Genomic DNA, 72,089 nt, shown 5'->3' with positions numbered 1-72,089 from the left:
TGGGTATCTCCAAGCTGAAGGGAAGTTCATTCTGGATACGGATGCCTCAAACAACAGTGTTGGTGCAGTTTTGTCACAAGTACAATGGGGAGAGGAACGAGTTCTGAGCTATGCTAGTAGCCGCCTTTCACCGGCCCAGCAGAGGTATTGTGTCACTCGTCGTGAATTACTTGCTGTTGTTCGTTTCACACGGCAATTTCGGCATTACCTACTAGGTAGAAAGTTTCTACTTAGGACCGACCATGGCAGTCTGACCTGGCTTTTTAGGTTCAAATGTCCTGAAGGACAACTAGCCCGTTGGCTTGAAGAATTAAGCCAGTATGACTTTCAGATTGAACATCGAGCTGGCAAACAACATGGTAATGCAGATGCCATGTCAAGGATGCCAGGAGAAAAGGTGGATAATTGTGACTGTTACCAGGCAGGGATTAACCTGTCAGACCTGCCATGTAAAGGGTGCAGGTACTGCCAAAAAATTCACATCCAGTGGGCCAAGTTTGAAGATGACGTGGATGATGTTGTGCCTTTAGCCGTAAGGTGCATCCAGCCCAGAAGCAGCACCATTAATGAATCGCACACATTAGGGGATCAGACATCTGTGTCCCTACCAGAGAGGCCGGAAGTCAATTGGCTTGAATCCCTTAGTCCTGAGCAACTGTCAACACTCCAGAAAGCAGATCCTGTTCTCACTGTTCTTCACAAATGGAAAGAAACAGGGACACTCCCTACCAAAGATGAAGTGGCGCTGGAGAGCCCTGCAGTGAGGAAGTTCTGGCTCTGTTGGCCTCAAGTCACACTGAGGCAAGGAGTGCTCTATTACTCCTGGGAGAGAATTGGAGATCAGCGTCCAAACTTGCTGTTATTAGTTCCCTCGTCCATGCAGAAGGAAGTCTTGGAATCATGCCATAACCCTCCATACTCTGGCCATCTAGGAGAAGCCAAAACCCTGGAGCGTGTGCGTCAGAGCTACCATTGGTTTGGCATGGGTGGAGATGTTCACCTGTTTGTCAAGAGATGCCCACATTGTAGTGCATGCAAGGTCACAGGTCCGGCAAAGAGAGCAAAACTGCAAAGCTACCAAGTTGGAGCACCACTGGACCGCCTACATCTTGATATCCTTGGGCCATTCCCCATGTCCAGCACTGGGAACAAAATACATTCTTGCTATTATTGACCAGTTCACAAGATGGGTTGAAGCTTTTCCTGTTCCTGATCAAAGTGCTGAAACAACTGCAAGGAAGCTAGTCTACGACTTCATTGCCAGGTTTGGAGCTCCACTCGAGCTACACACAGATCAAGGTCATAATTTTGATAGCTGTCTGTTTCAGAATGTCTGCAAGCTCCTGCAAATCACTAAGACCAGAACTACCCCTTACCACCCCTCCTCCAATGGACAAGTAGAACGTTTCAACAGGACCTTATTACAGATGCTTCGATGTTATGTGAATCAGGACCAAAAGAACTGGGACGAACAACTGCCACTACTCACAGCAGCTTATCGCAGCTCACGACACACAGTGACAGGGTTCACACCCAATAGGCTTATGCTTGGCAGGGAAGTCCACCAACCACAAGACATCCAGTCTGGCACTGCAAAACTCAAGGTTGATGCACTACAAGCTGGAGATTTCCTCTACAACCTGGAAGAAAGCTTAAAAGAAGCACAAGACCTGGCAAGAGTCCATCTTCGTACTGCACAAGAGCGGCAGAAAAGGGTGCATGACCTCCGGGCCAAAGAACACTTCTACAGTGTAGGAGACCTGGTGTTTGTCAAAGATGATGCAAAGAAGAAAGGGTTAAGCCCTAAACTTCAGAAACAATGGAAAGGCCCATTAATTATTGCAGCTTGCAGTGGTCCTATGCTGTATGAAATACAGGGCCCCAAGCGCAGCACAGTGATGCACCATGATCGGCTCAAGCCATATGACAGTGATGTGATACCAGTCTGGGTTTTACGCCAAAGAAACAGGCTGCTGCAAAATTGCCAAGACCAAGAATTCCAACCAAAAGAAGAGGATGTCGCCCTGGTTCCTCTGCTACCGCTGTCAGATGATCAGGATGAAGACCTCCATCCCAAGGACCCAGGATGCCATCCAGATGGACGACTGGGGGATTCACACGCGTCTGAAAAGACTGTTAAAACAGCTAGTGGTCGTTTAGTCAAAACCACAGAGATTTAGGCACTAGTTAATTTAGAGAGTTAATTGAATGTTACAATTAGATAATTTAAATAACTTAGTTCTGTTTTCTTGCCCTTATGGCACACATGTTTCAGTAGTTAAGTTCTTATAACTACTACTTTTTTCTAAATTTTGGCTGTATAAGCTGTACTGAAGGGACTCAGTATTCCTAAAGGGGGGATAGTGTAAGGAAGGTCGCATCGCGAGATTTGTTGTTTTAAGTCTGTTTATTCTGTTCTTGACAGCTGGGGTTGCCTTAGCAACCAGTTCTAACAGCTGATCCGTTATGTTTTTACTGTTGTTGGATATGGCACTCACCGCTCGCTGCCCGGACATCGCTGAACGCTGTCCGTGCCAGAGCTAGAGGCCAGAAGCCACACAGTTCATTGTGGCAACAGCTCAGTTTTTGTTGTAATTCCTCCGTGTGCTGGAAGGAGTAAAGTTTCTGCAAGAGACCCTTCGTTTTTTGTCGTGTATCTTCAAGTGCCGACACGCCTCCTTAACAACGGAAATCAAAAAGCACGACAATATTATATGACTCCCACTAAAAAAAAATCCAAATATTTTGCTTTCATGGCTAATCTCCGTATCCAGCTTTTGGTATCAGCCTGTAATGAAGGTCTTCATTACGTGTAGGAAGACAGTTTAAATGTTTTAATTGTTTACTTAGATTGGCTTATCTCAGTTCTTTCCTTATAAGGATTCTGGGAGAGACCAAATATAGAGGGGGAGCAAAGCACTGTGACTTTTAGAATTTATTAATTGGATTGATATTTATAAGAGTATTTATAGAAATGAAATGATTGCTATGAAATGAAGTGTTTAATATTATGTTGAAGATGTATTGTCTTGTTTGTGTATATGTATTTTGTTTTATTCTGCTGTGAATTGAGTCTGATTTGGCTGAAGCAGTGGCCATTCAACCAGCAGGGGGAGTCTACCGCTTGCGGTAGTCATACTGAAGAGCACCGGAATTTCCTCCTTAGATAAAAAATCATCGCTGGAGCAGACGCACCGTGTCCGGGTCCTTTTATCAAGACATCCCCCTTTTACAGGTAAGAGTACATACATAAATACACACCTTCAGATTGTAAATAAGTTTATTTACTTTCGGAAAGCTGTAAGTTATTTTCGATGTTTCTAATGTTAAAAAATTCCGTTGTTAGTTCCGTTGTTAGCACCGTGCTAAGATACTGCTATCTCAACGCTGACGCCATTGTGTATGTTTTAAGCTAAACTGAGATAACATGTTGACGCCATTGTGTATGTTTTAAGCTAAACTGAGATAACATGTTGACGCCATTTTGTATGTTGGAAGCTAAACTGAGATAACATGTTGACGCCATTGTGTATGTTGGAAGCTAAACTGAGATAATAATCGCTGGAGTAAAAGCACCGTGTTCGGCTCTTTTATTAAAATCTCCCTTTTAAAGGGCATTTACATGAGCTGATAGGTTTTAAACAGCAGGATTTAGACTGAAAAATGTTTTTATAAGATCATTCAGTTTTGTTGTGTATGGAACACTAGTTCAAAATAAATGATGTCCAAGCAGACGACTGGAACAAGCACATAGCAACATTTTATTTCCAAACGGGAACTCACTTCTTCTTCTGTAGTTACAGGTTCTCTAACCAGACTCTCAAAAACCACGAGAGCGCCACCTACAGAGTTTCATTAATTTCTGTGTCTGGAACACCACAGCTCCTCCCTGTAAAATCAGTACTTCTCAATCAAGTATACATTTTTCAGGATTTTTTTTTTTCCGTATGAACATAACTGAAAACAAGAAACTTCTTCTAACTCTCATTTAGAGTTGTAATTTCAAGTTCAGTCTGTCAGGAGGACGCCGGTTCCTCTCTGGACGAGTGTTCCTTTCGACTGTAGGCGAAGACATGTCTATTGGTGGACTTCCAACAGTTTTTTCTTCCACCTGTTTGATCCACACCTTTAGTTGTAACAAGATCAACATCCTCATTCCAAAAGTTTCCTGTAGACAAGTCTGTCTGTGTAACACAAACTGGATTTCCATTTACACCCAGAATCTGATTTACATGTCTTTTAACACATTTTCCATTCACTTCCACACTGTAAGTTACAGGACCCAAAATCTCTTGTACAGCTTCGTTCAACCACTTCTCCCCTCCCCTGTAATTCTTTACTAAAACAGGTTGACCTACTGTGAACACTCTAAGACGTGGGAGCATTGGTTCCGTTCTTTGTTGCATCCTATGAGAAAACTGGGGTCTGATCAGTGACAGTCTTGTTCTAACTTGTCTTTTTAGGAATAACTCAGCAGGAGTTTTCCCTGTGGTTGTATGGGGTGTGTTTCGATACCCTAAAAGAAAATTTGCAACACAGTGCTCAAGTGTTAAACCACCTACAGCTCGATTCTTGGCTAGTGACTTTTTGAGATTTTGGACTAAGCGCTCTGCTAGTCCATTACTGGCAGGGTGGTAAGCAGGTGACTTAATGTGCTGCACTCCATTCTTTTTTAGAAAAAACTCAAAATCTTGTGAAACAAACTGAGGACCGTTATCTGTAACAACTTCTTTTGGTAACCCATAAGCAGCAAACAAATTCCTCAGTGTTTCAATGGTTTTGACTGAAGTCGTAGTATGCATGGGAATAATCTCTGGCCATCTAGCATAGGCATCCATAACTACTAGAAACATCTGCTTGTGGTCCTCTGCAAAGTCCAGATGGATTCTCTCCCACGGCTGGCAGCCCACTTCCAGGTATGCACTGGTGCTGTACAAGGCATACTACGCTGCTTTTGACAAATAGTACACTCACTGACTTCCTGTTCAATGCACTCATCTACTGCTGGCCACCAGAATAAACTTCTGGCAAGAGATTTCATCTTTACTATTCCCCAGTAGAGAGACATTAGGGACAGGTTCTCGTCAAGTCCCATTTTGACAGGTCCCCTTTGACCTAATTTCCCCCCCCTCCCCCCCTCCCTCCCCCCCTTCTCCTTCCCCTCCTCCTCCTCCTCCTCCTCCTCCTCCTCCTCCTCCTCCTCCTCCTCCTCCTATTGATTTTTATCTTTTTAAAGAGTAATACCAATACAACAACAGTTATTTAATCAAGAAAAATTTATATAATTATATACTATGTCTACTGAAGGTTTAATTAGATTTGGAATGGAGATGTTGCTTCTGATTCTGCGACTGGCGTACAACTGTGGTCTGAGCTGTGGGGGGTTGATCAAATATAGGGTACGGCCTGTGAAATCCATATGGTCTCTGTGTTAGGTTTTTTCTGTTTTCTCTCTGCTGAATTCAGAAAATGTCGTATATCTGACTTTCTTTTTAAGAGTAATACAGCACCCAACAACAACAACAATTATTTAACCAAGTAAAAAAAAAAAAAAAGTATATAATTATGTAGTGAAGTTGAAATAGATTTGGAATGGAGATGTTGCTTCTGATTCTGTGTCTTTATTCAGCCAGGCATAGAATTGGAGGTCCGAGCTGCGATACGCAGAGGCTTGCTTGCTTGCAAGTAGGTGCGAACTTTGCTGGATGCAGACAATGACAAATTAGCCACCTCGGGGGAATTCAGAGCAAGACCCTCATGAACCCCGCTGGTTCATGAGGGGGGCAAACCAGAGCGACATCTGGTTTTTGTTTTTTTTTTCTCAGTTTTTATCGCTCTTTGTCTAAAGAGTGATTACCTTCAGTTATCTGTGAGCGACACACGCTTTAAACACATTTGAAACTCATAGATTTTTCTGTAACACTCACTAGTGTGATACATTTCAGTAAATGTTTCTCATTTGTACATGTACTTCTTAAGAATATGTGACTGTTTTAAGCAGGCCAACGGGAGGTTATTCAAATTAGACTTTTAACTTTCCTTGGTTAAAGAATTGTCCAGAATTTTCCAAAATTTATCCTCGCATCATTGTAAATGCTACTTTCGTTCAATTTTTTTTCCTGCTGCTGAATCAACACTGATCTTCCCAGAGCTTCATGCTTTCTCCAAAATAGTAAACGCCGGTATACACATTTGAAACTCATACATTTTTCTCTGTAACACTCGCTAGTGTGAAACATGTCAGTAAAAGTTTCTCATTTGTAAATTTATTTCTTAAGAATATGTGACACTTAAACGACCTTACTGAGACTACTCATATTTAAGTTTTAGCTTTCCCTAGAGTTGAAAGTTATTTTTTTTCTCTTTCTTTCTTTATTTTTTAACACTGCACAACTACGCTCCGACATGGTTAAATTATTTTGTTACCTTTATCATTATCCACTACTTTTGTCTCTAACTTATATGCTGTATGTTTCTCAGCCCAAATGATGCTTTTTTCCTCCATCCATCATTTTACACACTTGAGTGTGTTCATAACAAAAATAGTTTTGAATTTTCCATTACTGAAGCTTAAATGATCAATGTAAACTTTCAGTCTGTATTCAGATAGTGAATACAATTCCTATTATTTAGATTGGATGTTTTAATGCATGCACTTGGATTTCTATCGATTTATTGAATAATAGTCTGCGTAAATATTTATCAAACTGAATGGCCATTCAGGTTCATATAATTTTTTTAGTTTGGTTTTTGTTGCACAACTCAAATATATGCTGGCTATCACCAACCATTCAATCAGTGATTTTTTTTCTTTTTTTTTTAAATAACCCCTCTCACATCTTCTGACAACTAGCCCCAAGTTATAATACATTAACTAAGTTTTGCTAATGGTGCACTTTACCTAAAAACAAATATTAAAAAAATTAAAACATACTCACTACACAGCCCCTTCTCCCAGAGCTGGTCACAACATGGTGATTGTTTTTTTTTTTTTTACCGTTAAAATTATCTACAGCTTTTGTTCCTTGCTTCTCATGATGCTATCTGTTCACTAATGTTCACTAACTAATGTTCACCTCTTGTAAATGATAAGCTTATTAACGAATATAACCATCAGCATGCGTTAAAGAAGATCATATCAGTCAGATGAAGTAAAATATCATGATACTCAAAGCAATCAAAAATATATTGATCTGAAAGGTAATTTCTCCTTTTCAGGGAGCTTAGACTGAATGAAAGGAATTATTGAAATATACGACAAAATATTTAATTTGCAGAATTCCGATAATAGAACTTCAACTATGAATTGAAAGATTACATTGTATTTATTAACTGAAGATCACTTAATAAATCAACTGTTAATTAGTCATCATACTATGTAAATGACTAACAAATTTGAACAAACAAGAAACTTGGACTACCTCAAGGGATTTCTCACATTGGAGAAATCAACTGTCTGATTTTCTTTAGCCCACTAAATTTAACCTTACCAAAGCTCTACAGTAAAGCAAAACGGGTACTTAGTTTGAAGCCTGAATCAGATGCCTTCAGCCTTCTGCTGAACCTGGACTTTGGCCGCTCTCAGTGTAAAATAAAACATCAGACTTTTTAAAAAAAAGTCCAAGTGAACATCACTTAATTATCATCAACTAGTTGTTTATACTCATCTTAAACCATTGGCAGGAATCTTTGGATAAAACACCAAACAATAAAAAAAAGCTTATCAGTTAATCTATTTAAATTGAGTCCACGCAACAACAAAAATAAAATAAAAAGTGAACTATCTGAAAGTAGTGAGGATGTTGTGTGCTAAATGTTTAACGTTTTAACATGCCCAGCAGACACCACACCATTTCTGCTCAAGCAACCACAAGGTTTGAACAGGACAACTATGTCCCAAAAAAAAATAAAAAAATGAGACCGTGTATCTTTATTGTATGTAGCAAATATATTGCTGCTGGTGCTGCTGCTGCTGTAGGTAGAAAATAAAAGAAGTTTTTTTGCAGAGAATAATATTCTGGATGAGTTTAAGAATATTCTTTGCCAAAATTACACAGTGTAACTACACTTGTATTTTATGTTTGCAGTAACTGAATCTTTTGAGGCAATTGGTTTGCATAAATTTAAGTAAATCCAACCTATTTTCCTGCTCTACATACTTAGCTAGCAATTTGCCAGTTAGCTTCCCAGTCTGAATTTCTGTGCAATGTCTTTATTCAGTGAACTCTTCTATCCTGTACTCCAATTCTATTCCTGAACTCCGATATTCTACATCCATTTTGTGAATGTTTTGCTTGCTTGCTTGTTGATCTTCAGCATGCTCTGAAGGCAGTATCGAGTTTCTCTTACTTTAAACCGCCCAACTTGCACCTGATTGGCACTTTAGCCTTTGATTCCCTCCCAGTGAGGCGGTGCTCACAAAGCAAATTGATTGTCAATCTGTTGCTCTCTGCCTGGTGGTTGTTTCAGAAGATGAGGAAACATGGTGACTGAGGTTTACAGCCAACTAGCCAGATTATGCAGCTTTTTTTTTTTACTAGATAGCGGTCCTAAAAAACTACATACCTTTAAAATATGAACAAATACGTACAATTCCTTAATTATTTGATTCATGGGTGATACAAGTTTGGTCATTTGGAATGCAACTCAAGGACTGTGGCTTCTTAATGTAAGTATTTCTGCTACTGGACAAGAAACAAGGTTAAAAGATGACAGTTGTATTTACTGAGAGCAGACTATGTCTAGTTTATCAGGACAGACTGAGACCTGTAAAAAAAACTGTTGGATCCATATGACACAATTATGATCTTAATATGACAGAGGAGGGAACCGGTTATCTGCTCCAACAATGTATTAGCCTTCAAGGAAATCATTTGGATGCATAGAGCAGAAATATCTCAACATCAGATTATTATTATTGTTTTTACTCTTATATCAGTGATTTAAAACATTTTTTAAATTTTTGATATCATGCAGTACCATGCAGTACCATGTGGTCGACCGCAAGTTGTGCGTGAATGTAAAAGTCAATTATTTTAGTCACCCAAAGAAAATTGTAATGTTTATTATGAGTAGGATTAACCGAGCTGAAGGGAAAACAAAGAAAAAAGGAGAAATAAATATTCAGCGATACAGAATTGACTCAGCAAATATGAACCTAGGAAATTATTGAAACCTTCAAGAATTTTATGTGGCATAAGATATTTAAGAAAAATAATTCTGATTCTTTATTTGGTTGTTATCTCTAAAATACGTTTTTATGTTGAACCCCAGACATCTAACCTCTTTCCCACAGTTTTTCATTTTGCTCCACTATACTTATAGTCAATGTTTTAAAAAAATAAAAAACCCAGTACAGAGTTTTGAAGCGATGGAGGAAATTTACGTCAATATGGAACCTGTTGAACAAAGTGCATCTCATCCCACAGGTAAGAACAAAGTTACAGAGAAATATAGTATGTATTTAATTTAATTACATTTTGCTAAGGCTCAGGTTTCTGTTCAGGTTTCTGTTCAGGTAGCAGCAGCTCCAAAGAGAGGCTCTGCCTCGGTGGTGGCCGTATCTTTGGGAATCCTGAACGTTTTCCTTTTGACCGAACTCATCGCCCTCAGTGTACACAGTGAGTCTTGTTATAGTCATCTTAAAGATGTAAAAATGAGTACATTTTATGTTTCTGTTATAAAAAAAAAATGTCATTGATTCCTTTCTGAAATCGAACTGATGAATTAGCAAGGGTATAAAAAAGAATAAAGCTTGATGACTCAAAGTGATGCAGAGAGCTGAAACATTACGCGATGTTACATGAGTTTGAATTATTTTCAGCAATGCTTGCTTTGCAGCATTTAGGGTAGAATGTCTCCTCTTTCTTTTTTTTCAAACGATTTTCTGTTCAGCGTTACCTCAGTTTAAATTCTACAGCAGATTTTACACCTGATTGGCACTTTTGCCAAAATCATGAAATTATTTTGTAAGTCTTAAGTGAAAATACGATGCAACTTGTTTTTGCAAACACGTTTGTTGATTTTATTTATTTATTTTGTTTCCAGCTCATGACATGACAGCAGATTTTTCTGACATCAGCAACATTCTGACTGAGCAGAACAGCAACAAGTTTCCCTCCGTGAACGCTAACTTCACTGCTAACTTCACTGATAACTTCACTGAAACGGATCCTCCACGAGCTGAAAAGACTTTAAGGTTTGTCAAAACTTTAAAAAACTTTTCCCTTTTGAATTGTAGAGTATAACTACGTAATAACTTTCCTTTCTGGTCTAAACAAATATAATATAATATATCTAAATGAAGACTTTTATTAAAATTTATTAAGTACTCTATCATTTGTGTGCGCTAAAAACAACAATATAAAAGAAATAAAACTTTGATTTTTTTTTTCTCCTTACGGGGAGATTTTGGTCCTAAGGAACAGCAGAGATCAGTTGCTGCTATTATTCCAGGGGCTGCAGAAGAAGAGAAGAGCAGATCCAGTACTGATCGACGTTTAGATGTTGTGTTCAGAATGATACTATTAACTAACAACAAATAATGTAGCTTATTAGCACGTTGTTGCATAAAAGCCTAAAGATAAAATGTACACTTTCAGCCGTTGTGATTTATAAAGCAACAATTTTACCGGTTGGACTCTGTGTTTTTTTTCTTTCTTTCTTGTTAAAACTCTGACATGATAAACAAAACGTCGGACAGAGGATGGTTTTTGTGCGAAGGATCTGTTTAGCATGATAAGTTCTGATTGTGTCTTAATGTGACTTTTACTGCCTGACTTTATGGAACTCCAGTGTGTCCAGTAACAGGGTCAAGCTCTATCTTGGTAAAATTATATTTCTACATGTCCAATTATTTACTATCATTTGTAATAAAGTGATGCCGACACCATGGAATCAACAGTGAGGAGCTTGTTCTAGTCATCTTAAAGATGGAAAGAGTCAATGTTGTGCTGATTCTGAGTATCTGAATGATTAACCGAATGACTTTTTATTCATTCAAAAGTTCAGTCGGTGAGGTTATTAATTTTGTGGTGTTCCTACTCTATGAAAGAAACAGAAGAAAGGTAGCAATCGTACATGTTGGTTCCACAGGCTTTCCCTGAAAATATGGATAAAATCGGTCATGATAGGATAACAGTAATTTGAAGAGGAAGAAGCATATAAACAAGTCAAGTCAATGACAAGTCAATGACATGATGCAATCTGCAATTTTTTTAAAACTCCGATTACTTAACTTTTATGTTTGTTTGTTTTTTTCTGACTTAAATAATACATTTAAATTGCTGCGCTGTTTGATAAGTAGAATGGAAAATTATTATTTTTTTATTTTTTTGTAAACTGTCTTTAGATTACCTATTGTAAAATTTGCATTTTAAAATCAACTGAATTAAATTAAGAAAGGTTACAATTTGTACAACTGAAGAGAAATGATGAGCAATGTTTTAGGGGTTGATGAAAGCAGAGATTGATGTTTTTCTCTGTAACATCAAAATTTACACTTTACAAAATTTACTGTGCATTTTCCCATATACCATTGCCTGGTGTCTGAGCTGGCAAAGGTCATCCCTTGCAATATTAAGAAGCTGTTGTCAAAAATTACGATCTTAATTTTTATTTACGAAGCAAAAGATATGAGTCACACTATCTTGTACAACATAATTTACAGTATACAAAGTCTAAAAAGTCTAAAACAGAAGGATTTTAAGCTAAAAAAAATAACACCCTAACAAATCTGGAAAAAAAAGATTCATTTGAAGTGGTTGGTGCTTTGAGGTACGTTATGACACAACCTTGCGCTTACTCCAAGGTTGTAGTAAGCAGTTTTACCATCGTGGTACTTTATTGTTATAGTTTTTTATGTATGTCCTTATAGATCATATGGCAGGGTAGTGTGCTGTCCTGCCATATGATCAGCGTTTCATCTACTATCCGGTAAACATACCACAGTCTGCATAGGACTAAAAGTGTCTCATTATTCCATCTAGTAACTGTATCTTTCCTGCTATATGTCTCAGATCATAAAGAAAAAAGCCTGCCAGCTTTTGTGTCAGCTTGAGTATGGAAAACATGAAATGTCACAGCTTGCAAAATGGTGTCAATAGGATATCATTACTCCGATCTGTAGGAACTACTGTGGATAAATTACCATAATCTTCTTATTTGTAGGGAATAATTAAGTTATCTGTTTGTCTCGCACCTTTTCCCTCAGAATTGGCTGTAGCCTGGACCACCTAAAGTGGTCAAAGGTGTCAAAAATGCTGGAACGGTTCTTTAAAGAGATCAATACCTCCATCAAAGTGTACAGCCTGCCCTGTGTTGGGTTAAAGCTTCAAATGCATGCCATGTAATACATTTTTCATAGTTTTTTTCCGTGTTATTTTTTTTAGCTTAAAATCCTTTTGTTTTAGACTTTTTAGACTTTGTATACTGTAAATTATGTTGTACAAGATAGTGTGACTCATATCTTTTGCTTCGTAAATAAAAATTAAGATCGTAATTTTTGACAACAGCTTCTTAATATTGCAAGGGATGACCTTTGCCAGCTCAGACACCAGGCAATGGTATATGGGAAAATGCACAGTAAATTTTGTAAAGTGTAAATTTTGATGTTACAGAGAAAAACATCAATCTCTGCTTTCATCAACCCCTAAAACATTGCTCATCATTTCTCTTCAGTTGTACAAATTGTAACCTTTCTTAATTTAATTCAGTTGATTTTAAAATGCAAATTTTACAATAGGTAATCTAAAGACAGTTTACAAAAAAATAAAAAAATAATAATTTTCCATTCTACTTATCAAACAGCGCAGCAATTTAAATGTATTATTTAAGTCAGAAAAAACAAACAAACATAAAAGTTAAGTAATCGGAGTTTTAAAAAAAATTGCAGATTGCATCATGTCATTGACTTGTCATTGACTTGACTTGTTTATATGCTTCTTCCTCTTCAAATTACTGTTATCCTATCATGACCGATTTTATCCATATTTTCAGGGAAAGCCTGTGGAACCAACATGTACGATTGCTACCTTTCTTCTTTGTTTCTTTCATAGAGTAGGAACACCACAAAATTAATAACCTCACCGACTGAACTTTTGAAATGAATAAAAAGTCATTCGGTTAATCATTCAGATACTCAGAATCAGCACAACATTGACTCTTTCCATCTTTAAGATGACTAGAACAAGCTCCTCACTGTTGATTCCATGGTGTCGGCATCACTTTATTACAAATGATAGTAAATAATTGGACATGTAGAAATATAATTTTACCAAGATAGAGCTTGACCCGCTGTTACTGGACACAACTGGAGTTCCATAAAGTCAGGCAGTAAAAGTCACATTAAGACACAATCAGAACTTATCATGCTAAACAGATCCTTCGCACAAAAACCATCCTCTGTCCGACGTTTGTTTATCATGTCAGAGTTTTAACAAGAAAGAAAGAAAAAAAACACAGAGTCCAACCGGTAAAATTGTTGCTTTATAAATCACAACGGCTGAAAGTGTACATTTTATCTTTAGGCTTTTATGCAACAACGTGCTAATAAGCTACATTATTTGTTGTTAGTTAATAGTATCATTCTGAACACAACATCTAAACGTCGATCAGTACTGGATCTGCTCTTCTCTTCTTCTGCAGCCCCTGGAATAATAGCAACAACTGATCTCTGCTGTTCCTTAGGACCAAAATCTCCCCGTAAGGAGAAAAAAAAATCAAAGTTTTATTTCTTTTACATTGTTGTTTTTAGCGCACACAAATGATAGAGTACTTAATAAATTTTAATAAAAGTCTTCATTTAGATATATTATATTATATTTGTTTAGACCAGAAAGGAAAGTTATTACGTAGTTATACTCTACAATTCAAAAGGGAAAAGTTTTTTAAAGTTTTGACAAACCTTAAAGTCTTTTCAGCTCGTGGAGGATCCGTTTCAGTGAAGTTATCAGTGAAGTTATCAGTGAAGTTAGCAGTGAAGTTAGCGTTCACGGAGGGAAACTTGTTGCTGTTCTGCTCAGTCAGAATGTTGCTGATGTCAGAAAAATCTGCTGTCATGTCATGAGCTGGAAACAAAATAAATAAATAAAATCAACAAACGTGTTTGCAAAAACAAGTTGCATCGTATTTTCACTTAAGACTTACAAAATAATTTCATGATTTTGGCAAAAGTGCCAATCAGGTGTAAAATCTGCTGTAGAATTTAAACTGAGGTAACGCTGAACAGAAAATCGTTTGAAAAAAAAGAAAGAGGAGACATTCTACCCTAAATGCTGCAAATGCAAGCATTGCTGAAAATAATTCAAACTCATGTAACATCGCGTAATGTTTCAGCTCTCTGCATCACTTTGAGTCATCAAGCTTTTTCTTTTTTATACCCTTGCTAATTCATCAGTTCGATTTCAGAAAGGAATCAATGACATTTTTTTTTTTTATAACAGAAACATAAAATGTACTCATTTTTACATCTTTAAGATGACTATAACAAGACTCACTGTGTACACTGAGGGCGATGAGTTCGGTCAAAAGGAAAACGTTCAGGATTCCCAAAGATACGGCCACACCGAGGCAGAGCCTCTCTTTGGAGCTGCTGCTACCTGAACAGAAACCTGAACAGAAACCTGAGCCTTAGCAAAATGTAATTAAATTAAATACATACTATATTTCTCTGTAACTTTGTTCTTACCTGTGGGATGAGATGCACTTTGTTCAACAGGTTCCATATTGACGTAAATTTCCTCCATCGCTTCAAAACTCTGTACTGGGTTTTTTTATTTTTTTAAAACATTGACTATAAGTATAGTGGAGCAAAATGAAAAACTGTGGGAAAGAGGTTAGATGTCTGGGGTTCAACATAAAAACGTATTTTAGAGATAACAACCAAATAAAGAAATTCATGAGTATGGAATCAGAATTATTTTTCTTAAATATCTTATGCCACATAAAATTCTTGAAGGTTTCAATAATTTCCTAGGTTCATATTTGCTGAGTCAATTCTGTATCGCTGAATATTTATTTCTCCTTTTTTCTTTGTTTTCCCTTCAGCTCGGTTAATCCTACTCATAATAAACACATTACAATTTTCTTTGGGTGACTAAAATAATTGACTTTTACATTCACGCACAACTTTGCGGTCGACCACATGGTACTGCATGGTACTGCATGATATCAAAAATTTAAAAAATGTTTTAAATCACTGATATAAGAGTAAAAACAATAATAATAATCTGATGTTGAGATATTTCTGCTCTATGCATCCAAAATGATTTCCTTGAAGGCTAATACATTGTTGGAGCAGATAACCGGTTCCCTCCTCTGTCATATTAAGATCATAATTGTGTCATATGGATCCAACAGTTTTTTTTACAGGTCTCAGTCTGTCCTGATAACTAGACATAGTCTTGCTCTCAGTAAATACAACTGTCATCTTTTAACCTTGTTTCTTGTCCAGTAGCAGAAATACTTACATTAAGAAGCCACAGTCCTTGAGTTGCATTCCAAATGACCAAACTTGTATCACCCATGAATCAAATAATTAAGGAATTGTACGTATTTGTTCATATTTTAAAGGTATGTAGTTTTTTAGGACCGCTATCTAGTAAAAAAAAAAGCTGCATAATCTGGCTAGTTGGCTGTAAACCTCAGTCACCATGTTTCCTCATCTTCTGAAACAACCACCAGGCAGAGAGCAACAGATTGACAATCAATTTGCTTTGTGAAGCACCGCCTCACTGGGAGGGAATCAAAAGGCTAAAGTGCCAATCAGGTGCAAGTTGGGCGGTTTAAAGTAAGAGAAACTCGATACTGCCTTCAGAGCATGCTGAAGATCAACAAGCAAGCAAGCAAAACATTCACAAAATGGATGTAGAATATCGGAGTTCAGGAATAGAATTGGAGTACAGGATAGAAGAGTTCACTGAATAAAGACATTGCACAGAAATTCAGACTGGGAAGCTAACTGGCAAATTGCTAGCTAAGTATGTAGAGCAGGAAAATAGGTTGGATTTACTTAAATTTATGCAAACCAATTGCCTCAAAAGATTCAGTTACTGCAACATATAAAATACAAGTGTAGTTACACTGTGTAATTTTGGCAAAGAATATTCTTAAACTCATCCAGAATATTATTCTCTGCAAAAAAACTTCTTTTATTTTCTACCTACAGCAGCAGCAGCACCAGCAGCAATATATTTGCTACATACAATAAAGATACACGGTCTCATTTTTTTTTTTTTTTGGGACATAGTTGTCCTGTTCAAAACCTTGTGGTTTGCTTGAGCAGAAATGGTGTGGTGTCTGCTGGGCATGTTAAAACGTTAAACATTTAGCACACAACATCCTCACTACTTTCAGATAGTTCACTTTTTATTTTATTTTTGTTGTTGCGTGGACTCAATTTAAATAGATTAACTGATAAAGCTTTTTTTTTTTATTGTTTGTGTGTTTTATCCAAAGATTCCTGCCAATGGTTTAAGATGAGTATAAACAACTAGTTGATGATAATTAAGTGATGTTCACTTGGACTTTTTTTTTTTTTTTTTAAAAAGTCTGATGTTTTATTTTACACTGAGAGCGGCCAAAGTCCAGGTTCAGCAGAAGGCTGAAGGCATCTGATTCAGGCTTCAAACTAAGTACCCGTTTGCTTTACTGTAGAGCTTTGGTAAGGTTAAATTTAGTGGGCTAAAGAAAATCAGACAGTTGATTCTCCAATGTGAGAAATCCCTTGAGGTAGTCAAGTTTCTTGTTTGTTCAAATTTTGTTAGTCATTTACATAGTATGATGACTAATTAACAGTTGATTTATTAAGTGATCTTCAGTTAATAAATACAATGTAATCTTTCAATTCATAGTTGAAGTTCTATTATCGGAATTCTGCAAATTAAATATTTTGTCGTATATTTCAATAATTCCTTTCATTCAGTCTAAGCTCCCTGAAAAGGAGAAATTACCTTTCAGATCAATATATTTTTGATTGCTTTGAGTATCATGATATTTTTACTTCATCTGACTGATATGATCTTCTTTAACGCATGCTGATGGTTCATATTGTTCGTTAATAAGCTTATCATTTACAAGAGGTGAACATTAGTGAACATTAGTGAACAGATAGCATCATGAGAAGCAAGGAACAAAAGCTGTAGATAATTTTAACGGTAAAAAAAAAAACAATCACCATGTTGTGACCAGCTCTGGGAGAAGGGGCTGTGTAGTGAGTATGTTTTATTTTTTTAATATTTGTTTTTAGGTAAAGTGCACCATTAGCAAAACTTAGTTAATGTTATTATAACTTGGGGCTAGTTGTCAGAAGATGTGAGAGGGGTTATTTTAAAAAAAAGAAAAAAAATCACTGATTGAATGGTTGGTTGATAGCCAGCATATATTTGAAGTTGTGCAACAAAAACCAAACTAAAAAAATTATATGAAACCTGAATGGCCATTCAGTTTGATAAATATTTACGCAGACTATTATTCAATAAATCGATAGAAATCCAAGTGCATGCATTAAAACATCCAATCTAAATAATAGGAATTGTATTCACTATCTGAATACAGACTGAAAGTTTACATTGATCATTTATAAGCTTCAGTAATGGAAAATTCAACAACTATATTTTGTTACTGAACACACTCAAGTGTGTAAAATGATGGATGGAGGAAAAAAGCATCATTTGGGCTGAGAAACATACAGCATATAAGTTAGAGACAAAAGTAGTGGATAATGATAAAGGTAACAAAATAATTTACCATGTCGGAGCGTAGTTGTGCAGTGTTAAAAAAATAAAGAAAGAAAGAGAGAAAAAAAACTTTCAACTCTAGGGAAAGCTAAAACTTAAATATGAGTAGTCTCAGTAAGGTCTGTTTAAGTGTCACATATTCTTAAGAAATAAATTTACAAATGAGAAACTTTTACTGACATGTTTCACACTAGCGAGTGTTACAGAGAAAAATGTATGAGTTTCAAATGTGTTTATACCGGCGTTTACATTTTGGAGAAAGCATGAAGCTCTGGGAAGATCAGTGTTGATTCAGCAGCAGGAAAAAAAATTGAACGAAAGTAGCATTTACAATGATGCGAGGATAAATTTTGGAAAATTCTGGACAAATTCTTTAACCAAGGAAAGTTAAAAGTCTAATTTGAATAACCTCCCGTTGGCCTGCTTACAAACAGTCACATATTCTTAAGAAGTACATGTACAAATGAGAAACATTTACTGAAATGTATCACACTAGTGAGTGTTACAGAAAAATCTATGAGTTTCAAATGTGTTTAAAGCGTGTGTCGCTCACAGATAACTGAAGGTAATCACTCTTTAGACAAAGAGCGATAAACTGAGAAAAAAAAAAAAAAACCAGATGTCGCTCTGGTTTGCCCCCTCATGAACCAGCGGGGTTCATGAGGGTCTTGCTCTGAATTCCCCCGAGGTGGCTAATTTGTCATTCTGTCTGCATCCAGCAAAGTTCGCACCTACTTGCAAGCAAGCAAGCCTCTGCGTATCGCAGCTCGGACCTCCAATTCTATGCCTGGCTGAATAAAGACACAGAATCAGAAGCAACATCTCCATTCCAAATCTATTTCAACTTCACTACATAATTATATACTTTTTTTTTTTTTTACTTGGTTAAATAATTGTTGTTGTTGTTGGGTGCTGTATTACTCTTAAAAAGAAAGTCAGATATACGACATTTTCTGAATTCAGCAGAGAGAAAACAGAAAAAACCTAACACAGAGACCATATGGATTTCACAGGCCGTACCCTATATTTGATCAACCCCCCACAGCTCAGACCACAGTTGTACGCCAGTCGCAGAATCAGAAGCAACATCTCCATTCCAAATCTAATTAAAACTTCAGTAGACATAGTATATAATTATATACATTTTTCTTGATTAAATAACTGTTGTTGTATTGGTATTACTCTTTAAAAAGATAAAAATCAATAGGAGAGGAGGAGGAGGAGGAGGAGGAGGAGAAGGGGGAGGGAGAGGGGGAGGGGGGGGGGAATTGGGTCAAAGGTACCTGTCAAAATGGGATTTGAAGACAACCTGTCCCTAATGTCTCTCTCCCAGTGATGCTCGTGTAGTTGAGAAATCAACTGATCCCTTAATTTCTTAGGCACCACCACTCGTAATCCCCACAGTAGACAATCATCTTCAACAGTGAGCTCAAAACGTCTCTGAAAATATGGCTTCAGCAACTCATCCTGTACATGTTTAGGCCAGCCAGTTAACACCAGCTGTTTCACCACCTTTAACACAGGATCTTTGTCTGTTTCTTTTGCAACCTCCTTTGCAGTGATAGGTAGCTCGTCAAGATAAGATACTTTGTAAATAGGGTTTGACACCACATCCACATTTGGTTTCATCGGTAACCTTGATAAAGCATCCGCATTACTGTGTTGCTCAGATCTTTTGTACTGAATCTCATATTTGTAGGCAGCTAGAATTAGAGCCCACCTTTGCAATCTAGCAGCAGCTAGTGTTGGTACACCTGTTTTTGGTCCCAAGATTTTTAGCAATGGTTTGTGGTCTGTTACCAAAATGAATTTCCTTCCATAAAGATAGTCATGGAACTTCATAACACCAAACACTAAACCAAGTGCTTCTTTTTCAATTTGTGAGTAGTTTTGTTCAGTCTTAGTTAGCATTCGTGATGCAAATGCAATCGGTCTTTTGCTTCCATCTTTCATTTGGTGACTATTACAGCACCAACTCCATAAGGAGATGCATCGCATGCTAAAATAAGTGGTAACTCTGCATCAAAATGTACCAAGATTTTGTCAGATTGAAGAGCCTTCTTGGCATTCTCAAAAGCATTCTGACAACTTTCTGACCAACTCCAGTCTGCATCTTTGTGTAGCAGTGCTGACATTGGCTGGATCAGAGTCGATAAGTTTGGTATAAACTTCCCATAGTAGTTTAACAGAGCCAAGAATGACCTAAGTTCAGTTACATTTCTTGGAACTGGAGCCTTCTGAATAGCGGTTGTCTTTTCCTTCATAGGATGAATTCCAGTAGCATCAATGACATGTCCTAAATATGAAACACTGTCTTGCATGAATTCACATTTTTCTCTCCTTACCCTAAGGTTGTAGCTTTGGAGCCTCTTAAGGACCTCCTTTAAGTTACTCAGGTGGCTTTCTGCATCTTTACCAGTTATCAAAATATCATCAAGATAGCAGATAACACCATCCATGCCCTGAAGTACTTGATCCATTATTTTCTGGAAAATTGCAGGAGCACTTGCAACACCGTAGGGCAACCTGTTGTATTGATACAGCCCTTTGTGAGTGTTGATGGTCAGGTAGCACCTAGAGCTGTCCTCCAACTGGACTTGCTGGTAAGCCTGCGATAAGTCTAGTTTGGTAAATTTCTGACCTCCTGCTAATTTTGCAAATAGATCTTGCGTTTTTGGAAGTGGATATTGATCCACGTTTAACCATGGATTGATGGTGACTTTATAGTCTCCACATAGTCTCACACTGTCATCCTTTTTAGGTATGCACACTATTGGAGCAGCCCACTCACTGTAATTAGTGGGTGAAATAACTCCTTCTGCCTCCAATTTTGTCAGTTCCTTTTCAACAGCTCCTCTTAATGCATATGGAACATTTCTTGGTTTGTGGAACTTTGGTTGCTTCTGGAACAACATGTAACTTGGCTTTAATACCTTTCAACTTGCCTAGCTCAGGGTTGAACACTGATCCATACTGAGCGCAAATGTCTTCCACTGTTACTGGAGCCACTCTGTTCACCTGTGACCAGTCTAGCTTCAACTGGCTAATCCAGTCTCTACCCATCAAAGCAGGGCCTCTTCCTTTTACTAACAGTTCTAGTTTCTTAGTGGTCTCTTGACATTTCACTTTTGCCACAAATTTACCCATCAACTGTAATGACTCTTGACTGTACGTTTTAAGTACACAATTTGCTGAACTAAGTTTGACTGATTTAAATCTGCGCCTATACAGATTTTCAGATATCACTGACACTGCGGCACCAGTGTCTAGTTCCATCTTCACTCTTGAACCATTTACACTGACATACACATAGTAAGGCTTTACAATGTCATCATTACCTGTGTTCATTTCAAACAGACCAAAATCTGGACTGTCCAATGTCAGATCTGGAACAGTGTCAGAGTTCGGTGCAGCTTCCGTCTTGCACTGAACCACATTACTGGCTGCTCTGTCTTCTCTGACTTGATGTGACAGGAATTGGTTGTCCTCGGGATCTCTTTTTAACCCATGCTGGTTGCCTGGATCTGCATCCTGGGGCGCATCTTCAGGGGGGCTATGCAGACTGTGGACATCCTGCTGTTGAACGCAGACATCATGGCGCTGCTTGAGAGCGCTGGGTTGCCTCTTAAAATCCAGATGCATGGTTCCTTTGGTCGTACTCGAACAACCTTCTTTACGCGTGCAACAGGCTTTTGCGATGTGTCCCTTTTTCTTACACTCGTGGCACTCACTTTCTTTAAACCTGCAGTCATTCGGGTTATGATTTTTTCCACCGCAGATAACAGGGCTTACCGGCCACTGTATTTTTCTCAGCTTCACGGTATTTTGGTTTCACTCTTTTGTCCACTACATGAGCCTTGAAAGCTTTCTGTGCAAATTGCTGTGCACTGTCCTTGGTTACCTCAAAGGATAGCGCCATCTCTACAGCCAGCGGCAGCGTCAAGTCTTTGGTGTGCGCGGTGCTGAGTAGACGGTCTCTCAGCTCGCTGCTCTTTACCCCACAGACAAATCTGTCACGCAGAGCTTCCTCTAAGAAAGTCCCGAATTTACATGTAGCTGCTACTTTTCGTAAACTAGCCACGTACTCACTGATTGTTTCATTGTCTTTTTGGTTTCTTCCGTGAAACTTGCACCTTTCTGCAATAAAGTTAGTCTTCGGTACGTAGTGCTTCTGCAGCAAACCCACCAGCTCCTCGGCTTTTCTCTGACGGTTTATCCGGAGCACACAGGTCCATCAGCAAGCTGTGGGATCTTTTTCCCACCACCGTGAGAAATACCGACTTAGTTTTCTCATCTTTAGTGTCCAAGTCGTTTGCCGCAAAATACTGCTCGAGACGCTCGCGGTAGTTGTCAAAACTTTCCTCACTTTCCTCGAAGTGAAAATCTTCTGGCTTTCCAAACGCCATCTTTGTAGCTCTGGTTCGGCGGTCCTTTCACTCACCCAAACGGTCGGCTTTTTAACGGTCCCGTTTTGCCTCTATGGAGCCGCAGCTTCTGCGCACTCTGTGCCTTCCAGCTTGAACAATCCCATCCTCGTCGCCAAAATTCTGTTGTGTATGGAACACTAGTTCAAAATAAATGATGTCCAAGCAGACGACTGGACCAAGCACATAGCAACATTTTATTTCCAAACGGGAACTCACTTCTTCTTCTGTAGTTACAGGTTCTCTAACCAGACTCTCAAAAACCACGAGAGCGCCACCTACAGAGTTTCATTAATTTCTGTGTCTGGAACACCACAAGTTTGAAACAGAAACCACATTCCCTCTAAACAAAAAAAGAACAATTGTTTAAATAAGACATTAGAGAAGGCAGAAAATGTGAGATAATTAACACCTTATTGTATCTGATTCTCATTAGAAAATAAATAATAAACCTGCTGATTAACAGAAAATCTTCCATAGGATCCTAGAAATACAGAAAACAGGAAATAGTTCAGAGAGAAAAAAACTCAAAGAAAACATTCAGGATCATATGTGTCACCTACCTTCCACCAAACTACCGGTGTTGGAGAAATTGTGATATTGTTAATCAAATATTTGTTATTCTCATTGCTTTATTATGTGTCTTTCTTTTATGCTTTCATTTTAGTTAATCTCATTATATAATTAAGATTATTTCTGTATTGTTGATTAACTCTGATTCCTTTCTCCGAAGGCCTCACTGATAGAGAGCAGAGACGAAATGGCTTCCAGACCAGACGATGATCTCTGCTGTCCGGTCTGTCTGGACATATTCAAGGATCCTGTTCTTCTGTCATGCAGCCACAGCTTCTGTACGGAGTGTGTGCAGAAATCCTGGAGAGAGAAACCAGGAAGAGAGTGTCCAGTTTGTAAAAGGAGATCATTCATCAAAAATCCACCACGTAATCTGGCTCTGAAGAATCTGTGTGAGACTTTCTTACAGCGGAGACAGAAGAGAGCTTCAGAGGATCTCTGCAGTCTGCACTCTGAGAAACGCAAACTCTTCTGTCTGGACCATCAGCAGCCAGTGTGTGTCGTCTACAGAGACTCAGAAAACTACACCAGTCACAGATTCAGACCCATTGATGAAGCTGCTCAGCAACACAAGAAGAAGCTTCAGGAAACTCTGGAGCCTTTAAAGAGAAGCTGGAGCTCAGGAAGAAAGTTCAGGAGGAGTTTGGTCAGACAGCAGAACACCTGAAGGTCCAGGCCCGACACACAGAGAGGCAGATTAGGGAGCAGTTTAAGCATCTTCATCAGTTTCTAGCAGAGGAAGAGGAGACCAGGCTGGCTGCACTGAGGGAGGAAGAGGAGCAGAAGAGAGGGATGATAGGAGAAGATGGAGGCTCTGAGCAGAGAGATAGCAGCTCTTTCAGACACAGTCAGAGCCACAGAGGAGGAGCTGAGAGCTGAAGACGTCTCATTCCTGCACAACTACAAGGCTGCAGTGGAAAGAGTCCAGCGCTGCCCCCTGCTGGAGGATCCACAGCTGCCCTCAGGAGCTCTGATAGACCAGGCCAAACATCTGGGCAACCTGGCCTTCAACATCTGGAGCAACATGGAGACAGTGGTGACCTACACTCCTCTGGTTCTGGATCCAAACACGGCTGGTTCAGAACTCCGTCTGTCTAAAGATCTGACCAGTTTGACTTTTAGAGAGGAACAGCAGCTTCCTGATAATCCAGAGAGATTTGATAAAGCCTGCTGTTCTGTTCTGAGTTCTGAGGGTTTTAACTCAGGGAACCACAGCTGGGATGTTGATGTTGGAGACACTAAAGCCTGGAGCCTTGGTGTGATAGAAGAGTCTGTTGAGAGGAAGGGAAGAATAGAGTCTGGATGGATGTTTTTATGGTTATATAAAGGTACATACTATGCATATTCTCCATCAGCTCCTTTCCATCGTCTCTCCATTCAGAGAATCTCCAGAGGATCAGAGTGAATCTGGACTGGGACAGAGGAAAGCTGTCCTTCTCTGATCTGGATACTAACACACACATACTCACCTTCAAATACACCTTCACTGATAAGATGTTTCCACTCTTCACCACTACTAACACCTTAAAGATTGAACCGATGAAGATCTCAGTGAACAAGCAGCAGCTCTGATGATCCAAATCAAAACTTATTGATCAGATGATTGATTGGTTTTATGATTGATTATATGGTTTTCTGGTTTGGTGAATTTCTTATTGTCATTTTTAAACTCTGTTTTTAATCAGGAAATGAAAGATGATCTGATCATCTGGAGGATTTTTTACATATTTCTGTTTCCACTGAAATATTTTGAAGGTTTATTATTTATCACTTGATGTAAATAAATTACTAGGTTTTTTGTTGAAAACTTGCTCTTTCAATTTTACTTGTGATGGATTATAAATGAAAACTATCACTTGTATCAACGTATCAATATATTTCCTTCTAGTTAAAGAATTACTGTTTACACAAATGTTGTAGATTATTAGTTGTTTCCAAACCTGAAGATTTTTCTTTTTTTCTTGTTAATTTTGGAAAGAATTTCATGTAAACAAATATATCAGCTGGTTTATGGGATCAAATGTTCATGAATGTCTCTTGTTAACTTGAAACAGCAAAAATAAAACCTTTAAAATCAGATAACGTATCAAAGTTTCTTTTCATTGATGGCTTCAGATTAAACATGCATCAATAAATGATGCATTAATGTTTTCTCTCATCCTTTTGATAACAGAAGACTTGATTTTATTGGTCAGACTGGAGGAACGCCGCCCTCAAGCTTTTAAAGATGAAGTGATGTGAAGAAATCAAAACAAGGCGTCTAAATGGATCCTGTGGGGAACAAAGACCAGCTGCTCCACAAAAAACTAAACACAAAGGAAGGATCTCAGGATTAGGACCAGAAATGCACCAGAAACCACGTTCAGAAACAAAGCTAAATGTTAACAAAATGAAACATTAAGAAAGGCAGAACATTTGAGCGACTTACCATCTTATTGTATCCAATTTTCCATTAGAAAAGTAATTATAAAACAAAGAAACCAATTAGAGGCACCAGAATAATGAGGTTTTGGCAACAGCTTCAGTTACAAACAAGTTTTTACTCTGAAGTCAAACTTTTATTTGAATTAAACTTAGATGAAGGGACCTGGTGTGTTTTTGAGACAGAAATATAATGTTCTGATTTTCTTCTATTATATCAAAGAACTTTGTATTTTCTGTCATCAGGAAAGATAATTTTCTTTCATCAAGGATTTAGATGGTTAAATTTCTCTGAGTTTTGTAGATTGAACATCACGTTTAAGTGAGTTTTTGAAGGGCCCTCTAGGTCAATGTCCATTGGCTGAGTTGTGTAGATGAAATATTAAAAATGTTTTATTTGCATTGTTATGGGACTTAATGTAGTTTTTGATTATTGATTGTGCACTTTGAAATGCCTTGCTGCTGAAAGATGCTATAAAATAAAATTTGATTTGATTTGATCAGAATTGTTTGGTGCTTGGAGGTGGACTAGACCAGCAGCTGCTCCAAAAGCATGAGGTGGACCACAGAGCAAGGCTTTCTGGGTACATACAACCAAAGCAAACAGGCTAGCTAGCATTAGCAGAAAGTTATTATTTACCGAATACAAAAAGGAAATCCTGAAACTGCTTCTATTTCTGGAAGCCATTATTAAATTGATCAATGGAATCACTAAAATGAAACAATTTTCAATGAGATTTTAATGTTCTTTGTAGTTTTTTGAATGATTTTTATGGAATAAAAGGATTTCATGCTTTAAAGCCATGAAATGATTTAACAATTTTAAAGCTCGTCTTAAAACCTATTTATTTTACTTGGCTTTCAACTCCAGCGACATCTAGTTTTATATTGTATGTTGTTGTTTTAAACTGTATTTGTTTTTATCTATTTTATGTACAGCACTTTGTTTCAGCTGTGGTTGTTTTAAAGTGCTTTATAAATAAAGTTGGTATGGTATGGTATAGTAATTTCTAGAACTAAAGAAAGAAAACTGGAAACCGATAATTAGAAGCACTTTAAAATATACGATAAACTGGGAGTGAAATATTTGCAGTCAGGGATGCAGAACAGATCTATGTATTTTATCCTCCACTAGATGGAGCTAAAGGACAAAAATAAGGCAGATTCATTAAGAGACAATCATCCTGTCACATGATGTATTTCAATCATGTCATAATTTGCCAAAACTTTATCTTTAGTTATGGATAAAACATGAACACCTCTATCAAAAACATTTGATAACATTGAATATTAAAGTCTAGAAATAGAAAAGGATTTGGATCCTGAAAAGAACTTTATCTATAATAATGTTGACCATTGTTGCTACTATTCTACTCAGCAATACAATTTGACTGTTAAAGCAGATAATACATTTTCCATCATACATTTCAACAGCAAAAGCTGATATGTGAATTTGACCAGCATCAAAGACTGTTTAATCCAGTTCATTCAGGCTTTAAGTATCATAACTATGTCTGAAACCTGGATTAATATTAAGGCTGACTTGAACTAGATGGTTATGAAATTAGTTACATTAACAGAGATGTGAAGACAGACAGTAGACCCTGAAACATTCCAAGAACACATCAATCCATGGAGGTGCAATGAAACATGTTGCTAAGTATTTGAAACAACATGAAAGTATTGATACTCCTCCATTAACAATGGAGGAGTATCAATACTTAGTTTCTATTATACTTTCATGGCTTTTATTTAAATTTGTTGAATTTCTTAACATTATTTTGGTTTACATTTACAATATTTTTTGTAATTTTTCTATCTCCGTTTTTAACCACATTATACAAAGGTCAGAAAAATAATCAAATTTGCATCAAAGCATTTTTTATTCTGAACCTGATTATTTGCAGAAGGGCAAAGTTTTCCTCAAAATCCAACACTGCCTTTATTTCCAGGACTGCAGTTTTTTCTGAAACAGATTAACAGAAAATCCATAAGAGGGCGCCACATCTTTGCCTCAAGACTGGAATTCAAACAGGACACCTTGATATACAGGAAAAACAGAAAATAGTTCAGAGAGAAAAACTCGAAGAAAGCAATCACGAATGTCTTTCTCACAAGCCTTCCACCAAACGACTGACTCAGGAAAGATTAAAGGCGACCACAGAGAAAATTGAAGAACAAGACACTGAAACACAGACTGCTGCTGGATAAAAAAAAAAAAGGAAATCAAAGTGAAAGTAAGAGAATACAGTTTCTGCACAAGGGAAACTGACTTCCTGGTTTAACATTCAGTCTGCTGTGTTTTCAGCTTCACTCAGAGACAAAATGGCTTCCAATTTGCGGGAGAATCTCTGCTGTCCTGTCTGTCAGGACGTCTTTAAGGATCCGGTTCTTCTGTCATGCAGCCACAGCTTCTGTAAAGAGAGTCTGAAGAACTGGTGGAAAGAGAAACCTGTAAGAGAATGTCCAATTTGTCGGAGGAGATCTTCAAGACATAATCCACCTTTTAATCTGGCTCTGAAGAATCTGTGTGAGACTTTCTTACAGCAGAGAGAGCAGAGAGCTTCAGAGGATCTCTGCAGTCTGAGAAACTCAAACTCTGTGTCTCGTCTGCAGATATTCAGAAAAACACACCAATGATCAATGAAGCTGCTCAACAACACAAGAAGAAGCTTCATGAAATTCTGGGTTCATGGATGATGTGGATAAAGAATATAATAATGTTCTAAATATTTTCAAATCATCATAGGACAATAACTGTCCTAATAAAAACAGTAAATAATCAAGTCAGGGAACGGCCACACACTCACACACATTCTGTCCAACAACGATACTTCAGGACACAATGGTCAAGTTACACCATCCGGGGACGGCCACACACACACACACACACACACACACACACACACACACACACACACACACACACACACACACACACACACACACACACACACACACACACGCACGCATACACACACACACATTCTGTCCAATATGGACACGTTGGAACATAATGATAACGGTATACCCACTGCAGGGGACAGCATCACACTCACCCCAAGATTTATGGTCCTGGTGTGGCTTTGAAAGAACCAGTTTAAGGTCCTGGTGTGGCTTATTAAGAACCAGTTTAAGGTCCTGGTGTGGCTCTATAAGAACCAGTTTCAGGTCCTGGTGTGGCTTTGTAAGAACCAGTTTCAGGTCCTGGTGTGGCCTACTCAGTAGCACACCTCAATCCCAGAGAAAACATTTGCAGGGAGTTGAAAGTCTCAAACCATCTCTGGTCTAGAGGAGATCTGCATGGAGGAATGGGCTAAAATACCAGCTACAGTTTGTGCCGAGACTTATGGAATATGTACTGAATACATTTGACCTCTGACCTCTGTCATTGCCAACAAAGGATATGTAACAAGTATTGAGGTGAACTTATGCTACTAACTAAATACTTATTTTACACCATTTGCAAGTAAATACTTTAAATAAATCATCTGGAGGATTTTTTACATATTTCTGTTTCCACTGAAATATTTTGAAGGTTTATTATTTATCACTCGATGTAAATAAATTACTAGGTTTTTTGTTGAAAACTTGCTCTTTCAATTTTACTTGTGATGGATTATAAATGAAAACTATCACTTGTATCAACGTATCAATATATTTCCTTCTAGTTAAAGAATTACTGTTTACACAAATGTTGTAGATTATTAGTTTTCCGAACCTGAAGATTTTTCTTTTTTTTTCTTGTTAATTTTGGAAAGAATTTCATGTAAACAAATATATCAGCTGGTTTATGGGATCAAATGTTCATGAATGTCTCTTGTTAACTTGAAACAGCAAAAATAAAACCTACAAAAATAGATAAAGTTACAAAGTTTCTTTTTATTGATGGCTTCAGATTAAACATGCATCAATAAATGATGCATTAATGTTTTCTCTCATCCTCCTGATAACAGAAGACTTGATTTTATTGGTCAGACTGGAGGAACGCCGTCCTCAAGCTTTTAAAGATGAAGTGATGTGAAGAAATCAAAACAAGGCGTCTAAATGGATCCTGTGGGGAACAAAGACCAGCTGCTCCACAAAAAACTAAACACAAAGGAAGGATCTCAGGATTAGGATCAAGTTTGATATCTGGTTGTTATTTAGCTTATTTCCTGACTAACTTTCATTTCATCTCCTGTGCAACTATAAAAACATGATGAAGATTAAAGGAAGGCCACAGTTCAGGTAAAAACTGTGATGGACTTTGTCAATATGATTGTTGAAATATTATAGAGGAACAAATACAGAAGCTGTGGTAATAAAACATAAACTCAGGTTGGCCTGAAATCCCTTCATTTAGCTGCTAAAGGGCCATCAATTAGGCTAAGAATGTATTTCAGTGAAATTAGAGCCGATATGCAACATGTTAATGATAAAAAGGTTTTTAAGTCTTGCACGTTGTTTTTATCGTTGAATTTTGTTTTCTGCTCTGTGTGACTCAGAACTACAGAACAAAATGCAGATGAACAGGAACATGAATGTTAAAACAGGTTTTTCTTGTTTACGGCAATCCCCTTAGCTTTTCTCCCAGAGCACACTGTAAAAACATGGCAGTGAAGTTTACATAAAATCAACAGAAAAATACTTTAAAAATACTGAGAAACTAAATGATTTTTCCTATTTTACAGAAACAATACATGGGTGTAATCAACTTTATTTATTAAAACTTCAAAAACACTGAAAAATATTGTTATAGTCAATAGAAAAATGGATCCTGTGGGGTTCCATTTGACATTCAATATGACATTCAAAAACTTAATAAACTTTTGTTTTTGCATTTTGTCTGTTGTTTTTCAAAACATAAAGGTCACTTTAAAATTTTGTTGTTTTTATTATGTGGAGATTAACTTTAAAGTGTGCAGCAGCGGCGCCGCCGATCTCACTGTGGAGGACCAACAATGATCGTTTGAACCGATTTAAGGTGTGAAGAATAAAAATGGCAGACCTGAGAGTGTAAAAACCTTAATTCCTGTGGGAAACATAATATTTTCTGTAGCATTTTATTTAGCCTTATTGCCATCTTTGTATTGTTTGAAGCATTTCTCTCATACACTCAACCTCCATCGCCTTATATAGGTGTCGATATTCAGATGAACTCCTCTCCAAAATGGCCACACAAACAAGATGGCTTCCGTTAACTCTTTACTGAAGACAGTTGGAGCTAAACTGAGAAATGAAAATACAATCTTCCAGGAATAATACACAATAGCAAACAATAAAGCATTTAAATGTACAATAAATTTGCTACAGATAAAATATTTAGCTCAAGGCTGTAAAAGTTCTTATAAAAGAAGTATTGCTTTTTTCACAAATGGCTAAATTATTCTTAGTCAACAACAAATCCATTGCAAAATTGAATACATACCAACAGTGCTTTCAAAGACCCACTGAATCAAAGTTGTAATGTACTGAGAGAAAACCAGGCTTTGCATTCTCCTGCTTTGTCTTCTTTTTGTGACATCATGAAAAACGGCAGACTCTTAAATGTAGTACCGAAATTCCACCACCAGATGGAAACAACTGAATACTTCCATCCATCCATCCATTTTCTGAGCTCCCTTCTCCCTAACGGGGTCTGGAGGTGCTGGTGTGTCTCCAGCTCCTTTCCGGGCGAGAGGCGGGTTCACCCTGGACAGGTCGCCAGTCTGTCGCAGGGCAACACAGAGACAAACAGGACAAACAATCATGCACAAAGACACTAGGGAGAATTTAGGAAGGCCAATTAACCTGACAGTCATGTTTTTGGACTGCGGGAGGAAGCCGGAGAACCCGGAGAGAACCCACGCATGCACAGGGAGAACATGCAAACTCCATGCAGAAAGTCCCCGGGCCGGGAATCGAACACAGGACCTCCTTGCTGCAAGGCCAACTGAATACTTCCATAGTATAAATCTGTGAAATGTCAACAAACTGACATACAACCAGTGATGGCATAGTTACCTTGATAAAGTATCTTTAATCAGATTACTGATTACTCCTTGAAAAAGTAACTTAGTTAATCACTGACTACTTGATTTTGAAAGTAATTAAGTTACATTAAAAGTAACGTTTTAGTTACTTTCAGTAGCTGCTATCAACAGCGCTCCACCACCTGTGAAAATTACATAGAACTTTGCTAATACTTAATTGTAAGTTATTTTATAATGTAACATCAACAATTGTCTCCACTTATAAGGTTGAACTGAAGGACAAATTGTTTAAAAGTTACAACAGAAGAAAAATCCATGTTTCAAATGATTAAAGACTACAGAATCTATAAATGGATTAAAAGATTAATTATCTGAACAAACTGTCAATAGCTGGTGACGTCAATAGCAGAGCATCGTAAGCAAGCAAAGTCAAGCCCCACCGTTCACCACCATAGAGCCATTTAAATGCAGTACCTGGCGGACCACTAGGGGGCTCCCGCGGACCATCAGCAGTTTGAGAAAGACTGCACTATATAAACCTGGAAACAAACTCCATTTTGCTAATTGCAGGCTTGTTTCATTTCTTCCATAAACCTCCAAAGTTTGGAAAATGTATTTGTTGCCAGATTGGAGAGATTTATTGATAAATATCAATGACTTGCTGAGAGTCAGTCTGGCTTTAGTTCCCAAAGATCCACAGCAATGGCAGTTCTTAAATTAATAGAAGAGGGTACCACTTCATTAGATAAAAAGAAACCTGCTCTTGGGGGTCTTTATTGACTTTAAAAAGCATTTGATACAATTGATCATTAAATATTAGTTAAGAAACTGGAGCGCTATGGTCTGAGAGGATTAGTTTGGCTCTGGATGAAAATTTATTTATTTTGCCTCAGTTGGAAAACTAAGGTTTACCATCAGAAAAACACCATAGTGAAGATAGCATATCCAGGTTAAAAGAAGTGTGAAACTGAGAATATTTTGAATGATTTACAAAATTTGCATATAATTTGGACCATTTAATAATTTTTTTAACATGCAAATAACTGCTTTGCCTGTCAAGTATAAAAGTTGTTTGCAGGAAGGATCTGCTATAGCGCTCCTTTTTGCACCCAGGATGCAGTAGGAAGGTGCTTGTTTCCTCCCTCACATTATATAGGTACCCATAGCAGCAAGGTGTTGAATTGGTTAACCTTGATGTGTTCAGTTGAGGAGGATGAAACATTATTGATCAGATGATTAGTTGGTTTTATGATTGCCTGCGTAGCAAATTTATTTCTATCATTTTAAAAATCAATGATTTTAATCAGGAAATGGGAGATGTCCTCCCGTTTCCTGATCAAAAACTTCTGATTTGTAAAAACAAGGATTTATTTTACAAATCAAAAATCTGAACAGTCATCCAAAATAATGTTTCAGATTGGCTTAAACATTATTGTTTATACAAATGAGCCTCTTCTAAACCAAACCTGAAGTTTTGTTTTGTATTTTTCTTGCTCATTTTGGAAGAATTTTATGCAAATATATGATTTGAAGGAGGACATGATGGAATCCTGTCTGCTTTGCTGACCACAGAGAAGACAGTCATTTAAAATATGATTTTAATGAGACCATTAATGTTTCTGTCCCTAAAACTACTGATACCTTAAGAACTTTCACCACTAATGAGTTAATTTTCTGTCTTTATCTAAGACTTTGGCTTTGGAGTAAAACCTGTTTGTGACTGAAGCTGCTGCCAAAACCTCATTATTCTGGATCCTTTAAATGGTTAATTTTTTTATAATTACCTTTCTAATGAGATATCAGATAAAATAAGGTGTTAATGATCTCAAATTTTCTGCCTTCTTTAATGTCTGACTTACCCAATATTTCTTATTTGTCTTTAGAGGGAATGTGGTTTCTGCTTCAAACTGGATGATTTTTGTGTTCCTTTATTTTGTTTACCAGTCAAGCAGAGCAGTGTAGATGGTTGGATGCATATTGTGATTATGTTAAAGTTGTTTTACAAGATTTTTGTGGTGTTGAAAAACAAAGTACACTCTTATCAGGTACAAATAAATTTATTAGGCTTCCCATTATGCTTTCAATCATCTTCTAGTAATTTATTTTACCTCAAGTTGTTGTACATAACATTACAACATTAAAAAATTAAAGTGGAAAACACAGAAAGATATGAAAAAATCCCCAAATGATCAGATCATCTCCAGTTTCCTGATTAAAAACAAAGACATATTTGTATACATAAAATATATATAACATATATAATTGTATATATATTTGTTTGTGATTCTCTCATTGGTTGCAAATAAAGCTCAAGCTTTGTAATGTTTTTACTGATGATATGTACAAAGAATGTTTCTTTTGCATGTTTTAGTGTTGAGTGTTAGTAGATTAGTAGAGCGATTTGTTTATATCATAATAATCATGAAGTCGAGTTTTACGCCATTTTTGTTCAGCTCTATGTCAGAATATTCCTGCAGATCTAAATGTTTGTGCATTTCTCCATGGAGACTTGATCCTACCAGACACAACCTTCAATTTAATGGGGGCAAAGTAATCAATGATATCTGAGAGTTTAGACAGAAAGCTTCATACCAACTCATTTACATCATTACAACTTAGTGGTGAGGAGGAAGAATAGATTTGATTAAAAGTTTCTGCTGTGTTATCTGTGAAAGAACATTTTGTGACCGTAACTGATTGGATAAGTGAGTCAAAGATCTGGACAAGAAGAAATCAAACATTCTGAAAAATGACTTTCAGTGTCTTGTTAGCATAAATGAAAAACTGAAAATAATGGTGTTTATTAGTGGACTGATAACAAAAGCTGGTAACATAATCCCTGGAAAAGATGAATGGTTTTAGATTAGATTATATTTTATTGATCATCAAGTGGATAATCAGATCATCTCCAGTTTCTGATTAAAAGCAGAGTTTAAAAATGATATTAATAATTTCACCAAACCAAAAAATTATCAATCATAAAACAAATCAATCATTTGATCAATAATGTTTTATTTGGACTTTTTGTTCTTCATGCTGAGATCATCAGAGCTGCTGTTTAATCACTGACATCTTATGTGGTAGGATCTTTAATATATTAAAAGTGTCAAAAAATGGAAACATCTTATCAGTGAAGGTGTGTGTGAAGGTGTGTATGTGTGTGTTAGTATCCAGATCAGAGAAGGACAGCTTTCCTCTGTCCCAGTCCAGATTCACTCTGATCCTCTGGAGAACCTTCTGGACTGAGAGACGAGTGGAAGGAGCTGGTGGATATTTATTTTGAATATTTATCTTTATAGAACCGTACATACAACCATCCAGACTTTATGATTCCCTTCCTCTGAACAGACTCTTCTAACACACAACTATCCAATGTGAACTGTCTCCAACATCAACATCCCAGCTGTGGTTCCCTGAGTTAAAACCATCAGAACCAGGAATCATCATAAGTCCTCTCTAGATTATCAGGAAGCTGCTGTTTCTCTCCTCTTGTCAAACTGGTCAGATCTGAAATCTGTGGCAACAAACTTCAGGGGTGTTTTTTTAACTATTTAAGTTTTTCCAAAAACATAACAGAAAACGCAAAATATTTGATAGCACTTTATACCAACTTCACTTAATTTAGCCTCATTTAACCATTATTACTTAATCATTGTTTATTCATACCTAATAACTCTTACATTAACTATTCTGTGTGTTTATATTTGTAAAAGTTGAAACAAATGTACTTTCACAACAAATAATAGTTATGTACTCACATTTTTGACGAGGTAAACAAAATATATTTCAATAAATTGCAGTAATTTAATATAAAACATGTAATTGTACATGTTGCACATTCAACAAAATATCTGCATAAAATGTTTACCAAACCTGAGTTGTAAAAAATTCAGCTTATAGAAACTGAGAACATTTTTGATTACAAATCAAATGAAATTTTGGTCTTGTGCAGAGACATCAGTACATTGTGACTGTAATCTTCTGATTAAACAGAAGGTTTCAGATTAATCTGAAGCCATCAATAAAATTAAACTTTGCAACTTTATCTGTTTTCATTGGTTTTATTTTTGCTGTTTCAGGTTAACAAGAGACATTCATGAACAATTAATCCCATAAACCAGCTAATACATTTATTTTCATGAAATTCTTCCAAAATTAACACGAAAAACAAAAGAAATCTTCAGGTTTGGAAAAAAATAATAATCTACAACATTTATGTAAGCAATAATAATTCAACCAGAAGGAAATATATTGACATGTGGATACATGTTGGGATAGTTTTCATTTGTAATCCATCACAAGTACAATTGAAAGAGCAAGTTTTCAAAAACCAACTAATTTATTTACATCAAATTGTAAATAATAAACATTCAAAACATTACAGTGGAAAACACAGAAAGATATGAAAAAGTCTCCAGTTTCCAGATTAAAAACAGTTTAATAATGACAATCAGAAATTCACCAAACCAGCAAACTATATAATCAATGATAAAACCAATCAATCACCTGATCAATAATGTTATATTTGGACTTTTTGTTATTTATGTTGAGATCATCAGAGCTGCTGCTTGATCACTGAGATCTTCATCGGTTCCATCTTTAAGGTTTTATTAGTGGAGAAGAATGGAAACATCTTATCAGTGAAGGTGTGTGTGAAGGTGTGTATGTGTGTGTTAGTATCCAGATCAGAGAAGGACAGCTTTCCTCTGTCCCAGTCCAGATTCACTCTGATCCTCTGGAGAACCTTTTGGACTGAGAGACGAGTGGAAGGAGCTGGTGGAGACCATGCTGAGTATTCACCTTCATAGAACCGTATAAACAACAATCCAGACTTTATGAGTCCCTTCCTCTGAACAGACTCTTCTATCACACCGAGTCTCCAGTATAAACTGTCTCCAACATCAACATCCCAGCTGTGGTTCCCTGAGTTAAAACCATCAGAACTCAGAACAGACCAGTAATAATCAAATCTCTCTGGATTATCAGGAAGCTGCTGTTTCTCTCCTCTAGTCAAACTGGTCAGATCTTCAGACAGATGGAGTTCTTTACCAGCCGTGTTTGGGTCCAGAACCAGAGGAGTGTAGGTCACCATGGTCTGCATGTTGCTCCAGATGTTGAAGGCCAGGTTGCCCAGATGTTTGGCCTGGTCTATCAGAGCTCCTGAGGGAAGCTGTGGATCCTCCAGCAGGGGGCAGCGCTGGACTCTTTCCACTGCAGCCTTGTAGTTGTGCAGGAATGAGACGTCTTCAGCTCTCTCCTCCTCTGTGGCTCTGACTGTGTCTGAAAGAGCTGCTATCTCTCTGCTCAGAGCCTCCATCTTCTCCTTCATCATCCCTCTCTTCTGCTCCTCTTCCTCCCTCAGTGCAGCCAGCCTGGACTCCTCTTCCTCTGCTAGAAACTGATGAAGCTGCTTAAACTGCTCCCTAATCTGCCTCTCTGTGTGTCGGGCCTGGACCTTCAGGTGTTCTGCTGTCTGACCAAACTCCTCCTGAACTTTCTTCCTGAGATCCAGCTTCTTCTTTAAAGGCTCCAGAGTTTCCTGAAGCTTCTTCTTGTGTTGCTGAGCAGCTTCATCAATGGGTCTGAATCTGTGACTGGTGTAGTTTTCTGAGTCTCTGTAGACGACACACACTGGCTGCTGATGGTCCAGACAGAAGAGTTTGCGTTTCTCAGAGTGCAGACTGCAGAGATCCTCTGAAGCTCTCTTCTGTCTCCGCTGTAAGAAAGTCTCACACAGATTCTTCAGAGCCAGATTACGTGGTGGATTTTTGATGAATGATCTCCTTTTACAAACTGGACACTCTTCCTGGTTTCTCTCTCCAGGATTTCTGCACACACTCCGTACAGAAGCTGTGGCTGCATGACAGAAGAACCGGATCCTTAAATATGTCCAGACAGACCGGACAGCAGAGATCATCGTCTGGTCTGGAAGCCATTTCGTCTCTGCTCTCTATCAGTGAGGCCTTCGGAGAAAGGAATCAGAGTTAATCAACAATACAGAAATAATCTTAATTATATAATGAGATTAACTAAAATGAAAGCATAAAAGAAAGACACATAATAAAGCAATGAGAATAACAAATATTTGATTAACAATATCACAATTTCTCCAACACCGGTAGTTTGGTGGAAGGTAGGTGACACATATGATCCTGAATGTTTTCTTTGAGTTTTTTTCTCTCTGAACTATTTCCTGTTTTTCTGTATTTCTAGGATCCTATGGAAGATTTTCTGTTAATCTGCAGGTTTATTATTTATTTTCTAATGAGAATCAGATACAATATGGTGTTAATTATCTCACATTTTCTGCCTTCTCTAATGTCTTATTTAAACAATTGTTCTTTTTTTGTTTAGAGGGAATGTGGTTTCTGTTCAAACTGAATGATCTTATAAAAACATTTTTCAGTCTAAATCCTGCTGTTTAAAACCTATCAGCTCATGTAAATGCCCTTTAAAAGGGAGATATTTTAATAAAAGAGCCGAACACGGTGCTTTTGCTCCAGCGATTATTATCTCAGTTTAGGGAATGTGGTTTCTGTTTCAAACTTGTGTGTTCCAGACACAGAAATTAATGAAACTCTGTAGGTGGCGCTCTCGTGGTTTTTGAGAGTCTGGTTAGAGAACCTGTAACTACAGAAGAAGAAGTGAGTTCCCGTTTGGAAATAAAATGTTGCTATGTGCTTGGTCCAGTCGTCTGCTTGGACATCATTTATTTTGAACTAGTGTTCCATACACAACAGAATTTTGGCGACGAGGATGGGATTGTTCAAGCTGGAAGGCACAGAGTGCGCAGAAGCTGCGGCTCCATAGAGGCAAAACGGGACCGTTAAAAAGCCGACCGTTTGGGTGAGTGAAAGGACCGCCGAACCAGAGCTACAAAGATGGCGTTTGGAAAGCCAGAAGATTTTCACTTCGAGGAAAGTGAGGAAAGTTTTGACAACTACCGCGAGCGTCTCGAGCAGTATTTTGCGGCAAACGACTTGGACACTAAAGATGAGAAAACTAAGTCGGTATTTCTCACGGTGTTGGGAAAAAGATCCCACAGCTTGCTGATGGACCTGTGTGCTCCGGATAAACCGTCAGAGAAAAGCTACGAGGAGCTGGTGGGTTTGCTGCAGAAGCACTACGTACCGAAGACTAACTTTATTGCAGAAAGGTGCAAGTTTCACGGAAGAAACCAAAAAGACAATGAAACAATCAGTGAGTACGTGGCTAGTTTACGAAAAGTAGCAGCTACATGTAAATTCGGGACTTTCTTAGAGGAAGCTCTGCGTGACAGATTTGTCTGTGGGGTAAAGAGCAGCGAGCTGAGAGACCGTCTACTGTGAAGTGCACAATTCAGAGACTGAGATCCAGACAAAAGTTAGGGAGCAAAAACAATCTTTAATACATCTGCAGACGGAGAGCAAGAAATATACTGCATTAGGCACAAATTAGGATCCGCTCTGAGGAACCCAGAGTTGCATAGTTACTTATTCATCTCTCTTTACTACCGAGGCGGAGACTCAATCTTCGAAGACCAAACAAAAGAAACAAAGGAAAACATACGAAACCTTGTATGTAATATAATGTAATGTCTATGGGAGGTGAAAACTAAACACTCTATCTCCATGCAGGGAAGGCCGCGGGAAAAACAGCGAGTTCCCAAATAACTGTCTGGGGAAGTTCAGCAACCCTGGAAACTTACTTCAGTAGACACATCTTGGTTCATTAGTTTGTACACCGTTTCCAGCTGCACAGAAAACACCTTGACTGTGATTCAAAAAACATTACATTTATGACACATAAAGGAACATCATTTAATACGAATAAAACCTCTTCACAATTTCACCCTTTTTTTTTTTTTTTTTTCAGGGAGCAAAAAACAATCAAGTGAATGAAATCCATAAATGATAAAATGTCTTGAATGGTAAATGAAGCAACTGATAAAATGATAAAATTAATTAAATATAAAATGAGTGTAAATTGTAATAATAATGGAGTAATGCAACAAAACGGGTTGAGAAACACAAAACATCAGGTGATCTTCGCCATCAAGTAATGGTTGCAAATATGAACATCATAGGAGTGTTTCAGCAAGTATTTTGACCTCTTGTGACATTAAGCAAAGCAAAAACCTGGAAGCAAAAATTTCACATTAAAGATAAAATCAAAAGAAAGTGTCAATTTACTTGTACTTGGGATAATGAGAAAATCTTGGTCGCTAGAGAAAACAAATTCAACCTCAACATCAGGCGAGTTAGGAGGCCCATGGAACTGGGCCACAGTTGTAGTCAACAAAGCATTTGAGACAGAATCAGAAACGGACGACTGCACAGGATTATTATCCAACCGGGCATAAGTATGCACAGTTTTTTGCAAGGGGGTGTTGAGAATATAAGTCTAGTTAGCATAACTATAGAGATAGTAAACCTTTAGACGTATGAAATATTAGATATAGCATGAACATTTAGAGTAGATTCCAAGTTAGGGAAACTTAGATAAAGATCCAAACTAATAAACTGGTGTCTCTCGGAACTTACATAAATTTCTAAGGAGGGTTTTTTTGTTGTACGTTGCCAGTTAGATAAGAGAAACTGGAAACGGTCCAGACCATTAGTCGCATCTTTAACCTGCATCCTATAAATAGAAACTGGTAACAAGAGTGTTACGAGTGCACACAGACCAGCTGAGTTTTTTGGTAACCCATCAAATAATCTGTAATAATCACCACACCACCAAACATCGCTTCTGGAAATTGGTTTAAAATCTGCTGGCACCCGAATTATATTTGAACAATTTTGTGAATAGAGATTTCCTAATTTAAGAGTTCTGGTCATAATAATGCATGTGAAATTAGCTTCTGCTAGTTTTTGAAACACCGGGTTTCTAAGATCAGTTTTAGTGAGAGGGTAAACACTGTCCCACTGGTTACAATGCGAAGATGGATTAGTTTTAGACATGACATTGAGAAAGAAAGAAGAAAAGAAAGAAGGGCCAGGATTATCCTAAGCACAGGACGCGGTCCCATGCAGACAACACAGTCAGTATTAGATACATTCACAGCACTTTCAGCCAATAATAACCAATTATTTGTAGAAAATGATATACCTGTCGTTACTCTGAACCAGTCATCAGCCGTGAGTTTGTCTAAAACAGTAATACCTGTGGAGAATATGGTGAGACAACAGTAACATTCCCCCCTCACAAAGAACAAAAAGAAATTGTGGATCCTTTCCTGATGAATGAGTATAGATAAAACCTCCAACAGTTAGACAATATGGGCAAAGATGAGGGTGGTATGATTGAACCTTTCACTGTGTTTACCGTGATGTGTAGTCTTTGCGTCGTTTTACCCATCGTAAAAAGTTTCATATGTTGTCTGGCGTAGGGAGTTGTTCCCCATTTCGGCGTCCAGATGTTTCCCTCATCTGCTACGAGTGCAGACGTGATCCTAACCTCATTCGTCATGTACCACTTACATTTTTTGTAGTTCTGTCCGTTACCTGATCCAGTATTGGTGTTCAAGGCTGACCAGGGAATCATGAGGCCAACTGAAGAATCAAAGGGCACACACACCTGAAGGCCCCCTTTTGAAGCCTGCTTTTGTTCACACAATTGTATCTCACGGTTGGTAGAGCGTCTGCTCCTGTTGAGTTCTGCTGGGCCTATTGGAACTGCATGCATGTGATCAGCATAGTATGGCATCCTTAATCCACGTCGGTGTTCTGCGACGCTGCCTCGGCCCATCCATGTTCTTAATGCTGCCTCAGCTAGGCGTGGTCCAACCTACTGAGTGAGCTGTGTTGGCAACTCTATTTTTTCAGAGGTGCTTGGTGGAGCCTCGTTCTCTGGGCTCTGGACTGGTCCCGCAGGATGTGACGATGGAACCCGCAGGATGTGAACTTCTTACAGTGGCTGGTGTGAACCCAGGTCGACCCCTCCGCGACCTTAAGAGTGGTGTGTGTCGTCAAAAGCACTTGAAACGGTTCCAGCCAGCTGTGGGAACGCCGGTTCTTCCTCCTGAAATTTTTAGTAAACAAAAAATCTCCAGGCTGGACATTATGTAATGGTTTGCTCGCTGGCCCAAGTCGTCCTCCTTGGGCCTGTCGTCTTTAATTGATCTGTTAGAGAAATTCAGTAGTTAATCATGTTGTCATTACATGTTATTAAAATAATTCCAGGTTTCATCAGCGGTCCCATTCCGGTGTTTGAGAAATCCTGCAAATAAGATTGTGTTTTTATCTTCTTCGCATGCGCATATTAGTTCAATGTTTATTAAACACAGAACATGTAAACAAACATTACATGTAGACAAACATTACATGTAAACAAACATTACATGTAAACAAACATTACATGTAAACAAACATTACATGTAAACAAACGTTCACTCCAACATGAAACAGACACAAACAAACGTTGGACGCCATCAGAAGTCAGTCAGTCAGTTTTGCATTACAGTCAAATACTTACAGTCAGTGCTCATTTTATATACATATTTTCTTAAATTGAAATGGCCAAATTTACATGAAGCTTCAAATAGAGAAAAGTACTTTTAACAACATATATCAATGTTTAAATTCAACTCTAATGTACAGGATCCCGTTTTAAAATTCAGCTTTGTGTACACATACAGAAGAGATCTCAATATAATTTAGAATTACAGCACATAATTTATCATGTTCCTGCTGAAGCACTTCATTAATTAAAAAACAGTTTTGTTATAACTAATAGTCCCTGGACAACTAAAGGTATTTTAATCTGTCTAAGTTCAAATTTATCACAGCTGTATGTTATAGGAATTACCTCTGGTCAATTGAAATGTAACCAAAATATGATATGGTATACCAACGCGTATATAATGCAGCCTATCTGACAGCAGATAGGTGCTCAAAATTAGTGTGACATCGTAGGAAGCGTACAAAATCAGATTAGAATACCACGATGTCTGGAGATGCCATAACAGCCCTTTCTGCACTTGCCACTGCGCGCAAACTTTGTAGCAATGCGGCTGCTACAGGATCTAATTTGGAAAATAGGTGACCAATTTCAATTTATCACCATGTTTTTGGAGCAAAACAAAAAACCTCTTCTCATCTAACCATCTCTATAAAACATTCAGGAAAGATCGGGAAAAATCCCAGAGTTTGAGGTGTCTGCAGGTGTTTTTTCAGCGCTTTGAATGACGTCAAACCAACTTCAATTCACATTTACTTCAATCCTATGTAAAATGTGTGAGCTCATTAATAATCCAAATCCCTTGTCATGACATACTTCTCTCAGAGGTTTCTCAATCTCAGCATAACCCGGTATGAAATGCCTACAATAGCCACAGAGTCCTAAAAAGGACATCAGTTGTTTCTTCGTTTGAGGGAGAGGTATGTTCACAATCGCTTCAATGCGGTTGCTGGAGATAGCTCTGCCTTCGGAGGAAATCACATGACCCAGAAAAGACACAGAAGGCTGCACAAACTGCAATTTGCTTCTTTTAACTTTATGACCATTTTCTGCTAGGAAATGAAGTAATTTCATGCTTTCAGAAACACACAGATTTTGATTGGGAGCCGCCAATAATAAATCATCAACATACTGCAAAAGAGCTGTCTGTGGTGCGAGTGTCAAATGTGAAAGATTGTCATTTAATGCTTGGTGAAAAATGGTTGGACTCTCACAGTAGCCCTGACAAAGTCTTGTGAATGTGTAAAGTTTATCATTAAACTGAAAAGTGAACCAGAACTGGCTTTCTGGGTGAATTGGAACACTGAAAAAACATTTGCTAAATCAGTGACTGTGAAAAACATGCTGCCTGTTGGAATTTGTGATAAAATAGTGTTTGGATTTGGAACAATAGCTGCTCTGGCAATGACAGACCTGTTAACTTCTCTAAGATCTTGAACAAACCTCCACTCAAACAGGTTGATCAGGAGCACTGAGTTTCTTCACAGCTTCTGGTTTGGGGTATTGGGGGATTGGGATAGTAACAATTTGATTTGGGCATTATGTGAATTGGTTTTTCATTTTTTATTATTATTTTTTATTATTAAGCCCACATCATATTTGTAAGAAGCAAATCATGGTGATGGCAAAAAATAAATACTTTCTGAGTGACATATACAATCAGTTTTTCATATTGCTTTTGCTAGAGGGCCAAAAGTTTCCACCCGTCTCCTGGATGTTTTGCCAAGAGACATAAGGAAATAAATAAAAAAAAATGAGTCAGTGTGAAGAAGCTCAGTTGCTCAGGTGACAATCAGCAAAAAAAAAAAAGCAGGTCTCAGCGGACCAGCATATTTGAGTTGCATGCAGCAAAGATGGGCGTGTCAGAAGAGAGGATCACCCAGCTCAACAGCTGGATCTATCTACATCACAGTGGAAGTGGGAGGGACTTTCACGAGCCATTTGCAAATGGCCTCAGATTGTCGGTCTGTAATCAACCATTTAAAAATGTAGAGCAGACTTGGTGTTTTGAACAAATTAAATCAGTTGGAGTTTGTTTGGACACGTAGCCCCGTGTCTGAAATTCAATAGACAGAAATAGTGAGCATGGGAAGGACTTTGTGTATTTCAGTTGTATATTTTACATATGTGTTGTGTGTGTTGGTACTTGCGATTTGCTGAACCAGAGGTTGCTCCAACGGCACCAGGTCTAGTTAGCTGGAATACCCTCCACGATGTCCTGTAAATCCACCTCTTAAAGGAAAACTTGACCCATCTGGGGAAGCCTCTATGGTTGACATCAAATCTTCCTCCTCGGGCTCTGTGCAAGCTCCTGGTTGTTTCTGAATTGTCTCTGGAAGCAGTCTCTGGCCCAATGTCCTTGTTGTCCATGGATTAAACAAACATCAGGCAGTGTGTTGCTTTTGTGACTGCCCATACTTGTCCTTGCTGTGGCTGTGGATGTTCAGGCAGCCTGATGAAGCATGGTGAGTTGGCAGAATTGTGTAGTGGGTCTCTTCAACCTCACGGTCCATACATGGGACACTGAAGATCAGTTGAAGCACCTGGTGAAGGCTTAGGCTGGTGTTGTAGAGTTTCTTGCTGTTTCTTTCTATCCGGGTTCTCAGCAACTGCAGTAAAAACAGTCTTTTCTTCTTCCCCCTCCAGGGGAGGCATAGTGTCTTCATCCTCAGTCTTCGGGCCGTAGGGATAATGGTCATCAATGTCCAAAAAAAAAAAGTCTTTCCTCAGTGAGGCTGATGGTTGGTAAGGAGGAAGAGCTGGATAGCGTCTAGCGATGCCAGGTGACCTGTTGGTGCCGCTGGAAGCAAGCTCATCGCAGCAGGTTTACATGTTGGGAAGAGAGAAAAACAATCATTAGCTTTCTCATTTTTCTGCTCTTGTTTGTTTTGTGATTCCTGTTTCCAAACTCTAAGTGTGTCCGTGTGTGCATACATTATTTGTAAATGGTCAAGTGAGATTTTTTTTTTTGTTTTTTTTTTTTGTTTTGTTTCAGCAGCTGTTGTTTCTGTAGCACTAATTTTTCTTCCAATTCCATCAAATGCTCGGGTTCAAATGACCCATATTTAGGAAATCCAAATTTAAGATGCCATTGTGGCAAATACTGAACACATGATTCCCCATGTTTTCTAATCATCTCTTCTACAATCGGCCCAACAGTGAGAACAGGATCTGCTTTCTGGAGTGTTGACAGTTGCTCAGGACTAAGGATTCAAGCCAATTGACTTCTGGCCTCTCTGGTAGGGACACAGATGTCTGATCCCCTAATGTGTGCGATTCATTAATGGTGCTGCTTCTGGCTGGATGCACCTTACGGCTAAGGCACAACATCATCCACGTCATCTTCAAACTTGGCCACTGGATGTGAATTTTTTGGCAGTACCTGCACCCTTTACATGGCAGGTCTGACAGTTTAATCCCTGCCTGGTAACAGTCACAATTATCCACCTTTTCTCCTGGCATCCTTGACATGGCATCTGCATTACCATGTTGTTTGCCAGCTCGATGTTCAATCTGAAAGTCATACTGGCTTAAATTCTTCAAGCCAACGGGCTAGTTGTCCTTCAGGACATTTGAACCTAAAAAGCCAGGTCAGACTGCCATGGTCGGTCCTAAGTAGAAACTTTCTACCTAGTAGGTAATGCCGAAATTGCGTGTGAAACGAACAACAGCAAGTAATTCACGACGAGTGACACAATACCTCTGCTGGGCCGGTGAAGGCGGCTACTAGCATAGCTCAGAACTCGTTCCTCTCCCCATTGTACTTGTGACAAAACTGCACCAACACTGTTGTTTGAGGCATCCGTATCCAGAATGAACTTCCCTTCAGCTTGGAGATACCCCAACACTGTGCAGTGGTCAGTCTCTCTTTGAGCCTCATAAATGCAGACTGCTGCTCATCAGTCCATAGAAACACTGTCCTTTTTTGAGCAGAGTATGGAGGGGGCTTGCCAGCTCTGCAAAATTGGGAACAAACTTCCGGTAATAGTTACAGTCCAAGAAGATTTGTAGCTCCTGTAAGTTATTGGGGAGTTCCACTGCTACATTCTTATGAGGGCTGGATTTGGACTGATTCCTTTGCCACTCACAACGTGACCCAAGAAGAGAACTTCTTCTTGCAGCAGGTGACATTTTGATGGTTTTAGTTTTAATCCATAGCTTTGGAACCCTGAAAAAACCTGCTCGAGCGATCTAAACTTGATCTACTCCATTTCCGATGACAATGACATCATCCAGGTAGATGAGAAGAGTTCCCACTGAAGGCCCCCGAGAACAAGCTCCATTGCTCTCTGAAATGTACTTGGAGCGTTACATAGTCCAAATGGCATTCGAGTGTATTCATAAAGGCCCATTTGGTAAATGCTGTCTTTCTCGATCTTTACTATCCACTGCAATCTGCCAATAGCCGGATTGAAGGTCAAGAGTAGAGAACATGATGGCTTCACCCACAACATCAAGACATTCTTCAATCTGGGGTAATGGATAAGCATCCTTGATTGTTAGGTTGTTCAGACAGCGGTAATCTATGCACCATCTTACTCCTCCATCCTTTTTTCGAACTAGGACCACTGGAGAAGCCCACTCAGATGCTGAGGGTGTGATTATGCCCTCCGCCAGCATTTTTTTAGATGTGCTTCCTCCTCGCCCTGAATCCAAGAGGGTTCTTCTCACAGGTTGACGCACAGGTCTGGCAGACCCAGTGTCAATTTTGTGTGTAACAGCAGACAAGTAGCCATGGTCAGAGTCACTTTTAGCAAAGATGGATTGGTATTTGAGGAGTAGCTGAATGAATCGCTGTTGCTGTTTCCTCACTGAGGGTCTCACTTATGGTAGCCACCAAACTTTGAAGGTGCTCAGGAATGTCAGAGATTGTTGCTACTCTCCCAACCACCAGTGATGGTGCAGGCATTTGCATCTGGTTTTGGTGCAAATGAGGGCAGAGGATAAACTTCAACTAAGAGTCCAAGACACACTCCTCTCTGTAGAGCCACTCTCTTGGTTGAAAAATGCATACTCTGATTGGTTTGCCTTTGGCTTCATGGTGACAACAACACTTCCAGAGGCTACATTGTTTGCAATGTTCAAGGGTTCCAATAATGCTGTAACCCCTGGCTGTGGGTCCTCCACTTCACCCCACACAAACACATTCAGATTTGGCTGGGATGATTGAGGTTCTTTCCAGAGTTACTCTAGCCACACAGTATCTGATCCATCATCTCGCACAATTTTGAGGGGATCAATTCATCCCCAATGAAAACTTTGCCTTGGGTATAGATGACAACATCATGGCCTTCATCAGATCCAATCCGAGGAGGACAGAGTCTCTTATAGGGCTACATGTACTTCCCAGTCTATGGATTTGGACCCAATCTGGAAGGTCACTGTGAGTCCATGTTTAGCTTTCATGCCATCTCCGACTCCTGCATTTAGTAGGTAGGTGGTGAAGGTCTGCGGGTGCAGAATTACCATTCAGGATTTTCTGATAAAGCTCCTCTGATATTACAGTTGTCTGAGCTCCAGTATCAGCTACGCCTGCGTTGGGATGCCATTTAGGGTCAGTAGAATTTGCAGGCTCTCACCCTTCTTCTTAGTGCAGCAACCTGTCTGCCTTGTAGTTGGTAATCTGAGGTTGTGGTTCCATTTGACTGCAGTGGGTTGTCTATATACTTGTCGCTATTGTTTCTTGCAGTCACAGGACTGGGAGCCCTAATGCAGTCCTTCCTAAAATGCCCTGTCCCCACACTTAAAACACGGGCCAGTTGTTCCACGATTTGGACTTGGAGTTTGAGAACGCCCTCTGCTGGGCTGCATGTGCTGATAATTTTGTTTCCTCTCTGTTGCAGGACTTTGGGCTGCCTTGGAGTTTTGGAATCCGACACTTATGGGCTGTAAATTGGCAACCTGGAGCTGTAGGTTCCCCACGGTGCTAACAAGGGTCTTCACTTGTTCTGCCAGTGCAGCAAACTGATCAGCTGTGACATACTGGGGAGTAACTGACCCTGCGGGACATTGTTGCACTGTCATCGCACATGTCCCCCTCATCAACCCATGAAATGCGCCTTGCTCTGTTTTTTACTTCTGTGTCCCGACCCACCGTAGCTTTAAAGTTATGCTCATGAGCCTCCACAAACTTTTGGGCCTCTATGAAGGAGCTTGGGTCACGATTCATTACTTCGTATGCTACTTTCTGGTTTCTTAGGCCTTTGAGGAAAGCATCAGTTGCCAATTGGTCCTGCAGCAGGAGATCTACCCCTGGATATGCAAGGGTGGTCAGGCGTCTTACCTCCTCTGCAAACTCAACTGATGTCTCCCGCCCCTGTCGAAGTTCTCCCAGTCTTCTTCGTACTGTTGTGGGAGGGTCTTTTTTCCCAAAGCGTTGAGTGAGCTGTTCCACCAAGAGAACATAATCTTCCTTTGTGCGCTCTGGTAATGAACAAACGTAGCGTACTGCAGCTCCCCTCAGACACTCGTGCAGCCTGTCCACTCGTTCAGCAGCAGTCCATCCGTGTTTCCTGGCTTGGCGTTCGAACGGCATCAGAAAAGAGTCCCAGTCCTCATTTCCATCATATGTGGCTAATATATGATGGCCTCTGAAGAGGCCTCTGAAACTCTGACCAGTTGTTATAATGGCCTCCAGTATTATTTTGCCTTCTTTCATCATTGTAGGTAAAAGTGTGTTGGGCCTCAGGTTCACTGTCCCTGATGTCTCTGTGTCTTGGGTCAGGTCCAGGGGTCGTGGTTCGTCTCACTGGGCCTGAGCTTCGTGATCTTTCATTTATAACCTCCAGCTCAGCTGCAAAAGGAGCGTGAATACGTGGTCTAGTTGTCACATCCAAAGGGGCATGTGTTTCACATGTATGCCTTTCTCTTGTAGAATGAATTGGAATTAAGTCATCACTCCTCTCAGGAACAGTACCTGATGCTTGGGTTTGCTGTACAGCTGATTGTCCAGTTATATGTGAAAGGACAGGAGCCAACATCATTTGAAAGTGTCTTGTTGTTGATTTTGGTTTTCCAGCAAAGCCTGTAACCACTTTGAGCTGTGTGTCTGCCTCTCCAGGGCCAGCTGTAGCACCTTGTAAATCCTCTGTCATTTTATTTTATTTATTTTTTTCCCGTTGGTAAGTTTGCTCATGCTCTATATTGACAGAATACGACCAAAAACAACCTTCTTCAACGCTGTGCCAACTTTGTTACTGTTGCCGTTATTGTGAAGGGCTGGACCGGAAGTGCTACGCGGTAGTACTGCAGCAGCTTTATTACTGTCTCAGCGCGATTTCTTTTCCTGCTCTGGTTGTAGCTTGTCTTTAAGTTGTAATTAGTTCAGGATGGCTTGGATATTTCTTTACGATTGGATTCACTCACAAAAGTCTTGTAGATGATCCCACTTCTGACACCAGTTGTCGTGCTTTTTGATTTCCGTTGTTAAGGAGGCGTGTCGGCACTTGAAGATACACGACAAAAAACGAAGGGTCTCTTGCAGAAACTTTACTCCTTCCAGCACACGGAGGAATTACAACAAAAACTGAGCTGTTGCCACAATGAACTGTGTGGCTTCTGGCCTCTAGCTCTGGCACGGACAGCGTTCAGCGATGTCCGGGCAGCGAGCGGTGAGTGCCATATCCAACAACAGTAAAAAACATAACGGATCAGCTGTTAGAACTGGTTGATAAGGCAACCCCAGCTGTCAAGAACAGAATAACAGACTTAAACAACAAATCTCGCGATGCGACCTTCCTTACAATATATTTTAAGCCTGAATTCAACTAGAAATATAAAAATCTAAAATAATCAAATTCAACATGTTTGTGGTGCGTTTCTACTGGTAACCAATCATTTTACAATAAAAGGGATTTATTTTTTTCAAGTATGTTTTTTATCGGAGCTGACAAAATCAAATTTGGGGTCCCTCAGGACTCCATCTTGAGGCTCCTGTTAACTCAGGTTATCACAAGAAATAAGATTAGCTAGAGTAGCTACGCAGATGACACTCAGCTCTACATTATGATGACTTTCAGTGAATCTTAACCATCCAAGAAGAAATCAATGCATGGAGACGTAATAAAACCTGTTTCTAAGTATTTGAAACAACATGAAAGTTTTTCAACAACAAAAAGACTTTCATGTTGGAGGATATTGATGGAGGAGTTTTGACACTCCTCCATTGTTTATGGAGGACTATCAATAGAGGGTTTCTATTTGATGGCTTTTATTTTAATTTTCTGAATTTTAAAAACTATTATTTTGGTTTACATTTACAGAATTTTCTGCAATTACATGATCTCAGTTTTAGACACATACAAATGTCAGAAAATTAATCAAATTTGTGATGGGTTGAAATTTTGTTATCTCAGAGGCTGACTAGTCTGATTTGGCTGAAGCAGTGGCCAGATTCAACAGCAGGGGAGTCTAACGCTTCCGCGTAGTCATAGTGAAGAGCACCGGAATTCCTCTTAGATAAAAAAATCATCGCTGGAGCAGCACCGTGTCCGGTCCTTTTATCAAGACATCCCCTTTTACAGGTAAGAGGTACATACATAAATACACACCTTCAGATTGTAATATAGTTTATTTACTTTGGAAAAAGCTGTAAGTTATTTTCGATGTTTCTAATGTTAAAAAATTCCGTTGTTAGTTTCCGTTGTAGCACGTGCTCAGATACTGCTATCTCAACGCTGACGCCATTGTGTATGTTTTAAGCTAAACTGAGATAACATGTTGACGCCATTGTGTGTATGTTTTAAGCTAAAACTGAGATAACATGTTGACGCCATTTTGTATGTTGGAAGCTAAACTGAGATAACATGTTGACGCCATTGTGTATGTTGGAAGCTAAACTGAGATAATAATCGCTGGAGTAAAAGCACCGTGTTCGTCTTAAAATATCTCCCTTTTAAAGGGCATTTACATGAGCTGATAGGTTTTAAACAGCAGGATTTAGACTGAAAAATGTTTTTATAAGATCATTCAGTTTTGTTGTGTATGGAACACTAGTTCAAAATAAATGATGTCCAAGCAGACGACTGGAACAAGCACATAGCAACATTTTATTTCCAAACGGGAACTCACTTCTTCTGTAGTACAGGTTCTCTAACCAGACTCTCAAAACCACGAGAGCGCCACCTACAGAGTTTCATTAATTTCTGTGTCTGGAACACCACAGCTCCTCCCCTGTAAAATCAGTACTTCTCAATCAAGTATACATTTTTCAGGATTTTTTTTTTCCGTATGAACAAACTGAAAACAAGAAACTTCTTCTAACTCTCATTTAGAGTTGTAATTTCAAGTTCAGTCTGTCAGGAGGACGCCGGTTCCTCTCTGGACGAGTGTTCCTTTCGACTGTAGGCGAAGACATGTCTATTGGTGGACTTCCAACAGTTTTTTCTTCCACCTGTTGATCCACACCTTTAGTTGTAACAAGATCAACATCCTCATTCCAAAAGTTTCCTGTAGACAAGTCTGTCTGTGTAACACAAACTGGATTTCCATTTACACCCAGAATCTGATTTACATGTCTTTTAACACATTTTCCATTCACTTCCACACTGTAAGTTACAGGACCCAAAATCTCTTGTACAGCTTCGTTCAACCACTTCTCCCCTCCCCTGTAATTCTTTACTAAAACAGGTTGACCTACTGTGAACACTCTAAGACGTGGGAGCATTGGTTCCGTTCTTGTTGCATCCTATGAGAAAACTGGGGTCTGATCAGTGACAGTCTTGTTCTAACTTGTCTTTTTAGGAATAACTCAGCAGGAGTTTTCCCTGTGGTTGTATGGGGTGTGTTTCGATACCCTAAAAGAAAATTTGCAACACAGTGCTCAAGTGTTAAACCACCTACAGCTCGATTCTTGGCTAGTGACTTTTTGAGATTTTGGACTAAGCGCTCTGCTAGTCCATTACTGGCAGGGTGGTAAGCAGGTGACTTAATGTGCTGCACTCCATTCTTTTTTAGAAAAAACTCAAAATCTTGTGAAACAAACTGAGGACCGTTATCTGTAACAACTTCTTTTGGTAACCCATAAGCAGCAAACAAATTCCTCAGTGTTTCAATGGTTTTGACTGAAGTCGTAGTATGCATGGGAATAATCTCTGGCCATCTAGCATAGGCATCCATAACTACTAGAAACATCTGCTTGTGGTCCTCTGCAAAGTCCAGATGGATTCTCTCCCACGGGCTGGCAGCCCACTTCCAGGTATGCACTGGTGCTGTACAAGGCATACTACGCTGCTTTTGACAAATAGTACACTCACTGACTTCCTGTTCAATGCACTCATCTACTGCTGGCCACCAGAATAAACTTCTGGCAAGAGATTTCATCTTTACTATTCCCCAGTAGAGAGACATTAGGGACAGGTTCTCGTCAAGTCCCATTTTGACAGGTCCCCTTTGACCTAATTTCCCCCCCCCTCCCCCCCTCCCTCCCCCCCCCTCCTCCTCCTCCTCCTCCTCCTCCTCCTCCTCCTCCTCCTCCTCCTCCTATTGATTTTTATCTTTTTAAAGAGTAATACCAATACAACAACAGTTATTTAATCAAGAAAAATTTATATAATTATATACTATGTCTACTGAAGGTTTAATTAGATTTGGAATGGAGATGTTGCTTCTGATTCTGCGACTGGCGTACAACTGTGGTCTGAGCTGTGGGGGGTTGATCAAATATAGGGTACGGCCTGTGAAATCCATATGGTCTCTGTGTTAGGTTTTTCTGTTTTCTCTCTGCTGAATTCAGAAAATGTCGTATATCTGACTTTCTTTTTAAGAGTAATACAGCACCCAACAACAACAACAATTATTTAACCAAGTAAAAAAAAAAAAAAGTATATAATTATGTAGTGAAGTTGAAATAGATTTGGAATGGAGATGTTGCTTCTGATTCTGTGTCTTTATTCAGCCAGGCATAGAATTGGAGGTCCGAGCTGCGATACGCAGAGGCTTGCTTGCTTGCAAGTAGGTGCGAACTTTGCTGGATGCAGACAGAATGACAAATTAGCCACCTCGGGGGAATTCAGAGCAAGACCCTCATGAACCCCGCTGGTTCATGAGGGGGGCAAACCAGAGCGACATCTGGTTTTTGTTTTTTTTTTTCTCAGTTTATCGCTCTTTGTCTAAAGAGTGATTACCTTCAGTTATCTGTGAGCGACACACGCTTTAAACACATTTGAAACTCATAGATTTTTCTGTAACACTCACTAGTGTGATACATTTCAGTAAATGTTTCTCATTTGTACATGTACTTCTTAAGAATATGTGACTGTTTGTAAGCAGGCCAACGGGAGGTTATTCAAATTAGACTTTTAACTTTCCTTGGTTAAAGAATTTGTCCAGAATTTTCCAAAATTTATCCTCGCATCATTGTAAATGCTACTTTCGTTCAATTTTTTTCCTGCTGCTGAATCAACACTGATCTTCCCAGAGCTTCATGCTTTCTCCAAAATAGTAAACGCCGGTATAAACACATTTGAAACTCATACATTTTTCTCTGTAACACTCGCTAGTGTGAAACATGTCAGTAAAAGTTTCTCATTTGTAAATTTATTTCTTAAGAATATGTGACACTTAAACAGACCTTACTGAGACTACTCATATTTAAGTTTTAGCTTTCCCTAGAGTTGAAAGTTTTTTTTTTCTCTTTCTTTCTTTATTTTTTTAACACTGCACAACTACGCTCCAACATGGTAAATTATTTTGTTACCTTTATCATTATCCACTACTTTTGTCTCTAACTTATATGCTGTATGTTTCTCAGCCCAAATGATGCTTTTTTCCTCCATCCATCATTTTACACACTTGAGTGTGTTCAGTAACAAAATATAGTTGTTGAATTTTCCATTACTGAAGCTTATAAATGATCAATGTAAACTTTCAGTCTGTATTCAGATAGTGAATACAATTCCTATTATTTAGATTGGATGTTTTAATGCATGCACTTGGATTTCTATAGATTTATTGAATAATAGTCTGCGTAAATATTTATCAAACTGAATGGCCATTCAGGTTTCATATAATTTTTTTAGTTTGGTTTTTGTTGCACAACTTCAAATATATGCTGGCTATCAACCAACCATTCAATCAGTGATTTTTTTTCTTTTTTTTTTAAATAACCCCTCTCACATCTTCTGACAACTAGCCCCAAGTTATAATAACATTAACTAAGTTTTGCTAATGGTGCACTTTACCTAAAAACAAATATTAAAAAAATAAAACATACTCACTACACAGCCCCTTCTCCCAGAGCTGGTCACAACATGGTGATTGTTTTTTTTTTTTTACCGTTAAAATTATCTACAGCTTTTGTTCCTTGCTTCTCATGATGCTATCTGTTCACTAATGTTCACTAATGTTCACCTCTTGTAAATGATAAGCTTATTAACGAACAATATGAACCATCAGCATGCGTTAAAGAAGATCATATCAGTCAGATGAAGTAAAAATATCATGATACTCAAAGCAATCAAAAATATATTGATCTGAAAGGTAATTTCTCCTTTTCAGGGAGCTTAGACTGAATGAAAGGAATTATTGAAATATACGACAAAATATTTAATTTGCAGAATTCCGATAATAGAACTTCAACTATGAATTGAAAGATTACATTGTATTTATTAACTGAAGATCACTTAATAAATCAACTGTTAATTAGTCATCATACTATGTAAATGACTAACAAAATTTGAACAAACAAGAAACTTGACTACCTCAAGGGATTTCTCACATTGGAGAATCAACTGTCTGATTTTCTTTAGCCCACTAAATTTAACCTTACCAAAGCTCTACAGTAAAGCAAACGGGTACTTAGTTTGAAGCCTGAATCAGATGCCTTCAGCCTTCTGCTGAACCTGGACTTTGGCCGCTCTCAGTGTAAAATAAAACATCAGACTTTTTAAAAAAAAAAAGTCCAAGTGAACATCACTTAATTATCATCAACTAGTTGTTTATACTCATCTTAAACCATTGGCAGGAATCTTTGGATAAAACACACAAACAATAAAAAAAAAAGCTTTATCAGTTAATCTATTTAAATTGAGTCCACGCAACAACAAAAATAAAATAAAAAGTGAACTATCTGAAAGTAGTGAGGATGTTGTGTGCTAAATGTTTAACGTTTTAACATGCCCAGCAGACACCACACCATTTCTGCTCAAGCAAACCACAAGGTTTTGAACAGGACAACTATGTCCCAAAAAAAAATAAAAAAATGAGACCGTGTATCTTTATTGTATGTAGCAAATATATTGCTGCTGGGTGCTGCTGCTGCTGTAGGTAGAAAATAAAAGAAGTTTTTTTGCAGAGAATAATATTCTGGATGAGTTTAAGAATATTCTTTGCCAAAATTACACAGTGTAACTACACTTGTATTTTATATGTTGCAGTAACTGAATCTTTTGAGGCAATTGGTTTGCATAAATTTAAGTAAATCCAACCTATTTTCCTGCTCTACATACTTAGCTAGCAATTTGCCAGTTAGCTTCCCAGTCTGAATTTCTGTGCAATGTCTTATTCAGTGAACTCTTCTATCCTGTACTCCAATTCTATTCCTGAACTCCGATATTCTACATCCATTTTGTGAATGTTTTGCTTGCTTGCTTGTTGATCTTCAGCATGCTCTGAAGGCAGTATCGAGTTTCTCTTACTTTAAACCGCCCAACTTGCACCTGATTGGCACTTTAGCCTTTTGATTCCCTCCCAGTGAGGCGGTGCTTCACAAAGCAAATTGATTGTCAATCTGTTGCTCTGCCTGGTGGTTGTTTCAGAAGATGAGGAAACATGGTGACTGAGGTTTACAGCCAACTAGCCAGATTATGCAGCTTTTTTTTTTACTAGATAGCGGTCCTAAAAAACTACATACCTTTAAAATATGAACAAATACGTACAATTCCTTAATTATTTGATTCATGGGTGATACAAGTTTGGTCATTTGGAATGCAACTCAAGGACTGTGGCTTCTTAATGTAAGTATTTCTGCTACTGGACAAGAAACAAGGTTAAAAGATGACAGTTGTATTTACTGAGAGCAAGACTATGTCTAGTTATCAGGACAGACTGAGACCTGTAAAAAAAACTGTTGGATCCATATGACACAATTATGATCTTAATATGACAGAGGAGGGAACCGGTTATCTGCTCCAACAATGTATTAGCCTTCAAGAAAATCATTTTGGATGCATAGAGCAGAAATATCTCAACATCAGATTATTATTATTGTTTTTACTCTTATATCAGTGATTTAAAACATTTTTTAAATTTTTGATATCATGCAGTACCATGTGGTCGACCGCAAAGTTGTGCGTGAATGTAAAAGTCAATTATTTTAGTCACCCAAAGAAAATTGTAATGTGTTTATTATGAGTAGGATTAACCGAGCTGAAGGGAAAACAAAGAAAAAAGGAGAAATAAATATTCAGCGATACAGAATTGACTCAGCAAATATGAACCTAGGAAATTATTGAAACCTTCAAGAATTTTATGTGGCATAAGATATTTAAGAAAAATAATTCTGATTCCATACTCATGAATTTCTTTATTTGGTTGTTATCTCTAAAATACGTTTTTATGTTGAACCCCAGACATCTAACCTCTTTCCCACAGTTTTTCATTTTGCTCCACTATACTTATAGTCAATGTTTTAAAAAAATAAAAAACCCAGTACAGAGTTTTGAAGCGATGGAGGAAATTTACGTCAATATGGAACCTGTTGAACAAAGTGCATCTCATCCCACAGGTAAGAACAAAGTTACAGAGAAATATAGTATGTATTTAATTTAATTACATTTTGCTAAGGCTCAGGTTTCTGTTCAGGTTTCTGTTCAGGTAGCAGCAGCTCCAAAGAGAGGCTCTGCCTCGGTGTGGCCGTATCTTTGGGAATCCTGAACGTTTTCCTTTTGACCGAACTCATCGCCCTCAGTGTACACAGTGAGTCTTGTTATAGTCATCTTAAAGATGTAAAAATGAGTACATTTTATGTTTCTGTTATAAAAAAAAAAATGTCATTGATTCCTTTCTGAAATCGAACTGATGAATTAGCAAGGGTATAAAAAAGAATAAAGCTTGATGACTCAAAGTGATGCAGAGAGCTGAAACATTACGCGATGTTACATGAGTTTGAATTATTTTCAGCAATGCTTGCATTTGCAGCATTTAGGGTAGAATGTCTCCTCTTTCTTTTTTTTCAAAACGATTTTCTGTTCAGCGTTACCTCAGTTTAAATTCTACAGCAGATTTTACACCTGATTGGCACTTTTGCCAAAATCATGAAATTATTTTGTAAGTCTTAAGTGAAAATACGATGCAACTTGTTTTTGCAAACACGTTTGTTGATTTTATTTATTTATTTTGTTTCCAGCTCATGACATGACAGCATTTTTTCTGACATCAGCAACATTCTGACTGAGCAGAACAGCAACAAGTTTCCCTCCGTGAACGCTAACTTCACTGCTAACTTCACTGATAACTTCACTGAACGGATCCTCCACGAGCTGAAAAGACTTTAAGGTTTGTCAAAACTTTAAAAAACTTTTCCCTTTTGAATTGTAGAGTATAACTACGTAATAACTTTCCTTTCTGGTCTAAACAAATATAATATAATATATCTAAATGAAGACTTTTATTAAAATTTATTAAGTACTCTATCATTTGTGTGCGCTAAAAACAACAATGTAAAAGAAATAAAACTTTGATTTTTTTTTCTCCTTACGGGGAGATTTTGGTCCTAAGGAACAGCAGAGATCAGTTGTTGCTATTATTCCAGGGCTGCAGAAGAAGAGAAGAGCAGATCCAGTACTGATCGACGTTTAGATGTTGTGTTCAGAATGATACTATTAACTAACAACAAATAATGTAGCTTATTAGCACGTTGTTGCATAAAAGCCTAAAGATAAAATGTACACTTTCAGCCGTTGTGATTTATAAAGCAACAATTTTACCGGTTGGACTCTGTGTTTTTTTCTTCTTTCTTGTTAAAACTCTGACATGATAAACAAACGTCGGACAGAGGATGGTTTTTTGTGCGAAGGATCTGTTTAGCATGATAAGTTCTGATTGTGTCTTAATGTGACTTTTACTGCCTGACTTTATGGAACTCCAGTTGTGTCCAGTAACAGCGGGTCAAGCTCTATCTTGGTAAAATTATATTTCTACATGTCCAATTATTTACTATCATTTGTAATAAAGTGATGCCGACACCATGGAATCAACAGTGAGGAGCTTGTTCTAGTCATCTTAAGATGGAAAGAGTCAATGTTGTGCTGATTCTGAGTATCTGAATGATTAACCGAATGACTTTTTATTCATTTCAAAAGTTCAGTCGGTGAGGTTATTAATTTTGTGGTGTTCCTACTCTATGAAAGAAACAAAGAAGAAAGGTAGCAATCGTACATGTTGGTTCCACAGGCTTTCCCTGAAAATATGGATAAAATCGGTCATGATAGGATAACAGTAATTTGAAGAGGAAGAAGCATATAAACAAGTCAAGTCAATGACAAGTCAATGACATGATGCAATCTGCAATTTTTTTTAAAACTCCGATTACTTAACTTTTATGTTTGTTTGTTTTTTTTGACTTAAATAATACATTTAAATTGCTGCGCTGTTTGATAAGTAGAATGGAAAATTATTATTTTTTTATTTTTTTGTAAACTGTCTTTAGATTACCTATTGTAAAATTTGCATTTTAAAATCAACTGAATTAAATTAAGAAAGGTTACAATTTGTACAACTGAAGAGAATGATGAGCAATGTTTTAGGGGTTGATGAAAGCAGAGATTGATGTTTTTCTCTGTAACATCAAAATTTACACTTTACAAATTTACTGTGCATTTTCCCATATACCATTGCCTGGTGTCTGAGCTGGCAAAGGTCATCCCTTGCAATATTAAGAAGCTGTTGTCAAAAATTACGATCTTAATTTTTATTTACGAAGCAAAAGATATGAGTCACACTATCTTGTACAACATAATTTACAGTATACAAAGTCTAAAAAGTCTAAAACAGAAGGATTTTAAGCTAAAAAAAATAACACCCTAACAAATCTGGAAAAAAAGATTCATTTGAAGTGGTTGGTGCTTTGAGGTACGTTATGACAACCTTGCGCTTACTCCAAGGTTGTAGTAAGCAGTTTTACCATCGTGGTACTTTATTGTTATAGTTTTTTATGTATGTCCTTATAGATCATATGGCAGGGTAGTGTGCTGTCCTGCCATATGATCAGCGTTTCATCTACTATCCGGTAAACATACCACAGTCTGCATAGGACTAAAAGTTGTCTCATTATTCCATCTAGTAACTGTATCTTTCCTGCTATATGTCTCAGATCATAAAGAAAAAAGCCTGCCAGCTTTTGTGTCAGCTTGAGTATGGAAAACATGAAATGTCACAGCTTGCAAAATGGTGTCAATAGGATATCATTACTCCGATCTGTAGGAACTACTGTGGATAAATTACCATAATCTTCTTATTTGTAGGGAATAATTAAGTTATCTGTTTGTCTCGCACCTTTTCCCTCAGAATTGGCTGTAGCCTGGACCACCTAAAGTGGTCAAAGGTGTCAAAAATGCTGGAACGGTTCTTTAAAGAGATCAATACCTCCATCAAAGTGTACAGCCTGCCCTGTGTTGGGTTAAAGCTTCAAATGCATGCCATGTAATACATTTTTCATAGTTTTTTCCTTATTTTTTTTAGCTTAAAATCCTTCTGTTTTAGACTTTTTAGACTTTGTATACTGTAAATTATGTTGTACAAGATAGTGTGACTCATATCTTTTGTTCGTAAATAAAAATTAAGATCGTAATTTTTGACAACAGCTTCTTAATATTGCAAGGGATGACCTTTGCCAGCTCAGACACCAGGCAATGGTATATGGGAAAATGCACAGTAAATTTTGTAAAGTGTAAATTTTGATGTTACAGAGAAAAACATCAATCTCTGCTTCATCAACCCCTAAAACATTGCTCATCATTTCTCTTCAGTTGTACAAATTGTAACCTTTCTTAATTTAATTCAGTTGATTTTAAAATGCAAATTTTACAATAGGTAATCTAAAGACAGTTTACAAAAAAATAAAAAAATAATAATTTTCCATTCTACTTATCAAACAGCGCAGCAATTTAAATGTATTATTTAAGTCAGAAAAAAACAAACAAACATAAAAGTTAAGTAATCGGAGTTTTAAAAAAAATTGCAGATTGCATCATGTCATTGACTTGTCATTGACTTGACTTGTTTATATGCTTCTTCCTCTTCAAATTACTGTTATCCTATCATGACCGATTTTATCCATATTTTCAGGGAAAGCCTGTGGAACCAACATGTACGATTGCTTTCTTCTTTGTTTCTTTCATAGAGTAGGAACACCACAAAATTAATAACCTCACCGACTGAACTTTTGAAATGAATAAAAAGTCATTCGGTTAATCATTCAGATACTCAACAAAACATTGACTCTTTCCATCTTTAAGATGACTAGAACAAGCTCCTCACTGTTGATTCCATGGTGTCGGCATCACTTTATTACAATGATAGTAAATAATTGGACATGTAGAAATATAATTTTACCAAGATAGAGCTTGACCCGCTGTTACTGGACACAACTGGAGTTCCATAAAGTCAGGCAGTAAAAGTCACATTAAGACACAATCAGAACTTATCATGCTAAACAGATCCTTCGCACAAAAACCATCCTCTGTCCGACGTTTGTTTATCATGTCAGAGTTTTAACAAGAAAGAAAGAAAAAAAACACAGAGTCCAACCGGTAAAATTGTTGCTTTATAAATCACAACGGCTGAAAGTGTACATTTTATCTTTAGGCTTTTATGCAACAACGTGCTAATAAGCTACATTATTTGTTGTTAGTTAATAGTATCATTCTGAACACAACATCTAAACGTCGATCAGTACTGGATCTGCTCTTCTCTTCTTCTGCAGCCCCTGGAATAATAGCAACAACTGATCTCTGCTGTTCCTTAGGACCAAAATCTCCCCGTAAGGAGAAAAAAAAAATCAAAGTTTTATTTCTTTTACATTGTTGTTTTTAGCGCACACAAATGATAGAGTACTTAATAAATTTTAAAAAAGTCTTCATTTAGATATATTATATTATATTTGTTTAGACCAGAAAGGAAAGTTATTACGTAGTTATACTCTACAATTCAAAAGGGAAAAGTTTTTTAAAGTTTTGACAAACCTTAAAGTCTTTTCAGCTCGTGGAGGATCCGTTTCAGTGAAGTTATCAGTGAAGTTATCAGTGAAGTTAGCAGTGAAGTTAGCGTTCACGGAGGGAAACTTGTTGCTGTTCTGCTCAGTCAGAATGTTGCTGATGTCAGAAAAATCTGCTGTCATGTCATGAGCTGGAAACAAAATAAATAAATAAAATCAACAAACGTGTTTGCAAAAACAAGTTGCATCGTATTTTCACTTAAGACTTACAAAATAATTTCATGATTTGGCAAAAGTGCCAATCAGGTGTAAAATCTGCTGTAGAATTTAAACTGAGGTAACGCTGAACAGAAAAAATCGTTTGAAAAAAAAGAAAGAGGAGACATTCTACCCTAAATGCTGCAAATGCAAGCATTGCTGAAAATAATTCAAAACTCATGTAACATCGCGTAATGTTTCAGCTCTCTGCATCACTTTGAGTCATCAAGCTTTATTCTTTTATACCCTTGCTAATTCATCAGTTCGATTTCAGAAAGGAATCAATGACATTTTTTTTTTTTATAACAGAAACATAAAATGTACTCATTTTTACATCTTTAAGATGACTATAACAAGACTCACTGTGTACACTGAGGGCGATGAGTTCGGTCAAAAGGAAAACGTTCAGGATTCCCAAAGATACGGCCACACCGAGGCAGAGCCTCTCTTTGGAGCTGCTGCTACCTGAACAGAAACCTGAACAGAAACCTGAGCCTTAGCAAAATGTAATTAAATTAAATACATACTATATTTCTCTGTAACTTTGTTCTTACCTGTGGGATGAGATGCACTTTGTTCAACAGGTTCCATATTGACGTAAATTTCCTCCATCGCTTCAAAACTCTGTACTGGGTTTTTTATTTTTTTAAAACATTGACTATAAGTATAGTGGAGCAAAATGAAAAACTGGGAAAGAGGTTAGATGTCTGGGGTTCAACATAAAAACGTATTTTAGAGATAACAACCAAATAAAGAAATTCATGAGTATGGAATCAGAATTATTTTCTTAAATATCTTATGCCACATAAAATTCTTGAAGGTTTCAATAATTTCCTAGGTTCATATTTGCTGAGTCAATTCTGTATCGCTGAATATTTATTTCTCCTTTTTTCTTTGTTTTCCCTTCAGCTCGTTAATCCTACTCATAATAAACACATTACAATTTTCTTTGGGTGACTAAAATAATTGACTTTTACATTCACGCACAACTTTGCGGTCGACCACATGGTACTGCATGGTACTGCATGATATCAAAAATTTAAAAAATGTTTTAAATCACTGATATAAGAGTAAAAACAATAATAATAATCTGATGTTGAGATATTTCTGCTCTATGCATCCAAAATGATTTCCTTGAAGGCTAATACATTGTTGGAGCAGATAACCGGTTCCCTCCTCTGTCATATTAAGATCATAATTGTGTCATATGGATCCAACAGTTTTTTTACAGGTCTCAGTCTGTCCTGATAACTAGACATAGTCTTGCTCTCAGTAAATACAACTGTCATCTTTAACCTTGTTTCTTGTCCAGTAGCAGAATACTTACATTAAGAAGCCACAGTCCTTGAGTTGCATTCCAAATGACCAAACTTGTATCACCCATGAATCAAATAATTAAGGAATTGTACGTATTTGTTCATATTTTAAAGGTATGTAGTTTTTTAGGACCGCTATCTAGTAAAAAAAAAAAGCTGCATAATCTGGCTAGTTGGCTGTAAACCTCAGTCACCATGTTTCCTCATCTTCTGAAACAACCACCAGGCAGAGAGCAACAGATTGACAATCAATTTGCTTTGTGAAGCACCGCCTCACTGGGAGGGAATCAAAAGGCTAAAGTGCCAATCAGGTGCAAGTTGGGCGGTTTAAGTAAGAGAAACTCGATACTGCCTTCAGAGCATGCTGAAGATCAACAAGCAAGCAAGCAAAACATTCACAAAATGGATGTAGAATATCGGAGTTCAGGAATAGAATTGGAGTACAGGATAGAAGAGTTCACTGAATAAAGACATTGCACAGAAATTCAGACTGGGAAGCTAACTGGCAAATTGCTAGCTAAGTATGTAGAGCAGGAAAATAGGTTGGATTTACTTAAATTTATGCAAACCAATTGCCTCAAAAGATTCAGTTACTGCAACATATAAAATACAAGTGTAGTTACACTGTGTAATTTTGGCAAAGAATATTCTTAAACTCATCCAGAATATTATTCTCTGCAAAAAAACTTCTTTTATTTTCTACCTACAGCAGCAGCAGCACCAGCAGCAATATATTTGCTACATACAATAAAGATACACGGTCTCATTTTTTTTTTTTTTTTTTGGGACATAGTTGTCCTGTTCAAAACCTTGTGGTTTGCTTGAGCAGAAATGGTGTGGTGTCTGCTGGGCATGTTAAAACGTTAAACATTTAGCACACAACATCCTCACTACTTTCAGATAGTTCACTTTTTATTTTATTTTTGTTGTTGCGTGGACTCAATTTAAATAGATTAACTGATAAAGCTTTTTTTTTTTATTGTTTGTGTGTTTTATCCAAAGATTCCTGCCAATGGTTTAAGATGAGTATAAAACAACTAGTTGATGATAATTAAGTGATGTTCACTTGGACTTTTTTTTTTTTTTTTAAAAAGTCTGATGTTTTATTTTACACTGAGAGCGGCCAAAGTCCAGGTTCAGCAGAAGGCTGAAGGCATCTGATTCAGGCTTCAAACTAAGTACCCGTTTGCTTTACTGTAGAGCTTTGGTAAGGTTAAATTTAGTGGGCTAAAGAAAATCAGACAGTTGATTCTCCAATGTGAGAAATCCCTTGAGGTAGTCAAGTTTCTTGTTTGTTCAAATTTTGTTAGTCATTTACATAGTATGATGACTAATTAACAGTTGATTTATTAAGTGATCTTCAGTTAATAAATACAATGTAATCTTTCAATTCATAGTTGAAGTTCTATTATCGGAATTCTGCAAATTAAATTTTTGTCGTATATTTCAATAATTCCTTTCATTCAGTCTAAGCTCCCTGAAAAGGAGAAATTACCTTTCAGATCAATATATTTTTGATTGCTTTGAGTATCATGATATTTTTACTTCATCTGACTGATATGATCTTCTTTAACGCATGCTGATGGTTCATATTGTTCGTTAATAAGCTTATCATTACAAGAGGTGAACATTAGTGAACATTAGTGAACATTAGTGAACAGATAGCATCATGAGAAGCAAGGAACAAAAGCTGTAGATAATTTTAACGGTAAAAAAAAAAACAATCACCATGTTGTGACCAGCTCTGGGAGAAGGGGCTGTGTAGTGAGTATGTTTTATTTTTTTAATATTTGTTTTAGGTAAAGTGCACCATTAGCAAAACTTAGTTAATGTTATTATAACTTGGGGCTAGTTGTCAGAAGATGTGAGAGGGGTTATTTTAAAAAAAAGAAAAAAAATCACTGATTGAATGGTTGGTTGATAGCCAGCATATATTTGAAGTTGTGCAACAAAAACCAAACTAAAAAAATTATATGAAACCTGAATGGCCATTCAGTTTGATAAATATTTACACAGACTATTATTCAATAAATCGATAGAAATCCAAGTGCATGCATTAAAAACATCCAATCTAAATAATAGGAATTGTATTCACTATCTGAATACAGACTGAAAGTTTACATTGATCATTTATAAGCTTCAGTAATGGAAAATTCAACAACTATATTTTGTTACTGAACACACTCAAGTGTGTAAAATGATGGATGGAGGAAAAAAGCATCATTTGGGCTGAGAAACATACAGCATATAAGTTAGAGACAAAAGTAGTGGATAATGATAAAGGTAACAAAATAATTTACCATGTCGGAGCGTAGTTGTGCAGTGTTAAAAAAATAAAGAAAGAAAGAGAGAAAAAATAACTTTCAACTCTAGGGAAAGCTAAAACTTAAATATGAGTAGTCTCAGTAAGGTCTGTTTAAGTGTCACATATTCTTAAGAAATAAATTTACAAATGAGAAAACTTTTACTGACATGTTTCACACTAGCGAGTGTTACAGAGAAAAATGTATGAGTTTCAAATGTGTTTATACCGGCGTTTACTATTTTGGAGAAAGCATGAAGCTCTGGGAAGATCAGTGTTGATTCAGCAGCAGGAAAAAAAATTGAACGAAAGTAGCATTTACAATGATGCGAGGATAAATTTTGGAAAATTCTGGACAAATTCTTTAACCAAGGAAAGTTAAAAGTCTAATTTGAATAACCTCCCGTTGGCCTGCTTACAAACAGTCACATATTCTTAAGAAGTACATGTACAAATGAGAAACATTTACTGAAATGTATCACACTAGTGAGTGTTACAGAAAAATCTATGAGTTTCAAATGTGTTTAAAGCGTGTGTCGCTCACAGATAACTGAAGGTAATCACTCTTTAGACAAAGAGCGATAAAACTGAGAAAAAAAAAACAAAAACCAGATGTCGCTCGGTTTGCCCCCCTCATGAACCAGCGGGGTTCATGAGGGTCTTGCTCTGAATTCCCCCGAGGTGGCTAATTTGTCATTCTGTCTGCATCCAGCAAAGTTCGCACCTACTTGCAAGCAAGCAAGCCTCTGCGTATCGCAGCTCGGACCTCCAATTCTATGCCTGGCTGAATAAAGACACAGAATCAGAAGCAACATCTCCATTCCAAATCTATTTCAACTTCACTACATAATTATATACTTTTTTTTTTTTTTATTGGTTAAATAATTGTTGTTGTTGTTGGGTGCTGTATTACTCTTAAAAAGAAAGTCAGATATACGACATTTTCTGAATTCAGCAGAGAAAACAGAAAAAACCTAACACAGAGACCATATGGATTTCACAGGCCGTACCCTATATTTGATCAACCCCCCACAGCTCAGACCACAGTTGTACGCCAGTCGCAGAATCAGAAGCAACATCTCCATTCCAAATCTAATTAAAACTTCAGTAGACATAGTATATAATTATATACATTTTTCTTGATTAAATAACTGTTGTTGTATTGGTATTACTCTTTAAAAAGATAAAAATCAATAGGAGGAGGAGGAGGAGGAGGAGGAGGAGGAGAAGGGGGGGAGGGAGAGGGGGAGGGGGGGGGGAATTAGGTCAAAGGGGACCTGTCAAAATGGGACTTGACGAGAACCTGTCCCTAATGTCTCTCTCCCAGTGATGCTCGTGTAGTTGAGAAATCAACTGATCCCTTAATTTCTTAGGCACCACCACTCGTAATCCCCACAGTAGACAATCATCTTCAACAGTGAGCTCAAAACGTCTCTGAAAATATGGCTTCAGCAACTCATCCTGTACATGTTTAGGCCAGCCAGTTAACACCAGCTGTTTCACCACCTTTAACACAGGATCTTTGTCTGTTTCTTTTGCAACCTCCTTTGCAGTGATAGGTAGCTCGTCAAGATAAGATACTTTGTAAATAGGGTTTGACACCACATCCACATTTGGTTTCATCGGTAACCTTGATAAAGCATCCGCATTACTGTGTTGCTCAGATCTTTTGTACTGAATCTCATATTTGTAGGCAGCTAGAATTAGAGCCCACCTTTGCAATCTAGCAGCAGCTAGTGTTGGTACACCTGTTTTTGGTCCCAAGATTTTTAGCAATGGTTTGTGGTCTGTTACCAAAATGAATTTCCTTCCATAAAGATAGTCATGGAACTTCATAACACCAAACACTAAACCAAGTGCTTCTTTTCAATTTGTGAGTAGTTTTGTTCAGTCTTAGTTAGCATTCGTGATGCAAATGCAATCGGTCTTTTGTTCCATCTTTCATTTGGTGACTATTACAGCACCAACTCCATAAGGAGATGCATCGCATGCTAAAATAAGTGGTAACTCTGCATCAAAATGTACCAAGATTTTGTCAGATTGAAGAGCCTTCTTGGCATTCTCAAAAGCATTCTGACAACTTTCTGACCAACTCCAGTCTGCATCTTTGTGTAGCAGTGCTGACATTGGCTGGATCAGAGTCGATAAGTTTGGTATAAACTTCCCATAGTAGTTTAACAGAGCCAAGAATGACCTAAGTTCAGTTACATTTCTTGGAACTGGAGCCTTCTGAATAGCGGTTGTCTTTTCCTTCATAGGATGAATTCCAGTAGCATCAATGACATGTCCTAAATATGAAAAACACTGTCTTGCATGAATTCACATTTTTCTCTCCTTACCCTAAGGTTGTAGCTTTGGCCTCTTAAGGACCTCCTTTAAGTTACTCAGGTGGCTTTCTGCATCTTTACCAGTTATCAAAATATCATCAAGATAGCAGATAACACCATCCATGCCCTGAAGTACTTGATCCATTATTTTCTGGAAAATTGCAGGAGCACTTGCAACACCGTAGGGCAGTGCTTCTCAAATAGTGGGGCGGGCCCCCTTTGGGGGCGCGGTGCGATACCTGGGGGGGGCGTGTGATCCTGGGGAACAGGCTTTTTTTTGGCCGAACTAGTATAAAGTGTAATTGCGCACAGTAGGCGGCAGTGGCGCTCTCATTGTTACTTCTGTCACGTTTGCGACAGTGCAACATTTTACGACTTACAAGACAACAGGTTTGCCTTGGTTAGCAGTGTTAAGTCAACAAAAAGCTCCGACTGCGTTCTGTCTCTGGCCTCCGTTATTCAACAACCCCCAACATGAAAAAGTTTTTCACAGGGATGAAAAGAAAAGCGGAGAGAGACAAAGATAATGAGACAACAGAAAGTCAACCGAAAGCTAAGAAGAGGAAATACGACGAAGCGTATTTAGCGCTTGGCTTCACTGTGACTACAGTTGGAGAAGAGGAAAGACGGGTGTGTTTGCTGTGTCTAAAAATGCTTGCAGCGGACAGCATGAAGCCAAATAAATTAGTGCGTCACTTAAATACGTTACATCCCAATCACGCCGATAAGCCGCTAGAGTTTTTTCAGCGAAAAAAATGTTAATAAGGAAAAAATGTTATGCAGAGATGGATAGTCAGGTGGGGAGTGGGGGGCGCGAATAGTTTTCTTCTTGCTAGGGGGGGCGTAACGGAAAATAATTGAGAAGCACTGCCGTAGGGCAACCTGTTGTATTGATACAGCCCTTTGTGAGTGTTGATGGTCAGGTAGCTAGAGCTGTCCTCCAACTGGACTTGCTGGTAAGCCTGCGATAAGTCTAGTTTGGTAAATTTCTGACCTCCTGCTAATTTTGCAAATAGATCTTGCGTTTTTGGAAGTGGATATTGATCCACGTTTAACCATGGATTGATGGTGACTTTATAGTCTCCACATAGTCTCACACTGTCATCCTTTTTAGGTATGCACACTATTGGAGCAGCCCACTCACTGTAATTAGTGGGTGAAATAACTCCTTCTGCCTCCAATTTTGTCAGTTCCTTTTCAACAGCTCCTCTTAATGCATATGGAACATTTCTTGGTTTGTGGAACTTTGGCGTTGCTTCTGGAACAACATGTAACTTGGCTTTAATACCTTTCAACTTGCCTAGCTCAGGGTTGAACACTGATCCATACTGAGCGCAAATGTCTTCCACTGTTACTGGAGCCACTCTGTTCACCTGTGACCAGTCTAGCTTCAACTGGCTAATCCAGTCTCTACCCATCAAAGCAGGGCCTCTTCCTTTTACTACTAACAGTTCTAGTTTCTTAGTGGTCTCTTGACATTTCACTTTTGCCACAAATTTACCCATCAACTGTAATGACTCTTGACTGTACGTTTTAAGTACACAATTTGCTGAACTAAGTTTGACTGATTTAAATCTGCGCCTATACAGATTTTCAGATATCACTGACACTGCGGCACCAGTGTCTAGTTCCATCTTCACTCTTGAACCATTTACACTGACATACACATAGTAAGGCTTTACAATGTCATCATTACCTGTGTTCATTTCAAACAGACCAAAATCTGGACTGTCCAATGTCAGATCTGGAACAGTGTCAGAGTTCGGTGCAGCTTCCGTCTTGCACTGAACCACATTACTGGCTGCTCTGTCTTCTCTGACTTGATGTGACAGGAATTGGTTGTCCTCGGGATCTCTTTTTAACCCATGCTGGTTGCCTGGATCTGCATCCTGGGGCGCATCTTCAGGGGGGCTATGCAGACTGTGGACATCCTGCTGTTGAACGCAGACATCATGGCGCTGCTTGAGAGCGCTGGGTTGCCTCTTAAAATCCAGATGCATGGTTCCTTTGGGTCGTACTCGAACAACCTTCTTTACGCGTGCAACAGGCTTTTGCGATGTGTCCCTTTTTCTTACACTCGTGGCACTCACTTTCTTTAAACCTGCAGTCATTCGGGTTATGATTTTTTCCACCGCAGCGATAACAGGGCTTACCGGCCACTGTATTTTTCTCAGCTTCACGGTATTTGGTTTCACTCTTTTGTCCACTACATGAGCCTTGAAAGCTTTCTGTGCAAATTGCTGTGCACTGTCCTTGGTTACCTCAAAGGATAGCGCCATCTCTACAGCCAGCGGCAGCGTCAAGTCTTTGGTGTGCGCGGTGCTGAGTAGACGGTCTCTCAGCTCGCTGCTCTTACCCCACAGACAAATCTGTCACGCAGAGCTTCCTCTAAGAAAGTCCCGAATTTACATGTAGCTGCTACTTTTCGTAAACTAGCCACGTACTCACTGATTGTTTCATTGTCTTTTTGGTTTCTTCCGTGAAACTTGCACCTTTCTGCAATAAAGTTAGTCTTCGGTACGTAGTGCTTCTGCAGCAAACCCACCAGCTCCTCGTAGCTTTTCTCTGACGGTTTATCCGGAGCACACAGGTCCATCAGCAAGCTGTGGGATCTTTTTCCCACCACCGTGAGAAATACCGACTTAGTTTTCTCATCTTTAGTGTCCAAGTCGTTTGCCGCAAAATACTGCTCGAGACGCTCGCGGTAGTTGTCAAAACTTTCCTCACTTTCCTCGAAGTGAAAATCTTCTGGCTTTCCAAACGCCATCTTTGTAGCTCTGGTTCGGCGGTCCTTTCACTCACCAAACGGTCGGCTTTTTAACGGTCCCGTTTTGCCTCTATGGAGCCGCAGCTTCTGCGCACTCTGTGCCTTCCAGCTTGAACAATCCCATCCTCGTCGCCAAAATTCTGTTGTGTATGGAACACTAGTTCAAAATAAATGATGTCCAAGCAGACGACTGGACCAAGCACATAGCAACATTTTATTTCCAAACGGGAACTCACTTCTTCTTCTGTAGTTACAGGTTCTCTAACCAGACTCTCAAAAACCACGAGAGCGCCACCTACAGAGTTTCATTAATTTCTGTGTCTGGAACACCACAAGTTTGAAACAGAAACCACATTCCCTCTAAACAAAAAAAGAACAATTGTTTAAATAAGACATTAGAGAAGGCAGAAAATGTGAGATAATTAACACCTTATTGTATCTGATTCTCATTAGAAAATAAATAATAAACCTGCTGATTAACAGAAAATCTTCCATAGGATCCTAGAAATACAGAAAACAGGAAATAGTTCAGAGAGAAAAAAACTCAAAGAAAACATTCAGGATCATATGTGTCACCTACCTTCCACCAAACTACCGGTGTTGGAGAAATTGTGATATTGTTAATCAAATATTTGTTATTCTCATTGCTTTATTATGTGTCTTTCTTTTATGCTTTCATTTTAGTTAATCTCATTATATAATTAAGATTATTTCTGTATTGTTGATTAACTCTGATTCCTTTCCGAAGGCCTCACTGATAGAGAGCAGAGACGAAATGGCTTCCAGACCAGACGATGATCTCTGCTGTCCGGTCTGTCTGGACATATTCAAGGATCCTGTTCTTCTGTCATGCAGCCACAGCTTCTGTACGGAGTGTGTGCAGAAATCCTGGAGAGAGAAACCAGGAAGAGAGTGTCCAGTTTGTAAAAGGAGATCATTCATCAAAAATCCACCACGTAATCTGGCTCTGAAGAATCTGTGTGAGACTTTCTTACAGCGGAGACAGAAGAGAGCTTCAGAGGATCTCTGCAGTCTGCACTCTGAGAAACGCAAACTCTTCTGTCTGGACCATCAGCAGCCAGTGTGTGTCGTCTACAGAGACTCAGAAAACTACACCAGTCACAGATTCAGACCCATTGATGAAGCTGCTCAGCAACACAAGAAGAAGCTTCAGGAAAACTCTGGAGCCTTTAAAGAAGAAGCTGGAGCTCAGGAAGAAAGTTCAGGAGGAGTTGGTCAGACAGCAGAACACCTGAAGGTCCAGGCCCGACACACAGAGAGGCAGATTAGGGAGCAGTTTAAGCATCTTCATCAGTTTCTAGCAGAGGAAGAGGAGACCAGGCTGGCTGCACTGAGGGAGGAAGAGGAGCAGAAGAGAGGGATGATGAAGGAGAAGATGGAGGCTCTGAGCAGAGAGATAGCAGCTCTTTCAGACACAGTCAGAGCCACAGAGGAGGAGCTGAGAGCTGAAGACGTCTCATTCCTGCACAACTACAAGGCTGCAGTGGAAAGAGTCCAGCGCTGCCCCTGCTGGAGGATCCACAGCTGCCCTCAGGAGCTCTGATAGACCAGGCCAAACATCTGGGCAACCTGGCCTTCAACATCTGGAGCAACATGGAGACAGTGGTGACCTACACTCCTCTGGTTCTGGATCCAAACACGGCTGGTTCAGAACTCCGTCTGTCTAAAGATCTGACCAGTTTGACTTTTAGAGAGGAACAGCAGCTTCCTGATAATCCAGAGAGATTTGATAAAGCCTGCTGTTCTGTTCTGAGTTCTGAGGGTTTAACTCAGGGAACCACAGCTGGGATGTTGATGTTGGAGACACTAAAGCCTGGAGCCTTGGTGTGATAGAAGAGTCTGTTGAGAGGAAGGGAAGAATAGAGTCTGGATGGATGTTTTTATGGTTATATAAAGGTACATACTATGCATATTCTCCATCAGCTCCTTTCCATCGTCTCTCCATTCAGAGGAATCTCCAGAGGATCAGAGTGAATCTGGACTGGGACAGAGGAAAGCTGTCCTTCTCTGATCTGGATACTAACACACACATACTCACCTTCAAATACACCTTCACTGATAAGATGTTTCCACTCTTCACCACTACTAACACCTTAAAGATTGAACCGATGAAGATCTCAGTGAACAAGCAGCAGCTCTGATGATCCAAATCAAAACTTATTGATCAGATGATTGATTGGTTTTATGATTGATTATATGGTTTTCTGGTTTGGTGAATTTCTTATTGTCATTTTTAAACTCTGTTTTTAATCAGGAAATGAAAGATGATCTGATCATCTGGAGGATTTTTTACATATTTCTGTTTCCACTGAAATTTTTGAAGGTTTATTATTTATCACTTGATGTAAAAAATTACTAGGTTTTTTGTTGAAAACTTGCTCTTTCAATTTACTTGTGATGG

At 38.2% G+C, this 72,089-nt stretch overlaps 1 pseudogene; it reads right to left on the bottom strand.

Annotated features, from left to right (window-relative positions):
• Nucleotides 1-35,245: 35,245 nt before the first annotated feature.
• Nucleotides 35,246-37,249, bottom strand: LOC129357343 (nuclear factor 7, ovary-like; annotated as a pseudogene).
• Between the last annotated feature and the right edge of the window lie 34,840 nt (nucleotides 37,250-72,089).

Source organism: Poeciliopsis prolifica, unplaced genomic scaffold (genome assembly GCF_027474105.1).
Source record: "Poeciliopsis prolifica strain line A6 unplaced genomic scaffold, Auburn_PproV2 SCAFFOLD241, whole genome shotgun sequence".
Taxonomy (NCBI): Eukaryota; Metazoa; Chordata; class Actinopteri; order Cyprinodontiformes; family Poeciliidae; genus Poeciliopsis; species Poeciliopsis prolifica.
Note: the sequence above shows the minus strand (reverse complement) of the source record. Positions and strands in the feature narration are given on the sequence as shown.